At 39.1% G+C, this 72,089-nt stretch overlaps 3 protein-coding genes across 3 annotated transcripts; 1 reads left to right on the top strand and 2 right to left on the bottom strand.

The window, feature by feature from the left end:
• Positions 1-9,661: 9,661 nt before the first annotated feature.
• Positions 9,662-13,566, bottom strand: asb1 (ankyrin repeat and SOCS box containing 1). Its single transcript, XM_060876828.1, has 5 exons — positions 13,295-13,566; positions 11,470-11,611; positions 11,035-11,337; positions 10,565-10,947; positions 9,662-10,352 (listed from the first exon to the last, which is right to left on the bottom strand). Exons 1-5 carry the CDS (start codon positions 13,401-13,403, stop codon positions 10,207-10,209), a joined length of 1,083 nt encoding a protein of 360 aa, XP_060732811.1. The 5' UTR covers positions 13,404-13,566; the 3' UTR covers positions 9,662-10,206.
• A 3,362-nt stretch (positions 13,567-16,928) lies between these two features.
• traf3ip1 (TNF receptor-associated factor 3 interacting protein 1) lies at positions 16,929-50,361 on the bottom strand. The gene is made up of 15 exons (XM_060876826.1): positions 50,102-50,361; positions 48,517-48,585; positions 45,852-46,013; positions 43,576-43,677; positions 41,870-42,334; positions 41,610-41,684; positions 31,839-31,914; positions 31,349-31,369; positions 31,123-31,204; positions 30,630-30,728; positions 28,331-28,466; positions 28,199-28,235; positions 27,996-28,072; positions 18,490-18,713; positions 16,929-18,268 (listed from the first exon to the last, which is right to left on the bottom strand). The coding sequence occupies exons 1-15, from the start codon at positions 50,222-50,224 to the stop codon at positions 18,106-18,108; spliced, it is 1,911 nt and encodes a 636-aa protein (XP_060732809.1). The 5' UTR covers positions 50,225-50,361; the 3' UTR covers positions 16,929-18,105.
• A 1,275-nt stretch (positions 50,362-51,636) lies between these two features.
• Positions 51,637-57,555, top strand: agr1 (anterior gradient 1). Its single transcript, XM_060877368.1, has 8 exons — positions 51,637-51,812; positions 52,603-52,714; positions 53,870-53,933; positions 54,061-54,113; positions 54,944-55,020; positions 55,454-55,517; positions 55,697-55,780; positions 57,248-57,555. The coding sequence occupies exons 2-8, from the start codon at positions 52,612-52,614 to the stop codon at positions 57,295-57,297; spliced, it is 495 nt and encodes a 164-aa protein (XP_060733351.1). The 5' UTR covers positions 51,637-51,812; positions 52,603-52,611; the 3' UTR covers positions 57,298-57,555.
• Positions 57,556-72,089: the final 14,534 nt, after the last annotated feature.

Here is a 72,089-nt window from a genome sequence, read left to right as displayed (position 1 = left end):
TTGGATTCTATGTGTATTTCAGAATCAGCAGAATCTCCTGATAATCTGTTGATTTATCGATGAGTAAAAAGTCAGATGCTGGCCAGCACCATTAAGAATCAGGCACAATGCAGAAGTTAGCTTGGATCTGTGGAACATCGCTAGGCTCAGATCCAGCTGTTTTCCCTAGTCCAGTTCCATCTCTGTCCCCTCCCTATCACTGCACACTGTAATTTACCAAGCAGACACTGCATCCCAGCAAAACCCCAGAACAAAATGGATAAATGAAACAGTGACCCATAGAACACTGTGTGTAACTTTATTACATCCTGATGTTATCTCTTATCTCACTCAAATCAGACTCGAATAAAAGACCAGGAGAGTTAGAATCTAAGATCATACAGTATGTCAAAGTGGATTTAGTAATTGTAACTGTTTTATCATGCTTAAGGGTTGTTAAGAGGTTTGAAACAGAGCCCTACAACACAGAGTTTCTCCATCAGAGATTCTATAGAGAACCATTTGAGGAGGTAAACTAGCCCTTAATTATCTTAAAACGAAAAAAAAAAATAAAAACATTTTTACGGATTGTATTTAAAAACAGGGTCCTTTCAGCGAATAGGTAGAAGAACTATTTGTTTCTTAATTTTCTGAAGTGTTTGTATCTACCATGGGGGATCATGCATCATGTGTGAAAGTTTTCATTTCAATTTAATTTATTTGTATTGCTCTTTGAACAATTCACATTGTCTCATGGCAGATTTACAGAAGCTTAGAATTAAATTACGATTTATCTCTAACATCTATCCCTAATGAACAATCCTGAGGTGACAGAGGAAAGAGACAAACTCCCTGAGATGATATGAGGAAGAAACCTTGATAGGAACCGGACTCAGAAGGGAACCTTACACAGTAAATAATGTAAATGTAAATAACGTCCTTTCAGTTTTAGTAATTTGCTATGATTTTATTTGTTTGTAACATGTAATGAATTAGACATTAAACATTTAATTCTGATAGGAAAGCAATCTGCTATATGGTTCTACAAAGAATCTTTCAAATTTTTCCCCAAAGGGACAAAAAAAAAGAAATATTTAAAGTTGAGCCCATATTTATATCAAATTATTTTGTGGTTCTGTACATTTTTTTTGATTCTTAAACTCTTTCAAAACGTAATACTTTGTTCTTACAATTTTCCGATTGTTTATCCTGTAAATTAAAGTATAGGGATGTGGTAGTGGAGCACCATGTTGTTGGTGTGTGGGCGAGAAAATGAGAAGGAAGATGACCTCAGTAAAGTGAGAATCCTGCCTTGATGATGAGTAAATTACAGGGAGTGTTTGTGCTAATGGGTGGATGTCCTGTGCGCTGAAGGGAGGAATAAATCAGGGCTGGTTTGGAGAAAGTACACTATTAAAAATGACTTGTTCCCAAATGTGCAGGAATGAACATATAGGTATTATGAACTGCTTTATATTACAGAAGCCTTGGTACACTAAGATAAGTGTTACAGAATATTTTCTAACCACAATACATTCAAAAACTGTTATCCTTGGACTGATGTTGTCTAAATCAGTTTTGCGATCAAGTCTGGAACATTTAACATTTGAGCATTTCAACAGAAAAGAATGTATGTAAAATTCAGAAATGAAGCATATTATAGATCATATTCACATGCACAAAAGCTCCTGGTTACACAATTGCACTTGACTATATAGTGTACAGTTATAACTATATAGTTATAACTATATAGCTATATAGTGTACAGTTATAACTGTTTGCAGTCACACTATTCAGTGTGACCCAGATGAGGAAGCGTTTTCTATTGAGTCTGGTTCCTTTTAAGGTTTCTTCCTCATATTGTCTCAGGAAGTTCATTTTTAAACATTATCATTTTTATTCTAAATTTTTAGAGCGGCTTTGCCACATTGTCCATTGGATTGAAATAAAATTTAATCCAAATAAAACTGAATGGATTGATCCTTTATAAGTGATAGAGAAATATTACAACATACCAAAGCGTTGCTTACATTCAGAGGTCTTTCAGGACCTAATCAGAACGATTTAAAAAAGAAAACAAGATAAGTTATGATGAATACATGAGAAGTTTAGGCCTAGACATTCACAGTTCCAGAGCCAGTTGTAAGCTCTATGGGACACTCACTCCTACGCTGTGTTGAAAGTTTATACACTGAACTAAATCTAATGAATAAGCCATTTATCATCCACATTTAAGAGCTGCAATTTGCCCTGATATAGAGAAGGCTTGGAGCGTTGAGTTTATCTCAGTGGAGTGTCACTGTGAAGAATTGACATCTGAGATTATAAATCAACAGGCTGCTCAAAGACTTCAAGAAACCGTTGGAAACCACAAGAGCAATATACTTCAGCATGGAATTCACTGAGGACAGGATCCTCGCTTCACTGTCACGCAACGCTGAGGCAATCCAAAGGAACGCTCGAAAGGCTTCTGGGTCTCTTGAGTACGAATCACTACTGCAAGACATGCTCAATATAAACAATCCTAATTCAATTAATGCAGGATATGTACACAGCTCATATACAGAACTGCCACTACGTCTGCTCCGCTTCGGTCAGTTACTCCCACAGAAAAAGAATGAATATACTCTAGATGTCAGAGTTTTCCTGATGTTTATGTATGAAATATTGATAACTCAATGATGTGATCTGTGCAATAATGTTAGTATTCCGAGCACAGTAAAGGGAGTATCGTATGCACACCTGCCTGTCGGTGTTAATGTCTGAAGGGGGGAAAAAGTGAACCAGACAGGAAATTCATGATTTTGACAGGAAGCTGAAAGAGGGGGAGAGCGGTCAGAAGTCTTTAGAAATCAGGGCTCACTAAACAAGCGTGGCTGAGTAGGGGTGCTTTAAACGAGCATGCCTGATTTAGGCTTTCTCTCAGCTCTGCTCCGCTCAGGGAGTATCAGGTTCTGCCACATGGGCCCAGCCGTATCTGCCTCCTCTTTTCATGTGCTGACTTTTTAAATTTAGTTCTCTCTGTCACAGCCGTCTGTCCACGCAAGCTCACTGCCCCCTGGACTCGGGAGTTCTCTAAATTCTGTCTGCCTAAATTCGACTTCCTTCCTGCTAAATACGCAAATCAGCAAGGACGCTTATTGACTGTCATGCTCTCAAATTTGGTGCTTGGAGGCATAACAAAATACGTTTCATAGAATATGGCGAATAAATCAGAGCAAGTTGCATGCGTAGATTTCTTGTGTAGAGAATACAGCTTAGCTTATTCCACCCAACAGGGACTCAGGTTTAACGTCTCTCAGAACAGAAGACGAAATGTGAGATGCTTTTCAGGGCTAAACAGGGCCCCTGCCAAGAACATGGGACTTTCTAAACGTCTCTTTCCAACTTTTACAAGAGGTCTGTAAAGCTTGTCCGTACCTTCTTATCATGGGAGGAAATGGTTGATTTGATGTGGCATTGGGTTGTGGACTTGGAGCTGTTCCCACCCTCTGTCAGAGAGGTCATGCTTGGAGGAGGAGGAGGGAAGTGCGCTGTTCTCCAAACACACTGCTCTTCTCCAGGTTCATTTTCAAGGTTGGAAGAATCTTTCCGGGGTGTGTTTATGTACTCCATGCTGTGTAAAGGAAATAAATAAATAAATGATAAAAAAACAATCAGGGAAAAGAAAGATGCTATATTGAGGTAGACCATGCTGGGTTCAGTATCGGTATCACGCGGGTGAGAATGATGCATTGTGGTGACTTCATCCCGCATCATGATGAATCATTGTGCCGATAGGATTCACAGGCCATTTGAGTTGGCCATGTCTCTCGAGATTAAAACCCTTCCTTTTGCTAATTTCCGTGCCTGCAGGCTTAAATGTGGAAAAGTGGGCTGCAGGAAAATACATTTTACTGCATTCCCACACTAGTCGTGGAATGAATTTCTTCCACTTTTATGTATGATGCTGATGTTGAATGGTGGTTTGTCAGCCGAGTGACAATTCCTGTCCAAATTCCCTCAGACACACTGGCTGATTGTTGCATTCGTGGGCCAAGTGCATAACACACAGCGCTCCTCTCAGCTGTGGAACAGCTCCCCAGAGCCAGGGCTTCACTGAAGCAATTAACCATGGGTAATTTGCCTTAATGAATACTATCCATTACAGATCCCCTGTACTTACAGAACTGGAAAAATTCTGGGACTGTGGTATTTCAAAAGGAAGTGGAAAAAGACAACTTTCCAACATTTTATGGTGGTATATATCAGTTTTATAAGATATGACTGTGGCAAAATAAAACAGTGATAAACATTAATTTACTACATTTCTAGATCATAAATAATTTAACCAGTGTTACTACAACATCAGCTGCTAAATCTACTGGCTCTTTCCTAGTAACAATATTATATCCTTTAAGTATTCAGTTTCACAAGTGTTATTGTTTTAGGTACTGCTTAAAACTCTTATAAAGGCTGCTTTTAAATTACAGTGACAAGAACCGAGATTCTGAGACAGTATTTTATGATCCTGCTTTCCTGGATTTGCACAATTTACAACTGCCGGTGTCTCTGGAAAAAAACAAGTCGCATTAAGTGCCATTACGCAATTTTGGTTTTCCAATTAAACCCAAGTAACGAATTTATAGGTAAATTTCCTGCATTCTGTATTTCCTGTTTTAAGCCCTGTTAACGATTTCAGTGTCGCCTTCTCTTAATCCTAAAGACGTAACACCACCACACACGCCATCCTTGCCTGATACAGGAAATACACACACACACACACACACAGTTTAATCGATTCTGCATGTTTGTGACGTAAAAACTTTGAAAAATGACCAATAATTTCTCTCTCCGTGGCTCTAACCTTTCCCGTTATAGTGATCTGAAACAGAAACATCCTGTAAAATACTGTTTTATTTGGACTCCATATTAAAAGGGTTCGACTTCATGATAGCATTCTTCTAACAGGAGTCACAGCTTAAATACTGTGATCCGAATCACATACCATCTGCAAATAAGTAAGGAGGAGGTAAAATGTTTGGCCCTGTATCCAAAACCAAGCCATGTTTAAAGCAACAGAGGAAGTTCAAAAGACAAAAGAAAGGAAGAAAGAAAGAAAGAAAGAAAGAAAGAAAGAAAGAAAGAAATCACCCTTCAAAAAATGTCTTGTAATTAAGGCAGTGAAATTCTAGTGCAAGTGTGAATTGCTTGGAGAGTCAGATTAAAATAAGTTCCAAACAACACGCAGCTGTTGCACAATTTCTATAAAAGTGAGTGAAATACGTCGTATAATATCTCATATGGGTGCACACACATTTTATACGCTCATATAAATACTTGATGTTGTCTGTTGCATTTCCTATGTATACACCTCCATCCACTGCAGAACTTCCACCTAAAAATTTTTAATTAGTAGCAAACACATTTATTCGGTAAGTGGTCCATTTATAGCGTTCACGTTTCCTGAAATAAAAGCAGCCAACACATTCTGTAATGCAGCACAAGGCTTAAGGTTCTGCTGCCTAAATTTGGTTCTGGTTACCCAGATGACAGGTCCACTGTCTTTTATTAAAACCTAAAAAGACTTTTAGTCAGTGTAGTGTAATTCATTATTAAATGCACAGAGAACTTATTGACATGGAAAATTGATCATTTCTCTTGGCAGCATTGCAGATCTACACTTTCTGGCCAGCTAGAGAGAAGGTGCAGCACAAGCAGTACCAAATGTTTTATTGGTAATCTACTTCATATTTGTTTATCTTTATAACTAAATCGTAATTCTATCCACCAATCTTCTGATTATGTTGGTGTATTAATGTATTCTGGACTGTATGAATTTAAACGGATCGGGGTGCTATATATTGGTGCATATCCAGAATTTATCCCTTTATAAATACATACAGTGGTAAATTTTGTAAAGTTTTTTTTGCTGGAAAGAGGCTGTGATTTGCTTTTAAATGAGTTATATAGTTGAAAAGACTTAGCATAGAATTAGCAAATACAAAAAAAAATAAAAATGTGGCATCCCAGCAAGTGCCTTGAAAACATTAATCAGTTTCTGAATAATTCAGAATTAATAATACGGTTTTAATCATTTACTTTAAATGTAGAATTTGGGTAAAATTATTGTACTTTCAAAATAACTTTGTTGCAGTATAAATGGAAAAAGATACAAAAGCAAGGAAGTATTTTTTTCTTCGCTGATCTTCAGGAAGTGTGGATACTAACTTCCTGTTAAACGTGACTTATATGTCAAATATATCATAAGTATGAATGTGTTCAGGTAACTGAGCACAGTTGTGAATGTGAATGGGGAATGTTGTGGAAACTTTTTTTTAAACCTATAAAAGTTAGTCCTGGGAAATGATGTTTCAAGCATGAAAGGTTTAACAGATGAATACAAAACTATTAAGTGTAATTGGACAAGAAAACAAATTTTGGTTTTCTAAGACAATGTAGATGTGTTCATCAATAAATAATTTAAATATTTTATAAAATAATAAACTGATAATGATATAATGATTGAGCTGAAACATGTACATAGATTGTTATGAAAGATGCTTTTAAATGTCTAAAATATATTTTATTACTGTTAATATTTTCAAATACTTATTTGTAAATGTAATAGCATGCTAATCTAACAATCACAAAAATACGGTAATATAAAACTTTAAATATCAAGATTTTAACTAAGCCGGAATCACAGAAACATTTTATCACTCAGGTCATTCATTTGATTTGACTTTACACATTGTTGATGTGTAAATTAGCAAATAGATGCAAATAAGTTTGTTGTTATTTATAACCTGCAGTAATCTGAGATAAAATGAAATTTTGAACAGCCACAGACAGATAATTATGGGTATAGTTTTAATCTTCTGTTTTTGTAACCTACTCAAATTGAATCAAATTCATTGCTTACCCTAATTGACATCCGTTCGTGTATATTGTTTGTACATACACTGTATAGTTCTTGGTTTTTTTTTGGTCATATATACAATGTACACAATGCACACATTTGCACAGATATATATAATTATGTATTTTTTATACATACCGTATTGTATACAACTACATAACACGTTCACATATTCTTACAGTATACACATATGACCTGCCATAGCTTTATTTATTGTTCTACATATATTTACATATTAATCTGAACTTGTTCCTTTGCACATTTTTCTTTTATTTCCACTTCTGGAAGATGCTAAATGGCATTTTGTTGCTATACACCTGTATTATGCAATGGCAATAAAGATCGATCGATCGATCGATCGATCGATCGATCGATCGATCTATCTATCTATCTATCTATCTATCTATCTATCTATCTATCTATCTATCTATCTATCTATCTACATTTTTATATGGTTCATTGTTCCACCTTGTTACTATCCTATAGCTCTATAATGAAATGTTTGTCCAGAAATTATTATTCCATTTCCTCCTCTATTTATTCCTTTAAACATTCACTTTTACATATACAATATTACAGTAATGCTGAACATAGTTTAATTGTAATAAATGGTACTAATTTGACACTAGAATAACAGGAAGAGGGCTTTTTAACACAGTGAAAGGTGTGTATCATCAACATCAGGGTAAATTTTTCATTAGCAATGTTAATGTTATCTCAAAAGCTGTTAATGCAATGGCTCAAATGGCAGGTTTCTTCCTTTTTCTTAATACAATAGTAAATGCTGAAGAAGATGAAAATACAAAACCTTTTGCTCTTTGTCAGTCATCTAAAGATCTGAAAAAGCATTGAAAAAGTTTTAATCTACTACAGAAATACCAGAAAGTCACACTGAACACAGAATCTATTTAGCTCAGTAGGGAGAAAAGCACCAGCTAGCAAAACTGGCATGCAGCTAGCATATCCAAAATACAAATGCGTTTGCTAGTAAAACTAGAAAGTTGCTGTACGAAAGAAAAAGTCAATCAAATAAGTGATCATTTATTTATTTAAGGAAATAATTAAAAAAATTATTTAATTTTTTTTAAAAAGTGCATGTCAATGAAAGCATAGAATAAACAGTGCTAACTAGGTGCTAATTAGGAGATTATATGTGATAGATTGCGACAGCTTAGCCTGTCAGATGGGACTTTTTTGTTTATCGAAACACATTTTTAAATCAAATTAATGAATCATATTTTAGAAGAATAATCATAGTACAGACACAAATTAGGATAAATAAAAAGTTTTTACAGTGATTTATTTTTCTGTTTTGAGTTAATTTAATTTATTTGAATAATAATTTCATGTAATAATGTATGGTTTAAAAACTATCAAAAGATTTTTATTAACATCAAAGCCATTTAAGTCTATTAAGGCTATCAGTGCTTTCAACACTTTATATTGTTTTTCCTACAAAAATACCCTTTTCATGTCAGGAAAAGCTAACTGTAATTGCATACCCTCTATACTAAAGCACTTTTATGATACTGAGTGATAATATTGGGAAGTCACACCATCAGCTCTTAAAACAGATGTGAGTCCCAGGAACAAACAGACGAGTGCTTGAATGAGAAGAGTGCCATCTTTTGGGCAGCTGTGATGTGTACAGAAGACAGCATGTAAAAGCATTGTTAACACTGACCCACAAACTCTACTTCTAAACACTAGAACCAGAAAACACTTGCTGGCTTGTCACACCTGTAATGAAAAACAGATCCGAAGGCACGCATGCAGCTGGATTTTCCCATTTCCATATTAAAAACTCATGTAGCTCAGTTACTACAGTAGGCTGAGAATCATAATCAGACGATTGCCCTGCGTAGGGGAGACTTGGCACAGGCAGACGGGTCTAAAAAAGGGGAGAGAGGATTGCAGTGGGAAACGTCACTCCACGAGCACACTCTTGGGGTTTTGGGTTTTTCTATGGCAGAGCTCCAGTTCCACAACTGAGAAGCTGTCAGGAAAAAGAGGATGATTCGTCTTCCTTAGAAGAGCTGAGAACTGAGATTATGTCGCTGCGCTTTGATCGTTCTCCTGCTGAAATGCATAACAACAGAATTACAGAAAGGGAGGACAGAGGATGATGAGGACAATGACGATGATGATGATGATGATGATGATGATGATGATTTTGAGAATTTAAAATAGTGCATTTGTTAGTCATTGTACATTCCCACCTTCCCTCAACTGGCAGGAGTTACCTCCACAATATGCAACTCCCAGTGGGGACGCAGGTCCACTGGCGATGTGGCAGCAGATCCAAACATTTCCCAGGCTTGCCTTTTTTCTGCATCTTGTGGTTTTTGACAGTATGTGGTTTCACTGTCACAACATTTAAAAAAAAAAAAAAGGACAAAATAATTTCTACCCAGACACCCTGTGGGTATCCTAAGCAAAGCTGCTGGGAAATTGAGCAGGATATATACTTGGAACCCTCTGAGGAATCCTACATCACATAAAGGAGCTATTTCTGTCAGTGAGACCTCAACATGATATCTACTGAGACTCTTCGAGCTGTGAGGAATAGTCTGTGGCTGGCAAAGAGGTCCTACAGGAAGTTTGGCTCTCTGTATTGCCTTCACAGAATGGTAATTAAGCTTCAAATCACAATCCATAAATCCAAATATATTAATCATATTCATGTGACTCGAACCTCAATAGTATTGTAAATTATTCGAGAAATAATTTTCAAAGAAAAATCAGATGCACAGGCTAATGATTCACACGAGAACACAGCAGTGGGGATATTCTAGTTTATTACAGTCATCTGAATTTAATTTAAGGCTTTAAATTTAACAATATGTTTAAGCATGATATAAATACATTTCAGAAAGAATCATAAATTATGCTTTTTGACTTTTACACTACAGTGACCATAAACAAAAAAGAAATATAAAATTTGTTCTTAAATATAAATTACCACTGCTCTTACAGACAATAGTCCAAATGATATTCAAGAGATAATATGATTATGCCGTGTATTCAGTAAATATATTACTTTTAGAGAATATGCTACTGGAAGTATTATTGTGTAAACAGTGATTTTTACCAACATGCAACATATAGAACAATGTGCTATGAAACCAGAATTGTTTGCTTTCTTTAGGGAATGTCCTCCTACCATCATGAGCGCAATACAACTGTAACATCAAAGCCATAGCACAGGTTAAAAAGGATCTGGATCTCAAAATGACTGTAGATCCGTCAGCATTATCTCCAGGCCACATAAATCTTCAAGTAGAGGTACAAACAGAATGCAGCCTTCAGGTGATATCACACTTCCTTCAGGAAAGGGAACAGAAGTCTCTGTGGAGCAGAAAATTCTTGATGGAATCAGGCAAAGGAAGGCTAGAGATGTGCCTCAAGCGGTGTTTGCCCATCACCTTCCGAATGGCTATACGACACAAATGAGTCAACCTGTCTGGACATTCTGAAAGAGAGCAGAGATCTAAATCACCACAGGTCGAAATCCATTTTCAAGCCTAAATGAAAAAACAGTTGTTTATCAGTAAATATGCTGTGAATACAAAAATATCCAGTGGCATATCTGTCTGTGGAACCAAGTCAGAACTCTACAAAACAACTAAAAATCATCTCTACTATTACAAAAACATAAAACATTTATGTTATAGTAAAACTTACTCCTGGCCTCCTGATAGATGTTTAAGGCTTCAGGGTTGACACGCACTCTTCCCATAGCATCAGGATCAGGTTCCTCCCATGGCACGAGTTGTGGATCAGCACCGTGATCCAACAGCAGTCTGACAAAATTCGGCTCACATCCATGTCTAAGCACAGCGTCCAGCAGGCAGGAGGCCAGACCTCTGTTCAGTGCTTCACGGCTAACGGGGCCGGTGTAATTGTAGTCGGGGTTAGCGCCGGCCTCAAGGAGCAGCCTGAAGCAGTGTAAATGATGGTAGGCAGCGCTGATGTATAGAGGACACACCACCAATGTGGAAAGGGTGCGAGCACTAAACAGCGGCCTCGGTCCCAACTGGTGATCCACATCTACATCAGCTTTGAACCTGCAAAGTGGCACAGCATGCCCTGGTTAAACTAATAATGAGAATAATAATGTGTGTAAGGAATTAAACACAATCTTCACTTCCCACCTGATCAGTTCTTGTAAAATGTCCACCCTGCCCACCCGGGCCGCGTGGTATAAAGGTGTGCTGCGGTGGTGTCTGCTGCCGTTTGGGTCTGCCCCGGCCTCCAGCAAGATGCGAACGCAGTCCAGGTGTCCGTTAACCACGGCCACATACAGAGCTGTCTGACCCTTGACATCCACCAGGTCCACCTCGGCCCCATGGCTGATGAGAAAGTCCACGCAGTCGCCATGGCCAGCAGTAGCAGCTATACGCAGAGGCGTACAAGGCAGCCAGCCACAGCACCACACAGATTTCTCATTGATCCGTCTGCAGAGGCAAGACAATCACGTTAGGAATGATGTTAAGAAGTCATCAAGCGCACACACAGAATAGTATAACTGGAACGAGAACAACTGCACAGAATATAAAAATGTGTGTTAAAAGATGGAAAGTGCTCACTGTTTAAAGCCGTCTTCCTGCAACAGGCTCTTGATGGTGTCCAAGTCTCCCACGTAGGCGGCGTTATGCAGACGCATGTCCTCACACTGCTCTAGAGGTTTGTCGCAGAACTGCTCCTGAAGCCATTCTTTCAGATTACGGCCTATGAAGGATATACAACAGATAAATTCACCATTTAGTTGCACTTAAGCATGTGGCTATGAACAACCCAATGTCAACCCCTACCTTCCTACTGTAAATAAGAAAAGGGCCACCAAGGGTCTACCACTGACCAGATATTACTTGGCTAAACTCATCATTGTTATCATTATGCACACTGAACTAAATGAAGTAAGCATAATTTTTTTTTTTGGCTTATTATCATCATAGCAGTGACATAAAAAAAAATATAACATCTGATTACTTGGTGCAAAAGTATTGAACATAAACATTACTAGGATTTTTAAATATCATAAAGAGAGAAACAAAAACTAGGTCCAGCTACTGTAACATTGGTGGAAACAGAACACACACATATATAATACACTTATATATAATAATAATAATACACACATATATAATACACTTATATAACAATCAGTCATAACATTAAACCCATCTGCGTAATACTTTGTAGGTATACATGCACTGCCAAGCATCTCAGCAAGATCTGGTAAGGTGTGCTGTAGTATCTGGCAACAAGACGTTAACAGAAGATCCTATAATGAGGTGGAGCCTCCATGAATCAGACTTTTTTCGTCCAGCACATCCCACAGATGCTTAATCAGATTATGATCTGGGGAATTTGAAGGACAAAAAAAGTCTGATCCATGGTCTTGCTGAGATGTTTGGCAGTGCATGTATACCTACAAAGTATTAAGCAGGTGTTTTTAATGTTAAAGCTGATTATTGTATAAGTGTCAACACCTTTGCAAACACTTTGCAGCGGTATATTTAGAATTTTTCCCAGCAGAATATTCCCCAGAGCGTCAAGATGCCTCCACCAGCTTGCCTTCTTCCCAAAATGCATCCTGCTGCAATCTCCAATTAAGTGTCACACAGACACCCGGCTGTCCACATGATGTTAAAGAAAACCCTGACCAATGACCCTGGTTGTCCTTCCTTGGACCACTTTAGGTAGGTATCCTTCACTGCATTGTAGGACCAGCCTTACTAGTCTCACCATCACAACCTGGCTGAGTGGGATGGTAACACACACGCACACACATACACACACACATACACACACATATACACACACAAACACACACTCACACAGAGAGATACACACACAGAAACACACACACAGAGACACACACATATACACAGACGCAGATACACACACACAAACACACACACAGACACACACTCACACAGAGAGAGATACACACAGAGACACACACACAAAGACACACACACACTCATACACAGACACCCACACACAGACACACACACACTCACACTCTCTCTCTCTCACACACACACACACACACACACACACACACACACATCTAGAGGCAACTTAAAGTCCACAATCCACCTCCCAGCATTTTTTTTAGGAAATGGGGAGGAGCTGTGGTCTGAACCGTGGACCCTGGTACCTGGATCAGTGAGTACCTGCTGCCACCATGTATCTGGATATAAAGATATTTCTCATATCAACACCACACCAGAGATCACATCAGTGTGACTGCTGTACTGAGAATGCAAACAACACCCTGGTCCTGTAGCAAGCCTGTGGTGGTTCTCAGTTAAGGTAAGGTATGTGCATTGAGCCTGTCATGTGTAAATAATAAGGATAATGGTGCAGCAGCAGCAGTGTGTAAGTGCAGCAGTGTGTAAATACCTGCTGTGGTGCTGCTGGGCAGGTCAGAGACAGTGATCACAGGACAGCTCCTGGTGGACGGTTCATCATCATCTACATCCCCTTCTACAACATTCACACCGTCTGCCATCGCTCAAACAGCTCTAAGTGGGATTTAGTACAAAAGCAGCTGAGCTACAACACAAACCAGGATGTAATCGGTGCTTATTTCGCCAGTGTTTAGATCCTCGGTGGCATTCCGGATGTTTTGGAGTGTTTTGTCTATCCGGGAATCTGATTGGCTAAAGTCACTTCCGGGTTTTTAGACAGACTGCAGTTAAGGTGGTACAGCAACAAGTGCTGAGATGGGAGTCCAAACCTAAAGGCTTTTTCACTTCATCACTGATTTCATGTAATGCTTTAAATAAATGTAAAGTTAAAGGTGATTAGAGCTTAAAATACTGCAAGCATGTGTGATATTGTTACATTATGGGCACTACTTTACCTTTTATTTCTATTTGAATGACTATTATTCATTGTAATGGTCTTGTTTGTACATGGCAATAATAATAATAACAACAACAACAACAACAACAACAACAATAATAATAAGAATAAGAATAATAATAAAACAATATAAATAATAATAATAATAATAATAAAAACAATAGTAATAATAATAATAATAATAATAATGATGATAATAATAATAATAATAATAAAAACAACGACAACAACAATAATAATAATAAAAGCAATAATATATATATATATATAATAAAAAAATAAGAATTATTATTGTTATTAATATTATAATAAATATAAAAATAATTATAATACAATAAATAATAATAATAATAAGTAGAAGAAGAAGAATAGTAATAAACAAGTGCAGAGAGGGAAAAAAAGTGTGAGTATAGAATATACAGTATACAGTATAAAGTATACAGAGTATAGAATTTTCAAAAGGTTATCATTAGTAGTATTATTATTGTCTTCATTATATAATATAATGATTATAATTATGCAATTTTTAATGTAATATCCTTCTAATGATCCTTCTAATGACAGATCTTCCTCACTGTGTTGTGCAATCTTTCCAAAAAAAAATATATTTCACACATTTCTGAAATTTCGGAACGAATGGTACAAGATCCTACTTCATACATTCATTTATTTATTCTTAGTAACTAAAGCCTTTTCCTAGAACACTAGGCTTGAGCCAGGAATTCACCTTTGTTATGAGGGATGTCCATTACAAGTGTGCACACATTCGCACACTTATTTCACACTTCAGGATATTTTAGAGTAGCCACCTACTGCCATGCTTCGAGGAGATGGGAGGAAACTGAAAAGACACTCAATTCCACACAGACACAAAACAAGGCTCAGAATCAAACTGACAACCCTGGAGCTGTTAGGTGGAGATACTACCAACAGGATCACTTTACTACCCTCCCACTACAAATTTCATAATTTGATCATCTGACATGGTAGAGTAGAGGCTCAGTACCAGTATTTTTTCCAGGTGAGGTGCTAATAGAAGTGCCAGTAATGATGTGTGGCACCGTGGACACCTTCTTCTGTACAAGTCCTCCTCAGGTCTGAATAAATTTCCTTCCATCTAAACAAAACATGCTAGTAGGTGGATTGGCTAAAGATAAAAGATAATGAGTGTGTGGTGCCCTGTTATGAAGTGGTGTCCTATTCAGGGTGTATTTCCTGTTTGCACAGTGTTCCCAGCATAGGATCCACTGTGATCTTGATGAGGATAAAAAAAAAAAAGTTGACCAGGATAAAAAAACAAATGAGTGTGTTGTATTAAAAAAAAGTGTGCATGTGATCAGTGTTTAATGAATGAGAATAAAATAATTACAGCTATCTGAAATGCACTATTTTGAATAAATTAGAGTATGCACATGTACACCAAATAACAATAAAAAAATGTGAACTTCAAGTCCGTATAGAGATCAGGGTCTATTTTATACAGGTTAAGAAAATACGCCATGACTAAGAATATCTAAATCAGAGAATAGTCTAGACCACAGATCCACATAACTTCAGAAATCCCTTCACACATTGCAAACATTCAGTGGTGTATTCTGTCATCTCTTTCAGGAACATGTACTTGAGAGTTGTCCTGGTTCAGTGCCCGCTCCAGTGTGTGTCCAGCGGTCAGACAGCGGTCCGGCGCTCTGCTCTCTGTTAGTCTGTGGTAGGTGATGTGAGCCTGTCATTGTTGTAAGTTTATTTCACAAAGCCACAGAGGCGTACCTCACTGCTGCCTGACGACAGCTGAACCGTGGACACTGGGCCGTGGGCTCTAAAAAATAAACAAGCAGTCAGACGGGCCCATGTGTCACTCAGGGAGAGAGAGAGAGAGAGAGAGAGAGAGAGAGAGAGAGAGAGAGAGAGAGAGAACACCCAAGTTTCTAAACACACTCTTTCTGCAGTGAGAGGAAATAAGTGAGTACACGCACTAGACTCTTTACATTCCATTTATCTCTTGCTAAATGCAGGTTTTTTTTTTATTTCACACCTAATTTGTGTTGCATTTGCACTCTCTCCACAGGATTAACGTATAGACTGACATTAACGGTACTTTCTCATATATATATATATATATATATATATATATATATATATATATATATAAAACCACAGTGTTGCTGAAGTCTCAATCTGATTGGTCTGAGGATGATTCAGGTTGTAGAAAAGCAGCTCTAAGTGAAATTTAAATGACATGTTTATATTAAAATAATCATTAAATTTCCATTCCGTTTTATTTGTAAAGTATTTTTAACAGTGACAGTTGTATCAAAGCTGCTTCAAAGCAAATTATTATTAACAGTGACTATTATATAAAAAAAAATATGTTAGCATTATACAGTCTCGAGTAACAACTCTTGTGATAACAGGAAGTAACTCTTCTCATGGACCTTAAACAAGTTTAAATGAAGCAATAAACAGTTAGACATGATGGTGTTTAAATACATTTTAATTACAATCCCTGGTGTTGAAATCTACTTTGTAGTTTGTAGTTGTCCACCAGTGATGAGGAAGTTTGTGTCCACAGTGTTAGCTGGAGACGGCTGGCCTTGTCCTGGACACTCAGCAGGAGAGGAGAAAGACAAAAGGTACACACAGGCCGGTCATTCACTTCTAATCCTAACGTTCATTCACTTCTCCTAGCAGCTTCTCAGCCAGGTGCCTGGGATCTCAAGAGTCTCCAAATCCGAAAATCTGATCTGAAATGGCCAGGTCTCAATTCTCAATACCAGTCTAAGGGTCTCAACATGTTACACACACACATATACATATGTACAGAGAGAGAGAGTGAGAGTGAGAGAGAGAGAGAAAGAGAGAGAGAATGAGAAAGGGTGTGTGTGTCCTGTGCTGCTGTCTTAATGTTTGCCAGAAACAGAAGTATCAGGCTGCTAATACAGTCATTTAGATGATTAAACTGTTTTGTTCTGTGAGATTGGATCAACCTTCAAAGGACCGTGTGACTGTGCCATGCCAGACGCCACCAAGACGTCACATGAAGGCGTCAAGAACACAATCTCCACACATTCATCATGTCCACAATAACACTGTCCCAAATAATCATTAAAATTCTCCAGGATCAACCAAACAAATGTTCCACACTTTCTACAAAGGAGGACATGTGCGAGTGTTTTACTTAAATGTAGCCATTTATTTCACTCCACTACAAAAGTTATAGTCATTTGTGAACTATGATACAAACAAAATATACATATTATACAGAGACGATATGGATGTGGTAGAAACAGTTTGCACTGATCGTTTGAAAGTAAATCCTTCATAATCAATCTTTAGATGAAAAACAACTATTAGCAACAGTGCTACAATTTGTATTTATGCTATGGCTAATAATACTGATGCGATATAATTAATATTATGCAGTGATTAAAGATGGAGGTTGAAGATTATTCAGAAAGATTTCTGCTTCTGTTTGTTTTGGTTTTATTTTTTGCTGTTCTTAAATCTCATGCCATGAACCCAACATGTCTGTTTCTAATCAGCCTACAACCGGGATAAAGTTAGAGATGAAAATACAGGCATTTTAACCCATTAAAACAGAAGCAGAGATTATTTTGAAAAGGTCTTTGTGCTGTAGCTCGACAGGTTTCTGCTCACGCAGACGCATTCAGTCACAGTTTTCCTGTTCAAAGTGCAGTAGTGCTCGACTAGCGCTTTTGGCATGCATACCTTTCAACTGCTAACATTATGTGCTGGTTTCCCCGGACAGAGTGGTGGAGAAGGGAAAAAATATACAAATTAAAATAAAAACAGGAAGCTGGGAATGCTGTGGTTTGGACTAAAAACAATGGTTAGTAGGATCTGTCCAGAAAGCAGGCTGCTATTGCTTAAGACAAGCTTTGGAGAGTAGAGAGATTACAGTACACCTGAAAAGCAGTAAAGTCTTAGATATTGCCAGGAACGTTTCTCTTATTACTATAAATAAACAGGAATCTGGAGAAGATTCAAATTACAAAAAAAAGAAATAAAAACATGTCAACGGAAATGAAACTTTTTTGTAGACAAACTCATACACCACATCGATATCACTGTGACCAAACATCTATTTCTCAATCAAACCATGTGTGCAAATCTATGTGCAGGGATTAACACAGTGCAGGAGTGTTTCTATTTTGTTGTTTGTTTGTTTCTTTCAGAACAGATTCAGGTATCGACAGAAGGCACCTTTTTATGATTTGTACCACTTCGCTCCGGTTTTTACATCAAAACACACCGCCGCACCGTTAGGGAGCGGGGAATGCCGCGCTCCTGTGTGTACAGGTGTACGAGGCTTTGTGTTGCTCTTTCGTTCACGTTTGTGAGACGTTGATGCTGGACACCATCTTTCGAATCTTTTCCTCGTTCTGGAGGATGTTAGACTTGATGGCACAGATCTTGTCCTGCTGTTCCATGATGAGCTGCTCCAGTTCGGCCAGTTCAGCCTTCAGGGGCTTCACAGTACTGTCAGTGATCCTGACACAGACACACAACACAAGGAGTTTACATTTTACACACTGTGAGATGACTGTCTTCATATAGCAGCACATTATGAGTGTTTTATTCTTCTTATATGACTGTGTGAGCGAGTGTGGGAGTGAGTGAGTGTGACAGAGAGAGAGAGAGAGAGAGAGATAGAGCAAAGAAAGAGACAGCAGAAAAAAAGAGAGACAGCAGTGGAGGGACAGAGATATCACCTCTGTTCCTGCAGCAGGGCCTCTGTGTGTTCTCTGTTCTCACGTCTCCAGGTCTGCAGCTCGTTCTGCATGGAGTCCATGTCCTCCTGAATGTAGTCCATGATCTTACCTAACGGCAGAGCACTACGACACACGCTCTGAACGGACGTCCGAAGACGCTCGATCTCTCTGGCCACTAACTCGCGCTCCTTCTTACGAGCCGCCTCCAACACTGGCATCCGATCCTAAAACACGCAGCAGCAGAGTGAGAAATAACTCACACTCCGGTAATATAGATGAAATGTATTTATGTTTATCTAGTTTAAACAGTAAGAACAGGAGCTGTGACTATACCAGAGTAATACTGAGATTGAGGAGGTGTTTCAGGTGTCAGGGCTTTGTAACTTTAGTCACAATGAAACAATGAAAACAAATGAAACAAAATGATGGGACATATATTACTTGAAATGATGTCATATATTCTGATGCCTACATGACTCCAAGCCATGCAATGTCTGGGGCACCTAATGAGCTTGGATTTGACTGTATTATTTGTATAATCCCATTTAAAAGTATTTTGTTTTGACTGTTAATTAAAATGATAAATCTCCTACAAATGAACATCAGTATTTTAGCTAATCAGAATTCAGAAATCAAGGTCCGACAGCTTATAAAAGGTCCCCAGAAGTCTGCATGTAGTGACAGACAAGCTGCAGGAAGAACATCGCACGTTCTCAGAGCTCACAGGAGGAAGCACTTCGAGTCAATTACACAAACGAGGTTAGAAGAATTCGATACCCACCAGAAACTTCCAAAAAGAAGTTGGAAGGCTGCATTTAGCAGTTTAGGATTTCAAGGCTACAATTGTTTGGGATTTCAAGGCAGGAATTATACAAACTTAGTGATGTATATAAAGATCAAACATAAACGGCCATGGGGATCTATAATATGAGCGGTTAGTGAGGACCTTCTCTGTACGCTGTGTGGTTTAGGGGTCCTGCTCAGCCCGGTCACCACTCCACACACACACACACCATACATGTTTATTCAGCTGGAGGTGCAGGCTGTGTGTGGCACTCAGCCAAACAAGCCTCATTCTCACTGCCCCCCAACACACACACACACACACACACACACACACACACCACTCCACAAAGGTCTGTAAGACATGACTTAGACCTAGTTTATTTTAGTAACAGAGTATGGCAGTGAAGTTATTTTACAACAGTATTCAGTAACAACTACTTCACTTGTACCTCTTTTAACTTTTAGCTCAAAAGCTAATTTCTGTCATTCTGGTCACACTGACAACACTGTTTCTCTTGATGCCGCTATTTAAGCGCAGGCTACACGAATGACAACACAGCTTAACTAGCACATGGTTGTCAGTAGGAAACAAGTGTCAAATCCACATCCTACAACATGACAATGCTGGGCAACATTCTCAGTCATAATTGTTCTGTAATCACGCATCACACAAACAGAGGTGTGTGTGAATTTTGGTCAAAAATGATTAGAATATGATTAGAATATTATTTTCCTTTAAGACGTTCATAAAATGTCTAATGAGAATGGATTCAGATTTTTCTTATCTTCCTCTTAATTTCTCCATTGAGTCTACATGTCAAGAGTGAAATGTCTGCCAGCCATCAGCAAGGTGGGTGGCTGTGCTCACCCCTAAACAGCCTCGCTAGACAAACACTAGCCAGTGCGTTCAGCCCACTGTCGGTGGAGCACGGAGTCCAAGCATGATTTGGTCTGTTTGTCGTACTCTTGCACCTCAACCCTCTTGCACGAAATCACAGTTAGGGGAAAAAAAAAAAAAAAAAAAAAAAAAGCAACACTTTCTGTCTCATTGGACATAAATCAATCGTTTATAGACGCCCTGTCAGGGTCTACAACCCCTGCGTGTTCTCTATCTCCCCCTTCTTAGCTCAGACCCAAGAAAAATATTTGTTTTGAGTGAGGCGGATGAGATGAGCGCAGGTTTTCCCATTAGCTCAGACAGTGACGGAAGCAAACAGACAGTAGCAGTGCAGTGAGACTGCTGCAGGCGTCACAGTGGGGGACGGATGCCCTCGGACTTCCCACCTAACCTCACAGCAGGCCGAAGAACCCGGGCTGCAAGCAGACTCTTGTTACTCTACTATGCAAATTTCCGTCTTCAGAGTCCAGATGAGGAACAAAACCAGGAGATGAGAACAGAGGTCTTCAAAAAGATTTGAGAGAGAAGAAAAATGGCTCCACTTTAATGGATAATAAATGAGAATGGATAAAGGAAAGCACTGAATTCAAATGCATGACATCATCAAACTTTCATGTAGTGATGCCTGACTGGACAAGTGAGGGTCAACAGATTGGAAACCACCACTTCTATACTGCATGGGCCTTACTGACATTAGTGAGCCTTCCATTCTGTAATGTACAATTCAACTTTATTTGTAAAGCACTGTTAACAACAGGCATTCTCACAAAGCAGCTTTACAGGAATATACAATTTTAAATTTTATTTCATCCCTAATGAGCAAGCCAGAGTCAATGGAGGCAAGGAAAAACTCCATGAGACGATGTAAGGAAGAAACCCTGAGAGGAACCAGACTCTAACATGTTTTAACATGAAGTTACCAAATGTTCATGGCAATTATAGTACAAAGCCATCTTCGTGGATTCCAAATTTAAGCCACAGAAATCCCATGGACCTCCACACCATGTATATCCAGACATATTCTGTAGGAACACGTGTACAATCTCACATCAGCCAATCATGTGGCAGCGGTAAAGTGCATAAATCATGCAGACTCCAGTCAAAAGCTTCAGTTAATGTTCACATTAACCATCAAAATTGCAACCATAAATAAATACATTTTACAAGTGATCTGCGACTTTGACTGTCATATGGTTGTTGGTATCAGACGGAATGGTTTGAGTATTTTTTGTGATGACATCACGAGTGGTTCACTCACAAACATCTCTTGTTTACACGGGATGGTGCAAAAAACTAAAAACATCCGGTAAGCAGAGTTCTGTGGACCTGGTTGATGAGAGAGGTTGGAGAAGAAAGAGTAGGCTAGGTCAAGCTGACAGGAAGTCTGTGGTAACTCAAATAAGAACTCTTTACAACTGAGCATCTCAGAATACATAAGACTTGACATGAGGTAGAAGACAACATCAGCTGCCCCTCTTGTCAGGCAAGGACTGAAACTACAGTTAGAAGAAGAATCCTTTATTATCGTCATATATACATAAAAGCACAGAGAAGTTCTTTCTTCGCATATCCCAACTTTGTTAACTGGGGTCAGAGCACAGGGTCAGCCATGATACAGAGTCCCTGGAGTGTAGAGGGTTAAAGGCCTTGCTTGAGGACCAAATGGTCACAGCTTGGCAGTGTTGGGGATTGAACCCCAATCAACAATCCAGAGCCTTAACCACTTGAGCCAGCACTGTCCCTAAGCACAAGCTTAATGAAAACGGGACAGCTGAAGATCAGAAAATCGCTGATGAGGTCTAAGTGAACTGAAGGAGCTGCTTTAAATGTAGCATACACTCACCAACTGCAGCTGAAGATTGGATAAATGTGACTTGTATAGTGCTTTTAACAATGGACATCGTCTCAAAGCAGCTTTACACAAATACAAAATGTTTGCGTAAAATTTAAGTTTAAAATTAAATTTCTATTTATCCCTAAAGAACAAGCCTGAGGCAAAGGTGGCAAGTAAAACGATTTGTAGAAGAAACCTTGAGAGGAACCAGACTCAGAAGGGAACCCATCCTCATTTGGGTGACACAGAAGTCTGTGATTATAATTAATGTCCTTTCTACAGCTTTGTATAGCCAAGAGGGGTTGTTTAACCAGGCGTTTTTGAGCATACATAAATCCTCAGTTTATTAAAGCTTTATCACCATTTTCTTCCTGAGTGCAAAACCCGTCGCCACAACAGCAGTTTAAAGCCGCCGCTTTTATATATGATACAATACAAAGATACTCCGTGATTCAATATGTTTAAACAGAAGAGCTACACCTCGCACTGACAAGGGAAAGAGGAAAAAAGGTACATTTACGGAATTTGGCAGACCTCCGAATCCAAAGTGACTTCCAGAAGTCCAGGGTCGGGGTTCGATTCCCGCCTCCACCTTGTGTGTGTGGAGTTTGCATGTTCTCCCCGTGCCTCAGGGGTTTCCTCCGTGTACTCTGGTTTCCTCCCCGGTCCAAAGACATGCATGGTAGGTTGATTGGCATCTCTGGAAAATTGTCTGTAGTGTGTGATTGTGTGAGTGAATGAGTGTGTGTGTGCCCTGTGAGGGGTTGGTACTCCGTCCAGGGTGTATCCTGCCTAATGCCCGATGACGCCTGAGATAAGCACAGGCTCCCCGTGACCCGAGGTAGCTCGGATAAGCGGTAGAAAATGAATGAATGAATGGTTCCCTAGGACACAGACTAATAATCCCATTCGTTTAAAAACTCTGTCAAGAGGTAATAAGGAATGTATTATTTATTTATTTGTTTGTTTGTTTGTTTGTTTGTTTTAATTTGTTTGCTCTTAATTGCTAGTTTAAGTACCTCAGGAAGTGGTAGATCTTCGAGGTAGAATTTAACGTTTAAAGAAATTTGTTCGATCACTCGTACGTATAATGTCTACAGTATAATAGAGATAGAAAGGAGATCATGTCAGACTTAGCGCATTCATTCAACATACACTTTTGTGTTTAATAAAACTGATTCGATTTGGAGAATTTTTACATCCTTAGTATTCACAAACCTATGAAATGATATTTTAGCCAATTTTTCATACATTTAGTCAAAGTCAAACATATCTACACTCCTCCATTAACAAGCTCATAAGTATCGTCTTGCACACACAGAGCCACCAGAACTCTGTCACGCTCCTGTTGCTTACATTTCTCTTGTTGGTGTGAGGCTTCATGGTGAGCTCCTAAGAAGAAAGATTAACAGAGCTCTCCTCAGGAGTTTCCTCTATAAGAGAAGCACGTATCCTGACCAGCTACATAATAAAAATAGCATCGTGGTAATGGGGTGAGAAGAGGACAGAACCCTGAGCACAGGATGCAGCAGGGTCAACTTGTCCCCACGGAGGTCACCACTGACATCACTGCCCTGACCTCAAGGAGCTCGAGGAGAATCTCACACACAGCTAGCTACTGTTCACACATCCCTGGAGTACCAGCCTGTCATGCAAGACAATTCTCACCACTGAGGGACAAGCAGACAGGAGGACAAGATTTCCAGCTAATGAGCGTTATCCCACAGCACTGCTGAATTCTGATTGGTCAAAAGGTGTTGATTATTTTTCTAAGACAGCGGCTCTGACAATAGTGCAGGATGTACGGCTTGTACTAATGCTTTCAGTAGTTACACAAGGCTCCATGTGAACAGATGTCTAACTGGTAATATGATGTTTATTCAGTATTTTAGGAATGAGTCTCCAGTATCAGTGGTTTGTAGGTGTCAGAGGTAAAGCTGTAAAGTTTTCTGTCATGAGAGAGTTTTCAGGACTTTCTGCATTAGAAGGTAAATAATAATAATAATAATAATAATAATAATAATAATAAGCCACCTTTATTACTTTTCTTTACATATCCCAGCTTGTTAGGAAGTTGGGGTAAAACCATTGGGTCAGCAATGATCCAGCGCTCCTGGGTCAGAAGAGGCCTAACTGTGGCAGTGCTGGGGCTTGAACCCCTGACCTTCTGAACATAAACCCAAAGCCTTGACCATTCAGCAAACACTGCCCTTTATGGTCACTTGGTAACATGACAAGCTGCATTTTTTCCCTAGAAACGTCAAGAAACTAAAAAGACTAAAGTTTATAGGTGTTATAACATGACATAACATGTGATTACAGGAACAAACTTGAACAGAAACAAAACACACGATGACATCTTTACAAATGCTGTTAAAAAACACATGCTGATATTCTTTAATAAATAAAAGAGTCATCATTTGACGCAGTCGAATAACGCAAATAAAGCAAAATGTCTTTATTAGAAAATTATAGAATTTTAGGATGACGTCACACGGTTGCTGATTTTTCTCCTACAGCAGCACACGCAGCGTTTTATTCCTCACTTATTGAATATTTCAAGTTACCGATTTCTTTCTGAGGACCGTAAAAAAAAGGCAGGTGTTTATGGAGATAAAGGCCTGAAAAAATTATTTATTTTCCTGCCATGTCCTGCAGAGAATACACTGGCGTTTTCTCCTGTGTGGTTCTCACTCAACAGCCATCCATTTATGTGCCATTGGGTTTATTTATACATCGCCAAACTTCATCAGGGCTAATTTGTTGGCAAAAAAAAAAAAAAAAAAGAAGCAAAAGGGGAAAGAAAAAAACGCTTAGAAAAACGCAGCTGCCGCGAGGGCCCGATTCTATCTAAATAAAAGGATGCCCTGCGTGAAGTATTTTATAATAATATACATGCGCTCAGGGGGGTCACTGATGAGGTTAGCTGTAAAATACACAGCACATTATTTAGGCGAACTGCATGTGATGAGAGACAGTGGAGCTTAACTTATATTAACCAGCTATTCGTTATGCATAGACTGTTATCCGACTACAGTAAAATTATATTCTAGCCTACAGACGTAAAATATACATTAAACGCTAAAATATACAAACAATTAATGAAGCAATAAAAGAAGTATTTTATAAGTGGATGAAATATGTAGAAAGGAATGAGCAAACTTCGGCGTATCGTCAGTCACAAATAATAATCAAAAAGAGTCTGTCGTTCTTCTCTGTCTGGACACACGCTTTACAGAGAACAGAGCGAGCTTTAGAAATAATATAAGCTACTGTGACAAATGCCAGAAACCAACACTTGTTTAATAAAGATTGATTTATGTGGATATTTGATCACAGAAAAGAATTTGTATGAGACATCCTTGAATTTGCTGAAACCGAGAGGCCATGTCTGAAGAAGGAATTGTAAGTGTTGTATGTAAGTCTATACTTGTCTGGAGGATAAGGAAGCTCGGTATTTACATTTTTAACCCTCTACGTTCCACCAAGATTACAGGGGAGCTGTGGCTTTATTAGGCTGAACCCTCACCCCCTTTCAAGTCAGGAAGGAAGTCATTCTAGCTTGTTTTTCATGCGGCTGGCTCGGTAAGGGAGGTGCGGTGTGCTAGTTAACCTGGAGACCTGTTTAGGAGAGTGTTGCGTCCTGAAAGCAAACAGCGAGCCCATGGCCGACGTTAATGGCAGCGCAGTCAGAGAACTGATGAAGCAGCATTAAGTGAATTAGGAGAGCGCTTTGTGTGCTGCTTGGATTCCACTCCAGAACCCAGCCCGGGAAAACTAATTTGATTATTTAGGAATGAAAGGAAATCCAGACTTTATTTAAAACTAAGAACTTAAAGAGAAGAAAAAGAGGCACGTGGCACTGGATGGCGGTATACAGCGAGGCGTCTCAGAGTGCCAGCAGGAATGTGTGTTTACATGGCAGAAGAGCAGAGCAGCCAGGCAGAAAGCACTGGACGCTGAAACACACACAATCCTGGCCTGGTTTATGAACCACGCAGACACACAGCATGCGTGTCAGCGGCACACATGGCAAAGGTCAAGCTAAGGCTGGGGCTTTCAGCATGAGCTGCACTACTAAACAAGGCATCCATCAGACCAACAGTCAGACTCAGACAGATGTGAGGCCGGTTCACACTCCAGCAAGGTGGACCACCCAACACTGTGAACACGGCACAGATAAAAAAGCACCTCCCAACTGAATGGGTGTCTAAATATTGACTGTGGGAGCTGGCTCAGAGAAAGCTAGTGCAGCGGAGCTTGAGGACTGGAGAGGGCTCCACCGTGCACCGTGTCTGAATGGAAATCATACACCACCATCATGCTCCTGAAAAATATATATTCACTATATAAAATGGAACGTCCAGTTTATTGTTACTACATGCTAATGGAGAAAAAGAAAATATCAAACAAATGTATTGTGTTTGCTTGTTGGAGCAGGAGGACATTTTACTTATCTTCAACAATGAGATATTTTTTCTATTATCTATCTCTGGTCCGCAATAAACCGAGAACACAACGTTGTCAAAATTGCTATTTAGAAAATAAAGAAGAAATCATAACAGGATGTTCTAATGGGAAAATAATCAAAACCAGATTGGTGTGATGTGAAAGCCTGCTAAGTCGATTGTTTTCCAGTAACATTACGTCCCAAAGTGTGTTATTCCACTAATTCCACAGCAATCTGCCAACGATGACTTTTTAAATTTTTTTTAAATAACATCATACTTTGTCCGTCTGTCCATTTTATTAGGACATTCATGCAGTTCTCTAATCAGCAAATAATATGGCAGCCCAATGCATTAATAATGCAGATACAGGTCAAGAGCTTCAGTTAATTCAACCACAGAAGTGTCATAAACTCTAGAGACTCCTGGGATTTCCACACACTACAGTTTCAGATAAACACTCAAACCATCCCATCTGGTAGCTGCATCCATGCCACGATTAAAATGACAAAAAAAAAAATAACTTTTTTTACTTTGATGTGAACGTTAACTAAAGTTCTCAACCTGCATGATTTTATGCATTGCACCACCACCACATGAGCAGCTGATTATACAACAGCATGAATGTCCAGATATCCAGGAGCTTCTAATAAAGAGGACGGAGAGTAGATCCATTTAAATCACTTAATTATCTTTCTCCAGAAATTAATAAGACAAAAAAAAGCAGTGTGTCATGTTGCTATTCATACATTACAAAGTCCTGAAGACTTTTCTGCATCGGAGAACTACAGCTTGGAGCTTTACTTCTGACCGCGACAGCAGAGACTCCGTAATAAAATAACTGAACGTCTCCTGAAATATGTACATGACGAACAAACACCTCAGCTCCAATGTATTTATCTAATAAACTTGATGAATTCAGAGTACTTCTCCATCATATGCTATTACACAACTAATGTATCCTATATTAGTATTAATTCTCATGTATTTTTCCCCATTACAAGGACCTGGACAACACAGAGGCCTTGTATTAATGCTGTATATTAAATAATTACATATCAATAAACCCAATCTGACACGAAACTCATTTAACTGTGATTACCAGATTCCGAAGTCATGATTCGGACATTTATATTCAGTGTGTTTAAATAAATAACCCGGCTCTGATGTCACACTGGAACACACAAAAGGGTGAAATATGTGAAGAATGTGATCTGTGGAGCCGTGAGGTTTTACGCTAGTCGCAACTGTTACGGTAAAAAAACACCAGTGGGTCTGAAACCACAAATGGCCCTAATTCCAGTCCATTTACAAATTTGCTTTCTTTGGTAAATTAGTGACTTGCTGGATACGGTTTTTAGCTTAAAAGCCCATCCCTAAGGTGGTGTATTTACTGAAATAAACAGAGCTTCACTGGGTTGCTTTTTGAACTCACATTAGTGGAATGCCATTGTGAAAAATGAGGCTTTGCTGTACTGGGAGTCTGACACAACACTGCCCTCTAGTGGAGACAAGGGGTCAGTATTAACAAATGTCCTACCTGGTCTTTTGACTTTGGAGCTGAGGGTGATGATTCATAATCCTTCTTAGTTTCCAGGATTTTCTTCACAAGCCCACCTTTGATGAGAGAGAAATCAGTGAAAGAGAAATCAGTAACATAACAGAAGGATGAACAACAGATGACATAGTTATACAGGAAATGAACAAACAGCCCATGGCTTCCACACAGGTCTTACCACTCACCGTGTTTCTCATCACCTTGTAACTCAATTGATGGCCCCTGTAGAACAGAATAATCAATATAAACATCGATTTATTTATTTAGCATTTCTTTATTTCCCCATAAACCTTAAATCCGCATCTCAAAACACTCACCATCGCAATCTCATTCATGTCAGAGGGAAGAGGACCTGCCTCCTCCACAACAAACTGTCCGTCTTCATCGTCCTCATCCTCCGAGAGCTTTTTGCTTTCAACAATCACTGCAGAGGGAGGCTTAGCACTGCCCAGTCTGCGGAGGCAGAAAAATAATTACACATGCAGAGGGGGAAAAAACTCATTTTACTGCTACTGATATAGGAACTAAAATATAACTGAGCAAGTTTAATAGCCACCAGTTGGGATTATTATTAATTATTATTAGTATTGGGACAGTGACACTTTTATTTGTATTTTTTTGTAATATGTAGACCACCACAATGGATCTAAAATGCAATAATAATGACTTGATTAAAGTGAACATTTTTGGCTTGCATTCATTTCTTTTTAAACAACCCACTTTTACACAGTCCCCAAATTTTCACTGCCGCAAAAGTAATTGAACGAATTAACAATTATAAATATTAGAAATATTTTTAATTAAAAGCCTTGCAAAGCCTTACAATTATAAATATTAGAAATATTTTTAATTAAAAGCCTTGCAAAGCCTTTGTCCTCAACCTCCTGAAGTATGAAGCCCATGGATATTAACAAATGCTGATTTTCCTGCAGTGAGCTGCTCCCCCAGGCCTTTATTGCCACTGCCATCAGTTACTGCTGGTTTGTGGCTCTTTTTGCCTTTAGTTTGGTGAAGTCATCAGTAAGTGAAAGCGAGCTCAGTTAAGCTATTTATAACATTGCATTAATTTGTCTTAAGAAGTTTATATGGTATATGGTTATGAGTCATTATCCATTACATTAGAGCACTTGGCAGATGCCCTTATCCAGAGCGACTTTTATATTTATCATTTATCTCATTCATACAGCTGATCAATTGAGCGTTAAGGAGCTTGCCCAGGAGTGGCACCTTGGTGGCCCTGGGATTCAAACTCACAACCTTCCAATGAATAGTCCAACACCTTAACCTCTGATGTACCACTTCCCATCTGTACTGTGAAGTGCTATTCTATCATTAGTGCAGCAATTTCCTGAATCTGAGCAGAAAGTACAGCTCTATACACTTCAGAATTCATCCTGTGACTTGATGATGTGGTGCTAAGCCCTTCCTCTCCTTCTCCATAATGTTCTCTTCTCATCATTCTGCTACAAATTCATCTTGGGTTCATCTGTCCAAAGAAATCTTGTTCCAGAACTGGACAGGACAAGTCTAATCTGGTCTTTCTGCTCTTCAGGGTAACTAGTAGTGTGCATCTGGATGTAAATTCTCTGTTTTCATGAAGACACCTTATTTAGTAGACTGTGAACTTTGATAGTTGTACGCCAACCTCTGTGAGTGTTTTCCTGACTCAGCTAGGTTATATATAGGTTTTGTTTACCAAGGAAAGAAGTCTGCGATCATCCCCTTTAGTTTGTCTTCTTTTGTCTTCTATGCTCTTTCAGGCCTTTTGGTGTTGCTGAGTGCACTATGCCTTACATCTTTTCAAGGATGTACAAGAGTATTATATGACCACTTTTAAAATTTCTTCTATCTCGATAAACACTTGGAATCATCTCCAGACTTTTGAACTCTGAAATTCACGAAACTGTTATCGCTCAACTGTCCGATTACTTTTGAGTATGTGAAAATGGAGAACATTCATTCATTCATCTTCTACCGCTTATCCGAACTACCTCGGGTCACGGGGAGCCTGTGCCTATCTCAGGCGTCATCGGGCATCAAGGCAGGATACACCCTGGATGGAGTGCCAACCCATCACAGGGCACACACACACTCTCATTCACTCACGCAATCACACACTAGGGACAATTTTCCAGAGATGCCAATCAACCTACCATGCATGTCTTTGGACCGGGGGAGGAAACCGGAGTACCCGGAGGAAACCCCCGAGGCACGGGGAGAACATGCAAACTCCACACACACAAGGTGGAGGCGGGAATCGAACCCCGACCCTGGAGGTGTGAGGCGAACGTGCTAACCACTAAGCCACCGTGCCCCCAAAATGGAGAACATAAACATAAAAAAAAAAAATCAGTAAAAAGCTAAACATAAAAATAAAAAAAAAGCTATAATTCATTAACAGTTAATGCAATATTTTTGAACTAACCCATTGAATGAAAGCTGAATCACATCTTGATTCAATCCCACCTTCTACACCATACCATGCCACACCATCAGGATTAGCTGATTGTTTTCACATAGCACAGTGTCATGTTTATTCCACCCAAATGCAAAGATTTTCAGAGTTTGCTTTAGAGACTTTCAATCATTAGCACATCTGTTCATCTAAATACTCACCTCTCTGCTGGGCTTGCGTCAGTGTAGCTCTCATGCCTCCTCACTCGGGGCGGTGCCGGTCTCGAACTACTGGGCCGTGCTATTCTCCTGTTGCTGCTGCTGCAAAAAGCACACAGCTATTATTCCACCTCTGCATACGGCTAAATCGACAATACGGCACATTCTATTGGTTTTCCAAAGTAAACTGAAAACAAAGAAGGTGTAGTGTTTACACTGCAATCTGCTCAACTGTGTAGAGAAATGACAAGATTTGCATCAATGATTCACAACAGCAGGCAACCTAATAAGACTACCAGTAACTTAGTAATGCTAAATGCAATACTAGACACAAAACAGCTCATTAACTAGCTTGGGCTCTTTTATTATCTCTGAGAAGGAACTGTACCTGAGTGCTAAACTCACATCCAAAAGTGTCATGAGGAAGACCAAAAAACAAACAAACCAAGCACTCCTTTAAATAACTGTTATTAACTACAGGATGCAACTAGCTGACCTGTGGGACGCATTTTGTGCCAAAGCATCTGAAGCATCTCCATTTTCAAGATGAAGTGGTTTATCCACTGTAGTGTTGTCGCCTGTTGAAACAAAGGAAACTGTTAAATAATTAAAAAAATAATAATAATAAAAAAAAGGCCTCAAACTGAATTCCCTATACAGCTGGAGATCTCTTGGAGATCAGCAAAGCATGCAGGTGCATAAAGCCGTCAGAAGATACTCGCCTCCATCACTATCTGAATCGTCTGAAAGACAGTAAGAAACGAAAAAAAAAGATAAGAATTAGAACTGCAACAGAACTAAACCACAAATACACAATTACTAACCCAACGAGTGTCTTTTGATGCGTTCAACATGTTCATTAAATGTAAGTGATTACTAGAGATTTTAGTGTAAATATTACTGCTTAAATATTTAAAATGTACAGTATTTATGCTTTTGAAGCATGAAGTTAAAATGAAATCTCTTTTGGTAAAGATCGGATTCGCGGTTACACATCGCCACTCCAAATTTCTTTCTTCCTTTCTTTCTTTCTTTCTTTCTTTCTTTCTTTCTTTCTTTCATTAATCACCTTCTGGTTAATCAGGTTGGAGAATTTAACAACACTGTGGTATGTAAACTGTGGTTTATTTTGACTGGAATAAAATCTAAATCTGATTTTCACAGCTCTGATGGTTATCTGTGATGTTAACTGGTGTTAGGTTAGAGTGTTACCTTGCGCTCCAGATTTAGGCCGGCGTCTCTGTCCCTTTGCAGAAGAGGGCCTGGGTATTCTGGCAGGACTTTCAGTCTAAACACAAAGACACGAAGAATCAGTCACAGAATCTCTTAACCAAGAGCCCGGCTTTCGTGTTCTATGATTTACATCAAATTTTGCAAAATATGAAACGACAAGCCGTTCTCAGAGCTGTTTATGACCTTAGAATTAATGCAACCAGGAACTCCTCAGTGGAATATGGGTTGGTTTCAGACTGCTGAAAGCTCCACAATTTGTTCTGAAAGGTTGTAATTATCAAGGAAAAACTTGCTAGTATGACTGTAGGGTCATTCAAGCATGATCTCTCTGACCTGTAAAGATGTTAATGTGGACCATTTGTACTCTGTTCAGATCAGATTAGGAGAGAGGAGGGAGAGCGGATTAGGTTAGGTAGTATAATTCAGTTCTTTTAATTTAATTTCAGTTATTTTAAAATACTAGTGAAGTAGAAGAGGATGCAGAGTGACACCCAGAGAGAAAGACTTTAAACAAAAGAGGACCAACAATACAGGCTTGGAGAATGCCAAGCTGGACTGAGGCAATGTACGGTCTATAATTACCTGTGCAAAAATAATGCTGTTGGGGTTTATTTAAATAGCATGTGGATGTGATGCTATATTGAAAATACCGTAATGTGGTATTTGGAAGCAAGAGAGGAGAATGTTATGACGTAGAGCTTTATTAATAGATAATATTCAGTGGTGTTCAATTCATTTCAGGTTTACTTGTATAGCGCTTGTAGTGGAAATTTTCACTTTAGAGATGTTCATAAGAATCTGTCCTTCTATGCTTCTGTATTTCCCATGGCTGGTAGTTATTGTGACTAGAGATTGCAGTTGTTTCTTCCTAAAACTGCTTCCATCAGAACTTTCCCATGAGACCTTAGTTGTTCCCATGGGATCTTGGTCAGAAGATGTGCAGGCGATGCTTCTAAGCCAATGGTTGATGATGGTTTGCTTTTACATGTCCTGTTTCATTTTTTTTCCCTGTCTATAAAATCCTGATGTTATCAATGATGGGGACCCTTCCTCTCTGTTTTTTACACGTGGAGTGTTGGGTCCTTCTGCAAAGCTGAACACAATAAACCGTGAAACCTTTTTTACTCTTGCCCGTGCCTACCGGTGTGATATTTTATGCTTAAATTCTCTCAAACCTCAAAACTTCCACCACACGCTTTTAACAATGGACACTGTCGCAAAGCAGCTTTACAGGAATCGAAAAATGTAATATATATAATAGATTATAAGTGATAATGTTTTAATTTTAAATCCCTATTTATCCATTAAAAGTAAGCCAGAGGTGACGGTGGCAAGGAAAATCTCCCTGAGACGATATGAGGAAGAAACCTTGAGAGGAACCAGACTCAAAAGCAAAGCTATCCTTGTGTGCGTGATATCAGACAGTGCAAAATGAAAATGACAAGTGAGTAAGATCATTAATGGCTCTAGGGCCGTTTTTACACAGGGTTTTATTTTCCAAGAATTTGGGACAATTGCACTAGAAATTCTGTTTACTTGCTTAAGCGAGAAAGTTTTTTCTCCTTTGTTTTCAGCTTGAACCCATTAAACCTGTACAATTATCATCATGTGTGACAGCTATCTACACCATAGTTACTAAAGTGAAGTTGCCATGGAAACTGATGCAGAACTACTACTACAAAAAAATGACTAAATCTATCCCAAAGATTAAAATCTTATCTACAAACAATTTTTGTAAATAAATATGCAGCTTCCAAACTACTGAGCAAAAGGAAAGAAACACTAAAGCAATAAAAAATGTAAAAAAAATAGAATTAATTTAACCAGAAAAAAAATTTGTTAAAGAATTGGAGAAAAACAAACTGATGTCCAACTTTGCAAAAATTTGGTTCTAAAAAAAAAAAAATCTCCAAGAAGCGTAGTTTCAGAAAACTGTTGAAAACTATGTGAAAACAAGAGATTGAGCACAAAATATGCTTTTAACACAATTCCCACACGCTACTTCTAGCAATAAAATACATTAAGTACTCATTAAAACTAGGATTAGACTTAACATGACCAGACCACCATCGATTGCACTGCACAGCACAGCTCAGGTCACTACTCCTATTTAAAGAAACCTCTGCTGATGGGATGATAGATCTGGATAAGTGGTTCATCTTATATCCTCCCTCTAAGAACTAAGTACTTAAATATAGAACATTGTGTTAATGGCAAAACCCTGGAGGTAAATGCAACCAATATGAACTATTTACATAGCAAACATTTAATATTTTATTAAAATATTACCTCAAGGAAGAATAAAATACATCTTATTAACAAACCCAAACCCATATTTGTTCAAATCCTAATGTATGCTAAATAATTGCTTGATCTTGACGGACAGCTGTACAACTGGATTGTTTCAAATCATGTTTCACCAATTAGTGGAGTAAGGATGATTATAGCACAAGAGGATGGGATTTGGTGAAGGTGAAATGAACAGAGACGTAGAGCTCTCTAACAACAAAAAAAAGCTCTTCCCCGAGCTCATCGAAAAAATTTCATTTCGGTAACATTGTGTTGTATGTTTGCATAATATGTAAATAGGTTAAACAATGAAGCTTTAAAACCACTGATGCATGTATGTGTATGAGTGTATACACCCTTTATTGTATTTAGATGCTAATCCACGTGTATGACTAAGTGATTATTGCTGTGTGGGCGTGAAGGTGTGTGCTCTGTACTGAGAGTGGGTTTGGGAGGTGCAGATGTACGGGTTAAGCTACATTCACAGATATTGTGACTACACGAGGGTGTGTCCCCATTGACGTGAGCATTTTTTAGCTGAGAAATGTTTAAGGTTATGCATTAATGGAGTGACTCAGTAGAGCTAGTACAGCGTACTAGAGCGCACTACAGTCACCCTGACACTGATAAACGGTAGAGCACACTACAGTCACCCTAACGCTGATAAATGGTAGAGCACACTACAGTCACCCTGACGCTGATAAACAGTAGAGCGCACTACAGTCACCCTGACACTGATAAACAGTAGAGCGCACTACAGTCACCCTGACACTGATAAACAGTAGAGCACACTACAGTCACCCTAACGCTGATAAACAGTAGAGCGCACTACAGTCACCCTAACGCTGATAAACGGTAGAGCACACTACAGTCACCCTAACGCTGATAAACAGTGGAGCACACTACAGTCACCCTGACACTGATAAACAGTAGAGCACACTACAGTCACCCTGAGGCTGATAAACGGTAGAGCGCACTACAGTCTCCCTGACGCTGATAAACGGTAGAGCGCACTACAGTCACCCTAACGCTGATAAACAGTAGAGCGCACTACAGTCACCCTGACGCTGATAAACGGTAGAGCGCACTGCAGTCACCCTGACAATGATAAACAGTAGAGCGCACTACAGTCACCCTGAGGCTGATAAACAGTAGAGCGCACTACAGTCACCCTGATGCTGATAAACAGTAGAGCTCACTACAGTCACCCTGACGCTGATAAACAGTAGAGCTCACTACAGTCACCCTGAGGCTGATAAACGGTAGAGCACACTACAGTCACCCTAACGCTGATAAACAGTAGAGCGCACTACAGTCACCCTGACGCTGATAAACGGTAGAGCGCACTACAGTCACCCTGACGCTGATAAACAGTAGAGCGCACTACAGTCACCCTGACACTGATAAACAGTAGAGCGCACTACAGTCACCCTGAGGCTGATAAACGGTAGAGCACACTACAGTCACCCTAACGCTGATAAACAGTAGAGCGCACTACAGTCACCCTGACGCTGATAAACGGTAGAGCGCACTACAGTCACCCTAACGCTGATAAACAGTAGAGCGCACTACAGTCACCCTGACGCTGATAAACAGTAGAGCACACTACAGTCACCCTGACGCTGATAAACAGTAGAGCACACTACAGTCACCCTGACGCTGATAAACGGTAGAGCGCACTACAGTCACCCTGACGCTGATAAACAGTAGAGCGCACTACAGTCACCCTGACGCTGATAAACAGTAGAGCGCACTACAGTCACCCTGACGCTGATAAACAGTAGAGCGCACTACAGTCACCCTGACGCTGATAAACAGTAGAGCGCACTACAGTCACCCTGACGCTGATAAACGGTAGAGCGCACTGCAGTCACCCTGACGCTGATAAACGGTAGAGCACACTACAGTCACCCTGACGCTGATAAACAGTAGAGCGCACTGCAGTCACCCTGACGCTGATAAACAGTAGAGCACACTACAGTCACCCTGACGCTGATAAACAGTAGAGCTCACTACAGTCACCCTGACGCTGATAAACGGTAGAGCACACTACAGTCACCCTGACGCTGATAAACAGTAGAGCGCACTACAGTCACCCTGACGCTGATAAACAGTAGAGCGCACTACAGTCACCCTGACGCTGATAAACAGTAGAGCGCACTACAGTCACCCTGACGCTGATAAACAGTAGAGCGCACTGCAGTCACCCTGACGCTGATAAACGGTAGAGCACACTACAGTCACCCTGACGCTGATAAACAGTAGAGCGCACTGCAGTCACCCTGACGCTGATAAACGGTAGAGCACACTACAGTCACCCTGACGCTGATAAACAGTAGAGCACACTACAGTCACCCTGACGCTGATAAACAGTAGAGTGCACTACAGTCACCCTGAGGCTGATAAACAGTAGAGCACACTACAGTCTCCCTGACGCTGATAAACGGTAGAGCGCACTACAGTCACCCTAACGCTGATAAACAGTAGAGCGCACTACAGTCACCCTGACGCTGATAAACGGTAGAGCGCACTACAGTCACCCTGACACTGATAAACAGTAGAGCGCACTACAGTCACCCTGACGCTGATAAACAGTAGAGCGCACTGCAGTCACCCTGACGCTGATAAACAGTAGAGCGCACTACAGTCACCCTGACGCTGATAAACAGTAGAGCGCACTACAGTCACCCTGACGCTGATAAACAGTAGAGCGCACTACAGTCACCCTGACGCTGATAAACGGTAGAGCGCACTACAGTCACCCTGACGCTGATAAACAGTAGAGCGCACTACAGTCACCCTGACGCTGATAAACAGTAGAGCGCACTACAGTCACCCTGACGCTGATAAACAGTAGAGCGCACTACAGTCACCCTGACGCTGATAAACAGTAGAGCGCACTACAGTCACCCTGACGCTGATAAACAGTAGAGCGCACTACAGTCACCCTGACGCTGATAAACAGTAGAGCGCACTACAGTCACCCTGACGCTGATAAACAGTAGAGCGCACTACAGTCACCCTGACGCTGATAAACAGTAGAGCACACTACAGTCACCCTGACGCTGATAAACGGTAGAGCGCACTACAGTCACCCTGACGCTGATAAACAGTAGAGCGCACTACAGTCACCCTGACGCTGATAAACAGTAGAGCGCACTACAGTCACCCTGAGGCTGATAAACAGTAGAGCGCACTACAGTCACCCTGACGCTGATAAACAGTAGAGCACACTACAGTCACCCTGACACTGATAAACGGTAGAGCGCACTACAGTCACCCTGACGCTGATAAACAGTAGAGCGCACTACAGTCACCCTGACGCTGATAAACAGTAGAGCGCACTACAGTCACCCTGACGCTGATAAACAGTAGAGCGCACTACAGTCACCCTGACGCTGATAAACAGTAGAGCGCACTACAGTCACCCTGACGCTGATAAACAGTAGAGCGCACTACAGTCACCCTGACGCTGATAAACGGTAGAGCACACTACAGTCACCCTAACGCTGATAAACAGTAGAGCGCACTACAGTCACCCTGACGCTGATAAACAGTAGAGCGCACTACAGTCACCCTGACGCTGATAAACAGTAGAGCGCACTACAGTCACCCTGACGCTGATAAACAGTAGAGCGCACTACAGTCACCCTGACGCTGATAAACAGTAGAGCGCACTACAGTCACCCTGACGCTGATAAACAGTAGAGCGCACTACAGTCACCCTGACGCTGATAAACAGTAGAGCACACTACAGTCTCCCTGACGCTGATAAACGGTAGAGCGCACTACAGTCACCCTAACGCTGATAAACAGTAGAGCGCACTACAGTCACCCTGACGCTGATAAACAGTAGAGCGCACTGCAGTCACCCTGACGCTGATAAACAGTAGAGCGCACTACAGTCACCCTGAGGCTGATAAACAGTAGAGCGCACTACAGTCACCCTGACGCTGATAAACAGTAGAGCACACTACAGTCACCCTGACGCTGATAAACGGTAGAGCGCACTACAGTCACCCTGACGCTGATAAACAGTAGAGCGCACTACAGTCACCCTGACGCTGATAAACAGTAGAGCGCACTACAGTCACCCTGACGCTGATAAACAGTAGAGCGCACTACAGTCACCCTGACGCTGATAAACAGTAGAGCGCACTACAGTCACCCTGAGGCTGATAAACAGTAGAGCGCACTACAGTCACCCTGACACTGATAAACAGTAGAGCGCACTACAGTCACCCTGACGCTGATAAACAGTAGAGCGCACTGCAGTCACCCTGACGCCGATAAACAGTAGAGTGCACTACAGTCACCCTGACACTGATAAACAGTAGAGCGCACTACAGTCACCCTGACGCTGATAAACAGTAGAGCGCACTACAGTCACCCTGACACTGATAAACAGTAGAGCGCACTACAGTCACCCTGACGCTGATAAACGGTAGAGCGCACTACAGTCACCCTGACGCTGATAAACAGTAAAGCGCACTACAGTCACCCTGACGCTGATAAACAGTAGAGCGCACTACAGTCACCCTGACACTGATAAACAGTAGAGCACACTACAGTCACCCTGACGCTGATAAACAGTAGAGTGCACTACAGTCACCCTGACACTGATAAACAGTAGAGCGCACTGCAGTCACCCTGACACTGATAAATGGTAGAGCGCACTACAGTCACCCTGACGCTGATAAACAGTAGAGCGCACTACAGTCACCCTGAGGCTGATAAACAGTAGAGCGCACTACAGTCACCCTGACGCTGATAAACAGTAGAGCGCACTACAGTCACCCTGACGCTGATAAACAGTAGAGCGCACTGCAGTCACCCTGACGCCGATAAACAGTAGAGTGCACTACAGTCACCCTGACACTGATAAACAGTAGAGCGCACTACAGTCACCCTGACGCTGATAAACAGTAGAGCGCACTACAGTCACCCTGACACTGATAAACAGTAGAGCGCACTACAGTCACCCTGACGCTGATAAACGGTAGAGCGCACTACAGTCACCCTGACGCTGATAAACAGTAGAGTGCACTACAGTCACCCTGACACTGATAAACAGTAGAGCGCACTACAGTCACCCTGACACTGATAAACGGTAGAGCGCACTACAGTCACCCTGACACTGATAAACAGTAGAGCGCACTACAGTCACCCTGACGCTGATAAACAGTAGAGCGCACTGCAGTCACCCTGACGCCGATAAACAGTAGAGCGCACTACAGTCACCCTGACACTGATAAACAGTAGAGCGCACTGCAGTCACCCTGACGCTGATAAACGGTAGAGCGCACTACAGTCACCCTGACACTGATAAACAGTAGAGCGCACTACAGTCACCCTGACACTGATAAACAGTAGAGCGCACTACAGTCACCCTGACGCTGATAAACAGTAGAGCGCACTGCAGTCACCCTGACGCTGATAAAAGGTAGAGCGCACTACAGTCTCCCTGACGCTGATAAACGGTAGAGCGCACTACTGTCACCCTGACACTGATAAACAGTAGAGCTCACTACAGTCACCCTGAGGCTGATAAACAGTAGAGCGCACTACAGTCACCCTGACACTGATAAACAGTAGAGCGCACTACAGTCACCCTGACACTGATAAACGGTAGAGCACACTGCAGTCACCCTGAGGCTGATAAACAGTAGAGCGCACTACAGTCACCCTGACGCTGATAAACGGTAGAGCGCACTACCTTATCACCATGGCAACCAGTACTAGGAATACCTGCTGGTGATTTCATACTACAGCGAAGTTGCAGAGATAAAACCGCTTGTACGTTTGAATGTAGCTTTAGGTGAGAATTTAGGCTGTACAATCATGACAGTGTAAATTTTATGTATGTAGTAGTTTTATTATTAGTCAATATATTAAGAGATTAATGGACATGAAGCGTGGAGAAAAAACAAACAAAATTTAGACTAAAACTAGAGACTGAAGTCAGGAAGCCATAAATACTGTACTGAGCTGGCTCTCTTTGGTGGTCTGGAAAAAAAAAAGAATAAAGAAAAGAAAGAAAAAACAAACAAACAAACAATATACCCCTGCAGTCAAGGAAAGCAATCTGCTAGCCAACAGAAATCACACCATTGGAGTGCTATGAAACATAAAAACAGGCCACTACTCTACACAATGCATGTTACTACAGATAACTGGTGAAATACCTCATCGTCTTTAGCCTCAGGTACCTTGGGAGGAAAAAGCAGGACACACACAAATATGCTTAACTGTTAATTAACTTTACTCATTAACACACTACTCTATAAGCAGCCTACATCGAGACCACTACGCATGAAGCATACCGAGTTTGTCCTCAGTTACCACTTATTTTTTTTTTTAAACTTTTACACTGGTAGACATACCTCACATACCTCATAGATGCCCCTGATTGGCTAGTGCAACAGTAATTGACAATCATAATATCCCCCCCACCCAGAAAGCACAGCTACTTTTGCTCCCCTGTGTGAACTTTATCTTGTGCCTTTGCCTTCCTGCTTCTCACATCCGCAAGCCGAACCTATAAAGCGGACCTCAACACTGCTGTCTTTTACTACTTACACTATTTCAGAAATACGGCATAGTAAAGAAACACACAAAGGCGAGTCACAACTTCAACACCGTAAAGGAAAAGTACCTCGTCAAGGTCATCTCTTTCAGTCTTGAGGGATAAAGAGATAAAAACGAGATTAAAGAAATGTTAGACATTATAGTGAGTCACTGCAGCTCCATGACATGAAATGTTGAACCAGGAAGAAATTCTCTCGAGTGCTAACAGAAAAATGTTATCAAGAAGTAAACTAATAAAAACGTGTTGTAAAGCAGGAGCTCAATAAATTAAACGATTAAACATAAAAAATAAAAAAAATAAATAATAAAATAATAAAAATTGTGAAAAATAAAGTCACAGTATATTTTTCGGAGAAAAATATTTTCTTTTTTATATTTTATATTTTTTTGTTCTGGATATTATGATGTATTTTTATTTTGTTTTCTTTTTTCTTTCTTTCTTGTGCTGTTTTTAAATCTTGTTAAGATTTACAGATCTTGTTTTCTTAAGATCTTGTTAAAATCCTTTTGAGTATTAATTCAATTTTAAAAAGTTTGTTTGTTTGCGATATTAAGAATCCCTACTGTACATTAAAGCATTTCATTTATTTATTTTTTTGGATGTCTGGCAGATTGTTAAGCAACCTTGATTAAGCAAGTCATGATTTAAGGATATGATATATTGTAGAAATGTGTTGTGATATTTTAGTCATATCGTTCTCCGCTAGATATAGAACATAGAAGAGCTGAATTTATCAGAATGGACAGAAAAACTGTACATGTCAACACTGGGGTTTCAGTCTTACACTCCGAAGTGCAACTGAAAAAAGAGAGAGAGAGAGAGAGTAGGGGAGAGAGAGAGAGTGAGAGAGAGAGAGACAGAGAAATATTCACCTCCTCTGACTCGGCTTTGTGATTCAGCTCCTCTGGGGGAGGTTTTTGCTTGTTCACTTCCTCTGCAGTTCGGGTCTGTGAAACAAACCATGACGGGACTCAGAAATGTTTAATACTCAGTAATTCTCAGTTATACCCATTTTTCGTATAAATTTTCTAATTATTCAATTTTTAACCAAATGTTAATATGGTGTGTTGAAAAACATTTGCATGTCAGTGTACATTAGCACGATGTTATGCATAGAGTTACAGAGACTTACTTTTTTTTCTGCTTTCTCTTTTTTCTTTTCTTCGGTCTCCTTCTTAAGCGCTCGCTCTCTCTCTCGGTCTCTTCGCTTGTCCCGCTCACGCTCTCTGTCTTTGTCCCGCGCTCGTTCTCTGTCTTTGTGGGAGTCTCGATCTCTGTTTTTGTCCCGTTCTCTGTCCTTGGTCCTATCTCTATCTCCATCCTGGGTCTTCTCCTGGTCTCTGCCTCTATATCGGTCCTTCTTGTTGTCTCTGTCATGGTCTTTATCCCCCTCTCCCACTCTGACCTTTTCTTTATCCCGATCGCGACTTTTGTCTTTATCCCGATCTCTGTCCTTTGTCCTGTCTCTCTCCCGGGCTTTCTCGGTCCTCTCGCCATCTCTGTGTTTCTCTTTCTCGCTCCTCCTCTTGCTCTCCTGATCCTTGGGTTGGTCCAAGTCTTTCTGCTCAGTGCTCACACTGCTCTCTTTGATCTTCTCCTACATAATAACAAAACCATCAGTAAACTTTGCTCTACATCAGTGTACATCACCCACACACACAGACCCACACACAGACTCACACACACAGACCCACACACACACAGACCCACACACACACGCAGTCCCACACACACACAGACCCACACACACACACAGACCCACACACACACACCCACACACAGACCCACACACGCAGACCCACCCACCCACAAACACGCACGCAGACCCACCCACACACGCAGACCCACCCACACACGCAGACCCACCCACACACGCAGACCCACCCACACACGCAGACCCACCCACACACGCAGACCCACCCACACACGCAGACCCACCCACACACGCAGACCCACCCACACACGCAGACCCACCCACACACGCAGACCCACACACACACGCAGACCCACACACACACGCAGACCCACACACACACGCAGACCCACACACACACACACGCAAACCCACACACACAAACCCACATTTTCACAGCAACAGACGCACTCACACACAGACAGACAGACTCACACACACACAGACAGACAGACAGACTCACACATACACACTCGCATACATATACAGTCAGTCATGTGAGATCATATTCAACTACAATTACATTTTTAAATGCTGCTACAATGTTTTTGAACACCAAACAGATTGTATACTGGTCAGCACTTTCTTTAAGTATTTATCTTGTAAGCATATTGTATTGTTTGTTTGCACTTTCTTCTGTCTTGCACTCTTTACAAAAGGCTGCACAGGTTCATTTTTTTGTTTACTTTTAGCTTTTAGCTCTGTATTGTTTAATGTTCTGATGTAGTTCTTTGACTTTATGTAGCACCAGGGTCCTGGGGAACGTTGTTTCATTTCACTGTATACTGCATCAGCTATATAGTCGCCTCTTATAATAAAAGCCTCTTGAATAGCTGAATATTGAAGATACAGAGCTTGGTTAAATCTATAACCTCTCTAATGTCTAATACTAATCACTATTTTGAGCAGAAAATCATCATTAGGGTCATTAAAATGATCACTAATGCTAGCTGGCTAGTTTGTTGCTAACGCTACATGTTCACAGGAGTACCAACAGTACCGATATCCAAGCAGGCCTTTAACTGTAAAAGTGCTTTGTATAAGCTTTATGACTTCTGACAAAACTAACAGATGACGTGCTCATTGTAGCTTCCTCAACAACACATCTCTGTGTCTTACAATGTCTGCAAAGATCAGTGTCTTACTTCTCTGTTCTCTTTGCCCTGGGACCTGGAGGTGCTGGCTTTCCCCTTTAGGTCCACTTTATCTCCAGCCAGGACATGTCTAACAGCCTCTTCGCTGGAGAGCTACATCACAGACAGCAAAAGAGCACAGATTACCATTTCATATCATACTGGGGTTTAAAACAAAAGCACAAAATAATGTCATGATTAAGTCCACTTCCACTGTGAACTTCCTGGACTTTCAAAGGCTTCGTTTAGGGTCCTTTTTATTAATTGTCATACAAAATAAAAACATATTGTAGACTTACAGCATTAGGCAGACACCCTTATCCAGAGCAACTTACATTTTATACATCTGAGCAATTGAGGTTTAAGTGCCAGGTTGGTGGACCTGGGATTTGAACTCACAACCTTCTGATTAGAAACCTTATCCACTAGGCTACCATATCCATATGTGTATATTGTACATTCTTTGTGTAAATATGCAATTTAATACACAGTTTCCTGTTTAATATATAAAGAGATTTATTCTCTTGAATTAACACACACACAAAAAAAAAACTTCTGAGCTGAAGACTTTCTCGCATCACAGAGAGGAACAAAAGTTTCCTGACAGTCAGAATGAAGCATTCACCTTGTCAAAACATGTTTACTGGTCAGAGTACGTAACATGTGTTACACCCCATGATATATTTACTGTCAGGTTTTTTTCCATTGTGTTCTTTGTGTTATGTTTTATGTGCAGGTCCGACTCCCATAGAGTGTTCCAGCCTGCTCAAACCTGATCCAAGGGTGCAAGGGTGTGTGTGTGTGTGGTAGAAGTGGTGTGTGTTGGAGTGCTGTAACATAATATTGTGTAGAGTTCTCTCTTCCAGTTTAATGTTGAGATCCTTAGGATTTGTCATCTGTTCAATCACTGTGTGTATGTGTGTATGTGTGTGTGTGTCTGTGTATATAGTTTCATTATTTTGTTGGGGTTTTTTTTAGGTAAGGAAGCTTACTTAACAATTAGAACTTTTTCTATATTACTTTGGCTCACTTTCTCACAATATACCAATCCTTTTTGTGTTAATCACCATGTGCCTGTCTTTCTTTACCCTTACGTATTGGTATCAATTCATTTGAATCCCTAACAATCCCTCAGTGCGCCTAAACCTAGACTCGGTCGTGACACATAAAAAATAATTACCATGTAGAAACTGGAATAAATTATTTTACATTTAGAAGAAAAAAAAAACACAATATAGTTCATATTCATGGACTAAAGGTTATACATCTATTAGTGATGGGAACATGAAAATGCTAACAGGCAGATAAAGAAAAAAAAATGGTGATCAGAAAGACTATAGTCTATGTAAGTGAATGAGATCTGTGATTAAATGACAGACAGACAGATAGACAGATGGCGTGCTAGTCAGTCCAACAGATAGATAGCCACATATATACATAGACAGACAGACAGTCAGTCAGTAAGCCAGAAAGACAGACAGTCAGTCAGTAAACCAGAAAGACAGACAGACAGTCAGTAAGCCAGAAAGTCAGACAGACAGTCAGTAAGCCAGAAAGACAGACAGACAGTCAGTAAGCCAGAAAGACAGACAGACAGTCAGTAAGCCAGAAAGACAGACAGACAGACAGTAAGCCAGAAAGACAGACAGACAGTCAGTAAGCCAGAAAGACAGACAGACAGTCAGTAAGCCAGAAAGACAGACAGACAGTCAGTAAGCCAGAAAGACAGACAGACAGTCAGTAAGCCAGAAAGACAGACAGACAGTCAGTAAGCCAGAAAGACAGACAGACAGTCAGTAAGCCAGAAAGACAGACAGACAGTCAGTAAGCCAGAAAGACAGACAGACAGTCAGTAAGCCAGAAAGACAGACAGACAGTCAGTAAGCCAGAAAGACAGACAGACAGTCAGTAAGCCAGAAAGACAGAAAGACAGACAGTAAGCCAGAAAGACAGACAGACAGTCACTGAACTGCTACAGCAAACAAATTCATACAGTCTGTACAACTGTGTGCTTCAAACTTGGTGGAAACAGTTCAGGAAAGGACCACCTATGGATGTGATGGACAGATGTCCACAAAGATTTAGCCAGATAGTGTATACTGCCATTCAACCCTCTGTAAATACTAAAGTACTCAAGGTGAGAGATCTGGCCTTGATCTAAACTCTCACTCTTTTCATAAAATAACCCATTACAGTTCCAGAAAAATCTGAGACACCTCTTAAGTAAACGTCAATCCCTTAGAAGTAAACATCAATCCCTTTAATTGATTACTACATTATATCCTTACCTTGTTGAGGCAGCATTTGCCAATGGTCTGGAGCAGCTCGTTGGTTTTCTCCGGTTCATGGCCGGCCACTATCCGCGCAGGCTTTGCAGCCACGGGTTCCCCGCTCACTAGCATCACAACGTCTATGGCTTTCTGGAGGAACGCTATCTTTGACTCTTTATCCTACAGAGCAAAAAGCAAAACAGAACACACAACACTGAGATAATCTAGCTCTAAAAATCTGTCACAGAGGCATAATTGTATTACTAAAATAAATAGATTTGTAATGCACGCATTAATCTTCGAATCGTCTATCCGCATTAAGACGTATAATTATGTACGGTCTGAACTCGGTTCTCTAGAGTGTACTGTAAATGGGCCGTATATTATGATATGGTGCAATTGTCCATGTTCCCATTAAGAGTCGATTATAATTCAGCCGTCTGGTAATCAGCTTAGCCACGCATCACAGACAGCAGACACTATTATTCATGAGCCATTATTACCTACTACAGGGAATAGATTTCAGAGTCCGATAACATTGGATTGGATCTTTAATCATAGTAGAGTATCTGAAGGGAAGCAGTCAAATAAAATCTGCCGAGCATCACCAAATCCCCCAGACCGCTCTCTCAGGCTGAAGCCCTTCAGTAACGTGTGTGTACCGGAGAGAGAGCATTCATTATGCATGCTGTAGCATCAAAGGATTTGGTTCCTATTGCACGTCATGGTGTTTTTAAAAGAGATCGGGTGTGAACGAGTTTATCCCATGTTGCCGGTTCTTTATCTCTCTTCGGCACTTTCTTTTAACAGGGAAACAGTCCGGTACTGTGTTCAGCTGATTAGTGGCATGGAGTTCGCTGCCTGGAATTTGACACCTCTTCCTGTTTGATTCACCAAATCAAGACGTGTTTTGATTGGAATTCAGACTTTAGTTACGTTTGTCCAGTTTTGATGAGCCTGTTCCCACTGTGGCCTCTTTCCTCTTTCATCAACCACAGTAATGTTGGAGCTGCATTCTGGAGATCCTCATCATTTATCTCGTTTATCATTCTGGATACAAACGAATTTATGCCAAAATTCTGGTCTCCTTCTGCTGCCTCTAAGTATATGTAAATTCACACATAAGAAGACCTGATCATAAAATATGCATGAAATTCTGCACTTTTATATACAGCAAATACGATCATTTAAATTGCTTATACACTTACTCTCAAAATACTCTTACAGCATTTAGCAGCAGACATAATTATCCAGAGTGATTTACAAAAAAACCTTGTGGTCTAAATCAAAAACAGGTATCATGCTAGTTCACCGGGTCAATTTGTGACGAGCATTTATTTTATGTAACTGGCATTAATTAAAGAATAAAATTAAAGAAGGAGAGCCAACAATAACCCATAACATAAGAAAACTAGACTATCAAATGCATGCAAACATGTGTGATGCTAACCAGCTAAATAAACTAATCAAAAAAGCAAGTTCTGTCATTGGAGTGGATCTGGTCCCTCTGGAGGTGGTTGCTGAGAAGATAGTGATGTCCAAATTGCTGGTCATCATGGAGAACACGTCTCTTCCTCTAAACCACATGCTTGTTGGATTGAGGAGTAAATTTAGCTGGAGACTGATTCTACCCTGGTGCAACAGTGAATGCTACAGGAGGTCTTTTGTGCCTGTTGCAGTAAGACTGTATAATGCATCCCTCATAAGCAGAGGAACCATTGACCTTTTTTAGTTTTTAGTGAACTAAATAGCCATACTCGTTCCATTACAACATGAAGGACAATTCAGACATAATCTGCATCTGTTTATATATTAGTACATTTTGTGTATTTTTTAAAAGAAAATATTTTGTGTACAGCGTAAACGTTTGTATTTACTTGTATTCACTTTATTTCCATGTACGGCTATGTTCGGCTGCTCATGCAAACCAATTTCCCTCGTGGGGATTAATAATTAATAAATGTATGTGTGTTTATGTGTCTGTCTGTCTGTCTATCTATCTATCTATCTGTCTGTCTGCCACTAACATAAATTGGACCACTCTATCTGCTTATTGCTGTAAACCATACACAAATGCCTCAGCTGCTGGTAGATTTACTACATTCTTATTATTATTAATATAATATCACAAATTATTAAATATTTTTTCTTGGCAAATTTTTCTTTTGCAAATTTTTCTTTTGAAATGAGTCAAAAGAACTTCCATCATTATTTTCCAGGCTTTACCCTGATTGTTCATTTCATGCTCCCAGCTCATCTGTGCACTTGACCTTTTATGGAGTTTTGTGGGCGTGGCCACAACGATACACTTTACAAATCATTATAACATGTGAGTACAAATCATCGTTTTTGAAGCCTTTTCTAAATCCAGCAGAAAATGTGCACGCTGCTTTACAATTGACCGATAACGGTACAATAGCGCTTATAAAATCATTACAATACAAATTCAATACAAATTCATTCCAGGGTGTCGGTTAATATTAGAGCATTCAACACGCCTGAGAGCATCTGTCACATAATAACACAAGTTGGGTATCTTGTCTTGTCATTTATAATGAAAGGAAAAAACTGCTCTTTAGGCGTACTTGTCAGTGATATCTCATAGTAGTGTTCTCTAATTTTAAACTGCAGAACTCATACACAATGTATGTAAAAGTTGGCAGATCTGAATATAGGGACTCACCTTGACATTGTCTGCCTTCATCTCTGCTTCTCCATAAAGGCCTTTCATGAAGCCAGTGGTGCGAATTACCTGACAGACGAGAAAACGAAGGATAGATTTAGTCGACAGCTTCTAAATACACAAATACTCAGTCAGTGAGAGGCTGGAGGTGGTGGTGTTTTTCTCCACAGGCATTGCAGTGTTCTTTCAAATCTAAAACCAGAATAATGATACCAGTGACATCAAGAAGAGGTTTCAGTATATTGTCAGGTTTTTTGTGACTTGTGCATTAACTTTAAAAGAGGAAATTCTATTCAAGCCTCGACTCAGCTTTCTGTGCTTTCAACCTGACACAACTGAGCGTTCCAGTTTTTTCCATTGTACTTGATATAGTAAAAAAAAAAGATCCATGACTAGTGGGACATAGCACAGTGAAGCATTGCCATCTCACAGGTCCAGTGTCCCTGATTCAATCCTGAGCTCCGGTTACAGTCTGTGTGATGTTTCTCATGCCCTTCCTGTGTCCGTGTGGATTTCATGCATGTTCTCTGGTTTCCTCCAACCAGAGATGGGGGACTCGAGTCAGACTTAAGTCGCAAATTTGAGACTTGAGACTTGCTTGACAGATATTAAAAAAAAGACTCGACTTGACTTTGACATTCATGACTTGAGACTTACTTGTGACTTGCACATGTGTGACTTACTCCCACCCCTGCCTCCAACCCCTCAAACCATAATGCTTGGTGGACTGGATACTTTAAATTACCCTTACAAGTGAAAGTGTGCATGAATGTATGTGCATGTGTTCATATTGCCTGTGGATAGACTATGGATCCGGTATAAAATACAGTTTGGAAATTTTCCTACTCAGAGAAACCTCATACGACTCAAAAAGAATGACCAGATTTCATAAATTCGGAGTATTTTCTTCCCTACCTGTATTTCGACACATGCAGCTTGCTGCGTTGGGATTGGCTAGTAGAGATTACGCGAACTAAAACACCGTACGTCAATTGGTTAATAAAATATGTCAATCATAGAGCAGCGAATGAGCTTCGACTTCTAAACAAGCAACGCAAAAAGGCGGGATTTCACTGAATACGGGTGGAAGAAAACTATTTGTTTGCATAACCGTATCCAGAGAGGTGCCTAGCAACAAAAAAGACGCTAGCTGATAAAACCATCTAGCAATTCAAGGTCCATGAATCTCAGTAAAGCCGATTTATAATTACGACTACATGGCTAATAAAATGTGAAACTTTTCATTCTGTTTCCATGATGATAATATAGACAATATTCATGCTAGCTTTCTATTTATTTATCTCAAACTTCTACACTAGTTAGCATGTTAGCTGCTCTGCGTGTGTTACATAAACACAGCTTAGCACGCACTGATTAATCCAAAGGGAAGCTCTGTTTAATAGCGACATGTTAGTTAAACACGATCTAATGTTTATATATAAGGCTAAATCGTGCTGACTTCACACAAGCTAGCTAACACCGCTATAGTCAGTGTTAGAGGTGATTCTTAATTGTGTTCAGATTGAGCACAATAAGAAGACGGAGTGTAAATGGTGAAAGTTGTGGAGAAAGGAAACTCTCTCACCTCGCTCACTATGTCGTGCAGGTAACGAAAAGGCGGCTTGCTGAGCAGTTTTTCAGTCAGAGGAGGTTTCTTTATCACCTTCCCTAAAGTTTCCTGCGTCTTTTTAGCCACTGATCCGTTCATCGTTTGCTGCTGAAGCTTAACGTCCCTGTATGGATAATGTTTATGAAGAAAATAAAAGATTCCGAATCACACCAAACCGTCTCGTCTCGTTGCCCTGTCAATATCCGTATAATCCCACAATGCTCCACTGCGCTGCAGTGCGCACGCGCAGAACTGCATGGTCGTCAAGACCAGGGCATCTCCATGGCAACAACTAACAACTCCGAGCTGGAGCTCAATTTGCATATTATCCTTTTTACCACAATATTTGCACAATTTTAAATAAAATATACTGATATCAATTTCATAATATGTCCATGTGTGTTCGAAAAATGCTATTATTATTATTATTATTCTTCATTCATTCATCTTTCACCGCTTATCCGAACTACCTCGGGTCACGGGGAGCCTGTGCCTATCTCAGGCGTCATTGGGCTTCAAGGCAGGATACACCCTGGACGGAGTGCCAACCCATCGCAGGGCACACACACACTCATTCACTCATGCAATCACACTCTAGGGACAACTTTCCAGAGATGCCAATCAACCTACCATGCATGTCTTTGGACCGGGGGAGGAAACCGGAGTACCCGGAGGAAACCCCCGAGGCACGGGGAGAACATGCAAACTACACACACACAAGGTGGAGGAGGGAATCGAACCCCGACCCTGGAGGTGTGAGGTAAAGGTAAAATAAAAGAGGTAAAAATGGGGTAAAGGTTAACTGTTCATGAGGTAGATTGCCTGGGGGAAGAAACTGTTCTTGTGCCTGGTTGTACTGGTATTTGGGGCTCTGTAGCACCAGCCAGATGGTAAAAGTTCAAAAAGTTAATGACTTGGATGTGAGGAATACATAGTCATTTTCTGAGCCATTTTCCTCACTCTGGCTATACACAATTCTTGAAGAGTGGTCAGGGGAACAGCAATAACCCTTTCAGCAGTCTGAACCGTTCTCTGTAGTCTTCTGATGTATGATTATGTAGCTGCTTTGTCACTGTTCAACAGCTCCTGTATTATACCTTTTTATTATTATTTATTTTATTATTTTATTTATTATTTTATTTATTTATTTATTTTACTTTTTCCAATGTATTTAACTTTATGTCCAGCAATAAAACAAACAGCAACAAAAATGCACCCTTGATTTTACAATAATATATAAAATATACAAATGTGCACTATAATAAAATAGGTTGACATTACTGTAATCAACTATGTTTACATTAGCAGATTTTAAATAGAAGGAAAACAGCTTTTAAAGCACAATTGCACATTTCAAGAACACAAAAACAGTCACACATTTGTGTTTTAAGTAGTTAAACATGGTTGTAGGAAGCTGTGGGCGGAGAGTGGTGTCAGGTTACTCCACCTCTCTCAACCACGCCCACTTTACCAAAACAGTCACCAAAAATGTCCATGGCATCTAAACATTTGTGGCAAACTATGAGTGCAATGCCTTGTAATTTCTTCAGTTGGCAGAAGAAGAATAGCTGTGTATCAGACCTGTTTGGTGGGTTTATAGCTACAGTATAAGAACCACCTCTAAGCTTGTAGTTTTTGTCAGACTGGGGTGAAGGACATCTAACCTGAATCACACGTTTCACTTTCAGTAAGTTGTGCTGTTTTCAGTAGTCTTTGCTTTAGTGCTTTGGTAAATACATATTAATTTCAGAAAATATTAAATTTGTTTTCTTTTTTTTAATTGAGTCAAGAATCTTGCAAAGAAACTAATGCACATAAAGATTAACTCTGATTTAAAATCTCAGTCTAATCCAGAAAAGAGGAAACTTTTCTGGAATTGGATTTTTATAAATATATCTTACTGTCCAAAATTCTTGTGTAAAAAAAAGTCTAATGGCTTCAAAAATAATACAATGAAATATTGTTACAGTAAAAAATCTGCTGCAAAGAGAAGTAAACAGTAATAATTAAACTAAACTCGGAATGTTATAGTAGTATCATTGATAAGGAAATTGGCTAGTATGTTATTTTTAAGCATCTTGGATTATATACCACAGTTATTCTGGTAATTTTTATTTATTTATTTATTTATGCCAACAATTACTCTAATCTTTGTCGAGTCATGGCATGAAACTGCCAATGATGCACATTGCTCATAGTATTTTGTCCAACACAAAACCTTATATAAAATAAAAAAGCAAGAATAAGGGGAAATGATTTCTTTAATCCATGTTCGTGACTTTAAACCAGTTCTTCACGTCTAACTGCTGCTTCACCCATACCTTACTGTATTTCTGTGGAGCGCTTGACAGAGCCTGTCTAACAGCTACAGTGCTTGTGTGTGAGAACAATATGGGCCACAGACAGTATACTACACGATACTAATCATACCGGTATGTGAATAGTGCACATTGTTAGTCTGTCACTTTGCTCTTCAGACAGTAATCATGGCCAGCTGGTCCCTGTATGTTTTTCTGCTGCTGTTGTCCTGCGATGTGGCCTTTCTGAAGAAAAAGAAAACAGAAAAAAAAGAAAATATTCTCGCAAGAGGTAAGATCAGGCATAACCTCATGAATATAATGCAAAATTTAGTATGTATTGTAAATTAAAAAAAATATTTTCGTACAAAAGGCTAGACATACAATGATCCTGACTGCATGGTGACGTCAGTTACCTTTCAATATTTAACCATTAGTAGTTTGTTGTAGCTGTAAACAAAAAAGCTTTGTGGCGGTAATGTTTTGCTTTACTTCACGTTACCACTTTTAATAAACACCACTAGCTTTGATCCTGAAACAATGAATAAATGCACACTGCAGAAAATCAATAAAGAAAACTTTACAAAGACGTAATTGGGGTTACTTTTTTATAAAGCATGGCCATGGATGAATATATCATGGATTCATTATATTAATATTGAAGTGTATTAAAGTATCTGATGGCCACAAAGATGCCACATTGTACGACATTTCAACATGGTTCAACTTAAAGCTAACACTTAATCAAGACAACGGTTTACTTTATGTTTTCATTTTAGACAACTTGAGTTAATAAACTTGAGTTTAGTAACCCAAATCTGTCATTTCAATTGGGGTTGTTTTTATCATGTTTTATATAAGTGCAAATGTTTGTACAGTCATTTGTAGCAATAATATGACATTTAACAATGTTCCTTCATCACCACAGCAAGAAAAATGACTCTGTAGTGTATAACATAATACCGAAATAATAAAATCATATCAGTAAGCATTTTATTCACTAAATGTGATGTTGTTGTAGGTCATATTTTTGCCATAGTATCTACATATATGAGCCTCTTAGACCTTGTAGCCAACCCCTGGAAATTGTTCCTGATATTTTCATTTGAATGGTTTCTAGATATTGTCCTACTTATGTCAGGTGTCACATAGTGTGTTCTGGAGAATACATGATTATTTTTTTCTGTTTTGTTTACTGCAACATTATACTTTCTACATAATCTCCATTCCATCCAGCACAAGAGTTCCACTGCTCATCGAGTGCCCAGATTACTTTAGAAAACAAACATAATTCACTTAACTCACCCCTGTGTTTGTAGATAGCTTATAAAAGAAGGACATTTTTTTTACTACTACATGTTTTCACCTGATCTCATGTAGATAAACAGTAGGTCAGATATGGTTTATTCCTTGCATGTGATGATGTAATTTAGTTTATTTGTTTAAGGCTGGGGAGATGACATCACCTGGGTGGAGACATATGAGGAGGGTCTAAAAATTATGCAGGAGAGGTAAAGTAATACATACACTTTTACATAGCTAAATATAAAACTAATCTCTGATTTACTCACATTTGTAGATGACAAAGTGCTGCTAATGTTTGTCTGTGTGTCTGTGCTTACCATTATATCTCTACAGTGACAAACCTCTGATGGTTATTCATCACTTGCTCGAGTGCCCATATAGTCAAGGTGTGTATCTTTTGATATATTTGTTCATTATCTTAATGTTCATATGCAATTGTGATAATACATGAATAGTTTCTATTATCAAATGCAGATAGTTATGTATTATGTATGAGTGAGAATACAGTATTAATCAGTGGAATACACTACATGTATTTATGTGTGACAATTTAAAGGAAAACCAGACTTATAGAATCTTAGTAAAGAACCGGGACACTAATTTCTGGTAAAAGTGGAATTTCTCTGTAAAGACTGTTGTAGAAGTTCCGAGGTTAGAGAGATTTAAAGAATAAAGTATAACACTGGTAGACACGAGCAAGAGTAAAAAGGTTACACAATTTATTGTGCTCAGCTGCACAGCAGGACCCAACACTCCACATGTAGCATGAGGGATGAAGGGCCAAGATCATTGATTACATCAAGGTTTCATAGACAGAAAGTCATTCTTCCAAAAAAATACTCTCTCATTTGATGTTGAAGACAGTGGAAAGCACCATTTAACACACCACTTCACGACCTCTCATAAGTGTTTAACTGGGTTGAGATTTGGTGACTGTGAAGGCTCTCGCGTATAATTTACATCATTTTCAATTTCATCGAGCCATCGTGCCCTGTATACAGGGTTCATTCTGGAAGAGGCTGCTCCCATTAGGACAGAACTATTTCTATGTCTTCATAGCATAACAAAGGCACAGACTTTCCTCTATATTTTACCCATCTGTTTATGAGAACATCAGACCTTTAAAGTCATACTAGTGTACAGTATAATGTATATTATAATGTGTGAAGAGTACATGTTGTTTACATGCTTTTATCTCTTTTATTCTTACACCAAGCTCTCAAAAAGGCTTTTGCTGAGAACAATTCCATCCAAAAAATGGCTAAAGAAGATTTCATCATGCTGAATTTAGTGGTAATGTTTTACTTGTCTGTTGTCATGCTTAGCTCTTATACATTTACTGATTTCTAAGGAAACTTAATCAGAACTGGAGCTTTCTTTATTGCACCATTCTGAGTAAACTCTACAGACTGTTGTGTGTGAAAATCTTTGGAGAGCAGAAGTTCCAGAAATACTCAAACCACACCATCCAAAACCAACACACATGCCACAGTCCAAATCACTGAGATCACATTTCCACATTCTGATGGTTGATGTGAGCATTACATAAAGCTGCTCACTAAAATCTGCATGACTTTATGCACCACACTGCTTTGACCTGATTGGCTGAATGAACAGGTTTAAACATGTTTCTAAAAGTGTTCAGTGAGTGTACATTCATAGAAACTCTTTCTACATCAATGTCAGAACATTTCACTAACTAACCCAGCCTGAATATTACTTTCAGGAGGAAACAACTGATCCTAATATGGCTCCTGATGGCTATTATGTCCCCAGAATTCTTTTTGTTGGTGAGCTTCTTTTGAAATATTTCTAATATTTATTTATATGTATAATTATTTCTGAATATTTCACTTAATGATTTGTATCAATATAATAATCAGTATCAATATAAAAAGCAAGCAAAATGTTGATACTTTATTTTTATGTCAGTATTTCAGAAAAATTGTTTATTAACTAATTCCCCCAGATCCTTCTATGACCGTGCGTGCTGACATCGCTGGAAAGTACAACAACCGCAAGTTTGCCTATGAATCTGAGGACTTGGATTTCTGTGAGTTTTCAATTAAGCTGCCACATTCCTGGCTAGATCCTATATGATCATCTTTCTCTACTATTAGCATGATCTTCTTAAACATACCAGTTTCTGATAAGTCGTTTAGGCCACAAAATGGACTTTCTGCCTGAATTACTCAGTGCCTGTATTCATCATTGAAGTATTTCTCTTTTTTACCTAGGCTACTAGATTTAAATGTTATAATTCTATTGTGGCAGTTGTATAAATTGTTTTACTTTCAGAAAAGCTTTAGTTGTGCTGTCTGTTTTATCTTTGTACCAGTGTTTGCCCAGGAGAAGGCTCACTCCCTTCCTATTTCCCAACTTAACACAGTCCTGATACTCTAAATCCAGAAAGCCAAGTCTCCTGACTAATCTTATAACAAATTTCTAGTGACAAAATAATTTCTTTATACTGATTGAAAATGTGGGGCACGGTGGCTTAGTGGTTAGCACGTTTGCCTCACACCTCCAGGGTTGTGGGTTTGATTCCCGCCTCCGCCTTGTGTGTGTGGAGTTTGCATGTTCTCCCCGTGCCTCGGGGGTTTCCTCCGGGTACTCCGGTTTCCTCCCCCGGTCCAAAGATATGCATGGTAGGTTGATTGGCATCTCTGGAAAATTGTCCGTAGTGTGTGATTGTGTGAGTGAATGAGAGTGTGTGTGTGCCCTGTGATGGGTTTTTTCCCCGTGACCCGAGGTAGTTCGGATAAGCGGTAGAAAATGAGTGAGAAAGTGAGTGAGTGATTGAAAATGTCTGATAAATCAGGCGGAATGGAACGTAGGTATATTCCTGGAAAGGGTTAATTAAAACAATCACACTAATTTACAGAGGCATGACTACATACTCACTTTATAAAACATCACCAGCGGCATTTATCATGACCGATAGCTTGCTCTGTTACACATCCTGCACCGTCACTAGCTAATGATATTTTTTAATCATTAATCACTTCAATGTTGCTCAAACAAACTATACATTGAATGTTAAAGGTAAGAATCCTTCATGTAAATAATGATTTCAGAGCTATGACGACGATAACAAGCTACATGCATTTGTAGATGAAGTCATTTGAGAGTTTCTTTCATTTTTAACATGCTCCCTGATTTTTATGGTGCATTTTGGGATATTTTAAGGAACGAATGTTCCAGTGCACAGGAAGAATTTTGCAATACAGACAGTTCTTAAAAAGTCTGACTCCTTGATCAGTGACCTGACTTGCTGAAATAGGAAGCTGATTGAGATGCAAACTTGGATGTATGGCATGATGTGATTGGACCAAGTCGGAGGAGCTAATCCAAGTATCAGATAAATGCTATAGATGCAATTTATTCTTCCAAGCATAAACACTCCCACATCATGCAGGAATGTAATGATGTCATATTGTAAATGACTGATTTTCATCTGATCTGTCATGACATAATGACTTCTGATTAATCTTTCCTCTTCTTTTATGTTTGTGTCTAGTGAAAGAGAACATGGAAAAAGCCAAGAAGCCGTACCACACAGAGCTGTAGTGAGCTCAGGCAGACGAAGAGACAGATGAAGAGATCTGAGACTGAAACTACTTGTCATCAAAGCAAACTTTTCATGTGTCACATGGAGAACAACCTGGACACTGAGCTATACACTAAAACACCATCGAACATGTTCATGTGTATCAGCTCTCAGTTGTATGCTAGCCTGGATCTGTTTCATACGAGTTACTGAAATGTTATTATACTGACTAATAAAAATTCTAAAAATAAAAAAATGGATTTCTAACCATATAATAACTAATAATGTCACTTTCTATCTCCATCCATATATTCCAGCATATATTTGTCATCATCTCACATTAGTCAGTTTTTAGAGTAGGAGATGTATTGAATGTATGAGGAATATGAATGGATTTTTTTAGTGTCTGGTTTAAAATGAACTATCATGTATTACTAAGTGTGTAATACTTCACCCTCACCTGTAGAGGACACTACAACGTTATATTTATATTTATGGCACTTGTCAGATGCCAAGAGCAACATGCAAAAGTGAATGAATACACTGGTACAGGTTCACTAGGTCATAGACTAAGAAAACCATCAGAATACAAAATGCACTATAAAGTTAAACACCTTAAAAAGTTTTAACATGTAAATCAATGGCAACCTGGATGGAAAAAGCCCTATTGGAGAAATGTGACTAATATGTTGTGGATGAGAGCTGTAATGATGATCAGGGCTCTGAGAAAAGTCAGAGAAAATCGATTGAGTCATGGGCAAGCTAAAAATAGAAAATGCTTAAAAAAACATTGAAATGAACACTTTTCTGTTGTACTTTGATATTTGTATAACTATGGTTTAACAGAAGACATGTTATTGATGCATTTTTCCCCCTAAAAGCTAAAACAAAATCACTTTACAAGCATAAAAAAATCCCTAAACATTTAAGAATGCAATGATATCCTCTATCAATCATGACATGATGTCTTCAGATAAGTCTTCTGATTATTCTGCCAAAGTGATTTAAAGAAATTGCAGTAAAAAAAAAAGTAATCTAATGAGCAATAGTAACAGTTCTATATAGTTACAGTATACATCTATATATAATTAAAACTAGTTATATTAAGGGCCAGAAAATGTAAATGCTTAATTATAATCCAATCCAGCAGAGACATAATTTTGTCAGTTGACTGGAGACATTACAGGATGGTTGTTTTTTTTTTTGCTCTTTTCTTAACACCTCTGATGTGTTCTGAGGTGAATTTCAGCTAGAGAGGTAAAAAAAAATAATAAAGTAATGAATACTGAATATTTTAGTTTGATTCATATTTGGGAATATAACTGAGTGGTACAGTGATATGTTTTCTGGGATAATTAGGACTCTACCAATCATGACCTACTGTAATTAAGACCTACTTGAGCAGAATTGCAGTATTCATTTTTGCCACCAAGCGTAAACATTCATGAGGGTGTGTGAGTCTAAAGACTAAAGAAAGTGAAAAAGCAAAGTTCTAGCAAATCCTTCCAACAAAGTGGATTGAAAATGAGAAATATTTATCACTGTAAATAAGTAAGTAAATTAAGGTAATTGTCCAATCAAATGAACAAGATGTTTTTACATGATGGAGAAGCTTTAACTTCCAGACACACGGCCTACACACATTCTACTTTTCAGGGTCTGTGGCATGATTTGTCTGTCACATCAGTAGCTAAAGCAGAAATTAATAATTTAAATCTTTAATCTGTTAGACCTTTTGTGCTTTTGGCATGAAATGTTTTAACATGGAAAAACACTAGCACTACTATGCTACTACTATTATATACTTCTTGATCTTATAAAATAACTTCACATTTATTGAACCTTACACACACACACACACACACACACACACACACACACACAAGCGCGCACACACACACAGAGAGAGAAAGAAAGAAAGAGAGAGAGCGAGAGAGAGAGAGAGAGAGAGAGAGAGATCATTACAGTTGATCTAATCATAAAAAGTTTCAGCATTTCAAAATTATGAAAGGTTTAATTTTCACAATGCTGTCACTGAAAAAAAAAAAGAATTTAAAGATAAAGCTTTCTCTTGTTTTCTCTTCTGTAGCTCTGTGGTAAGTCATGGTGGAAATCTGTGGTATGCTTTCAGCTGTGATGATACTGTATCTGAGCTGGTGTACGATGAGTTTGTTAGGAACTTCCTGCCAATTTAAATACAGTGGTTTTGACTGTGAATTACTGCAAGTTGCTACAATGGGATTTTCTAGTGCAACACAGCAGCACAGGAACATCATCTTTTATTTTTTCTCTTTCTTGGCTCAGTAATGCTGCTTTTTTAAAACCGTTGATAAACCATTTTAGTCCATACAGTCCCGGCCATCATGTGTTACCTACAATATAAAAATCTTTTCTTTCTTTCTTTCTTTTTTTTTTAAGAAAACCTTAGTAATGAAGTCTCTCCTGCTGTAGAAATGTTTTGGGTGCTGATGGATTTAGCTTGGAACAACACAAAACAAAATGAGAAATTCTGGCTTTTACATTTTTAATAGCCAGATGCTGGTTCTTGTTTCTTTGGAAATCCTTTAGGCCACCAAAGTTATATCTTAAAGACACTATCATATTTAAAATTCTATATATATTCAATTGTGTACAATTTGCCTGAAGGTGGGTATTGTAATTCAACTCTCTGTATAATATCTATAATATTTTTTTAATGGTTGTTCTGACTTTTTTGTTTAGTTAATTCAATTCAATTTAATTTATTTAACAATTCACATTTTCTCAAAACAGATTTACAGAAGCTTACAAACATAAAGATAAAAATTTTAAAGTTCATAAAGTATCATAATATTCTCTTTCTATGTTACATATAAGGTTGTCTATGGGTAGAATACATTAATTGCTTAGTTGTATTAAATCTAAATGCTTTTCTTAACAACAACAAAAAAAGATTTAAAATTACTAAATAATGTTGGCATATAGATGAACTACAAAATTCTCCATAGAAACAGACTTACAGAGAAAACATAAAGAAAGTACACATGGCCATTTGCTTTACTGATTTTCCACAGGGAAGAGATAGCATGGTATGATGGATATTTGGACTCTGGAGCAAACTCAGCTGCATGTAGTGAAAAACACAAATCATGTTGATCAGGAAATGGCCCTAGCTGAATGTGCTTGGCAATGTTCATTTCAAATTCAATTTGAACTAGACGGCAAAGCAGAAAATTATATTGTCAAAGGAAATGTGTGAATAAAAGATGTCCATTGGTGCTTTCAGTGGAATGTGTGATGGAGTGAGACACGTCTCTATTTCTTGAGCAATGGCTGCCGGTGCTCCTTTTAACAACTAAAAGACTTCTTTTGAGGAAAATGGCCTCCAGCAAGCATCTTCACATCAAAAACAGAACCATGGCAAAAGCCATATTTTCATATTCACCTGAAGATCAATATGTTACAGGTGTACACACACACACATACACAGAAACATACTCACATGCGGTGAACTCAATCACAAACTCAAAGCCAGGTACATTTTCGTATCCTGGTAACATGAGCATTTTTCCCCTGAAGGGCAAATCACATTGTATTCCAGTGTATTTGAGATTAATCATTTGTTCTGGTTTCATAAAGCAATTTTTGAAGTTCACACTGCACTTCTATTCAGTTCCTTTCATGTTTCCCGTTCTTTTTTCTATGAAGATTCCAGATTTGAAGGACAGTATAGATGATAGATGTCTCATAGTTTATAAAAATCTGGACCATCACACAAAGCTGACAGGACTGCATTTTAATAAAGATTCAAATCATGACACAGTGAACGTTCACTTAATGCCATGAAGTTTTTTTTTTTTTTTTTCACAGGGATTTTCAGAATCCCTGTGCAACCCTTCCATTAGCTGCAACTTAAAGGAACTCCTGTTTAGAAAGTTAGTCTGAATGTCAAAATGCCAAGCTAATGTATCTAAGTGTGGCACAAGTGTCATTTCCCCCCTGCAGATAACATAGAAAAATAACCTGAGGCACTGTTGTGCCAGCCTCTCATTTAAGAGTCACACTTTCTCTTCTAGCTCTGAGCGATCTTTGACAAGGACACAGGCCCATTAGCGTCTATTCCAAGTCCTCGCTCAGACAATTTAGATATTCAAATATCTGTCCGCTTAGCGCAAACTGTTTGCAAAGAGGAGCTGAATTGGTAATGTGTTATTAATCTTTTCCTCTCTGCAGCCTTTTCTCTTTTCACCACATCATCACCAGTGCACCAGTGTGACTTCCTCACGCTGCGGTTCATGTCCTGGAAGTAGAAGGGCAGACAGGCCATTGAAACAGGAAGGTCAGAATGCAAATTACACTCCTTCTCCTCCTCCTCCTCCTCCTCCACACACACCACAACCACTCTCTCTTTCTCTTGTGAATAGCAACACGGTCCCTGTTTTTAATTATTCTGTCATCTTTAAAGAATTCCTCGTCAAAAATGTTTGGCACCCAGAAAAGGCTGAGCGCTAAGATAAATGTTATTCATTTTTCTGACAGGGTTTTTTTTTTTTCCGCAGCTCTCACCTCTCCATCCTCTGTCCTGCCATACTGCCTTATCTATCAGGCAATTATAGCAAATCAGGCTGCCAGTGGTTGGGGGCAGAAGCCTGCCATGCAAAACAGCACCAATTAACATATACAGGACATTAGAAAAGTGGTGCAATTAGTGCTGTACTGAAGCAAGTGGACTCACATTCAGATAAAGTTTCACATTTTAATGCTGTCAGACGGTGGAAGAAAGGTGGCGTTAGTTGGTTTGGACTACCACAAGTATATAAAACCTGGGGTTTTCTTTGAGCCTTCCTCACTTGGATTATACAATTCTTGAGTGGAATTGTTTCAGACTTTTAAAAAAATTCTACTATATATATATATATATATATATATATATATATATATATATATATATATATATATATATATATATATAGTCAGGGACAGAAGACAACGGACACAGAGATTACGCAAAAATAACAGAGTTTATTGATAAACTGAGGTGAATGAAGTGAGCGAGGGTGCACCAGTGCAGGTGAAGCTCCAACACACACACGGGAACACTGGAAGCCGACCCACGAAGATTAGATCCTTGGATGGACGATGAACTTGGGGAACTACTGATAAAGAGAGATAAAGAGTCAGGTTAGTAGACACAGCGTTTGATAAGGATCTGGTTTTCTGTGTGAGGGGAGAACCTGGCGATTCCGTCACACACACACACACATACACACACATATATATATATATATATATATATATATAAACATGCTTTAATTTTTTTATATATAAATAATATATTTATACCTCAGGATAAATGTAAACAAGTTCCTGAAGTCTAAGAGCAATTAAAATAATTATTTCAAGCATAATTAAAAAAAAATATATATAAAAATCTTAGCAAGTGAAACTATTCTTAATAAATGCAAATATATACAGTATTTCCATACATAGGCTTATTTCTACACTTTTATATAAGTGTCAAGGACAGAGTTTTTAGGTCCTGCTATTGACTCTGAGCTCAGGTTGTTGTCTTTGTGGAGTTTCTGTACATGTTCTCCATGTCTATGTGGGTTACCTCCTGTTGTCTAAAAACATGCAAGTAAATTGGCTAAACTGTCCTTGTGTTTGAATGTGTTTAGATGATGCTCAGCGATGGACTGCTGTCCTATCTGGGGTGTATTCTCTCATCTTGTGCCCAGAGTTACTGTAATTGGGTCTGGATTCAACATGACTGTCAAAGAATCTTACATTACATCATCAATGTCAATAATTTGGCCTCATATGTTTTTATTGGATAAGACTATTATTTAATCTTTAGATGTCTCTCTAAGCTATGTTTATTAACCAATAGAAACATGGTTCATTCCATTTTTAATTTTTAATGTTGGTGCCACACATGACCCTCTGCTGAATGACTAGTCTTCTGACTAATGTAGAGACTGAATAAGGAAACATCTATTAGTTTAATTTGCTGAAAAGGTCTTATTGAAAATTTGTGGATCTATCTTCAGCCTTGAAAATGGAACTGTGCAAATCCAAAACCTTTGCAGAGTGCTGGTTTTTATTCCACCTAAAATGAAACAAAAAAAACAAAACAATTTTTATTCTGTAAAACTGAGAACAGATTTCCAATTTTACGCTACTTTCTTTATAATAATGTTATTATTTAATCATGTACTACTTTTTAAATGATTAACTATATAAGACATGCTGTTTCATTTGCTGGGCCACATCACAGGCTTGTAAGGGCTGTGAATGATTTATTGTTGAAAGAAAGGAAATCTTATTTTAATATTTTTTATTTCATAGTTACTTCTTATATTATATCTTATATTCAGTAACCACTTAATGAAATAAAGATATAATATAAGAAGTAACTATGAAATAAAAAATATTAAAATAAGATTAACTTTCTTTCAACAATAAATCATTCACAGCCCTTACAAGCCTGTGAATGATTTATTGTTAAAAGAAAGGAAATCTTATTTTAATATTTTTTATTTCATAGTTACTTCTTATATTTTATCTTATATTCAGTAACACCTTAATGAAATAAAGATGATTATTCTTGCATAAAGAATAATCATAGATAGATCTTATTTTAATATTGTTTATTTCATAGTTACTTCTTATAGCTTATATTCAGTAACACCTTAATGAAATAAAGATGATTATTCTTGCATAAAGCATATTTATTTTACCAAATGCAGAAGTTGACTCTCTGAGATAAATGAAGTGTGCTTGGATTTCTGGGTCGCTTGGTTTTGTGATTCTCGCTTTGTAGGGGCTGCCAGCAGGTGTGGCATTAAAACCAGTCGCAGAGCCAAGGTCACCGGGATTCCGCATTAATAAATAGTGTGGAGAGGGACAGGGCCGCGCAGTGGGTCCGCCGTGCCATTCGCCACATACATCAACTCCACTGAGCAGAAAATTGAAATGGAAATCAGAGCCTTGAATGAGCGCGGATCCCATTGTCCCCAGGACATGGACTTTCATGATTTATGATTTCTTTTAGGGCTGCTGAAGCCCCACTCGCCACTTCATTTTATCCCTGCGCTGGACAGGTGAGTTCAAGTGAAATTTTGAATGGGAGTGTGATTTGGGTTCCCTAGATAGAATACGATGACTTTTTAGATGGACTGGATAGCTATCGCTAGACAACGAGGGTTAGTAAAGAAGAAGATATTGAAGAAAAACAATATCAGAATGAATGATGAGAAAAGAGATGAGCACTGCAGCAAAAAATAATCATGATGAAGAAAAGCAGTGAAAAGTAAAAGATGCACACTCGTACAGTATCTTATCACCTAATACGCTGTGTCCAAGTTACAGGCGTGAACGTTTCTTCTAGAAAAAATAAAAACAATAAAAAAAAAACTTTAAATTAAATTTCAGAGTACCTTTGAGAATCTCTGGACAGGATAATGTAATATATTAGACTCTATATGCATTTGTAATGCTTTAACAAGGCAACAATAAACAATACTGCAACATCAGCATGCAGAGCAATGTAATATCCTCAGAGTTGTAGAAATATTCTAATCATGCTTCAGTACAGCCAAATTCTTTTTGTATTACTGTGCACCTCTGGACGGAGGAAAGATGTTTCATTTTCGTGCTGGTTGCAGGTTTGGGTGACAGTATTGATTGTCCAACTGCATTCATTCAACGTTTCTATGTTCTGCATGTTCATCAGCAGGATTTAAGCAGATGATGGTTCATTTATCAGTCAGTTAAAAGAAGAAGCCTTTATTTTGTCACATGCACAGCACAGCACAGTGAATTCCTTCTTCGTATATATCCCAACTTTTAAGGTTGAGGTCAAAGTGCACGGTCACTTGTGCAACACAGAGATTAAAAAAAAAAGTAATTTCATACAATACACATTAAAGATAGAGCAGTTGGATAAAACTAATTGAGAACCCAAATGAACTCCATATGAACATGTGTAAACACTACACAGACTGAGGATAGAACCGAGGACTCTGGAGATACTCTTTAAGGCAGCAACTGTACCTTCTCTACCACCATGCTGAAAGTGTACAGTTGATGTCATAAATTTACAATAGTAATATACACTGATCATTCTGTTTAAAGAGACAGTATTGCATTGCCTTCTTGAACCTTTTGTAATAGTTTTGTTTAAGTCCCTCATCTGTCCTCAGTGTGAAAAGATGGATCTTAATATCATATAATCTCTGTTCAAAGGGGTCAAATATGCAGAAGATGCTGGAGAAGCAAAGAAAATGCAGGACCTGAAGGATTTTTCTGAAGAACTGTGTGGAGTTTAAGTCAAGTCAAGTCAAGTCACTTTTATTGTCACATCACCACAAATTCTTAGGAGCAAACTCCAGAAATCGCAGAACATTTATACAGATAAGGATATAGATAATGAGTTGACGTGAAAATGTGCAATTTGCTCATACATATAGTCAGTACAATATGTGTGTTCAATATGTACAATTAACAAACATAATGAAATCAACAAGTGAACATGTGCAATATTCTCATACATATAGTCAGTACACACAGTGTACTATTGGGCATCCTTACAGTAGCACTACACATTATGTGCAATATGTACTTATATATATATGTATATGTGTAAATATATGTAAATATATTATATATAAAATACTATAAGGTGCAACAGATTGTACAGGTACAGAAGTGACATGGATGTGCATTGGATGGTATCTAGTGGTAACAGATGGATTATGGTATTAAATGCAGTGTGTATGCACAGTATAGTCCAGTGTGTATAATGCAGTGTGTATGTATAATCCAGTGTGGATAGTCCGAAGATAAAGTGCAGTGGCATACCATATTGTGAAAGTATGCTGTAGGGTGTATTAGTTGTGACTGTTAATTAGTCTGATAGCCTGAGGGAAAAAGCTACCCTCAGTCGGCTAGTGAGGAATCGGATGATACGGAGGCGTCTTCCTGAGACGCCTAACGGCTCAGGACAAACCACAGACTCATGAATAACTGTCTCTAAACATAAACAGTCATTGATCATCCAAGTAACAACATTAAGAATTAAGAATCGAGGGGAAATTATGAGCTGGTACATTTGTTTAAATTCATTCACTATATTGTTGACTATATGTAAACATCTGTCATGTTAAATAGCTTATTTAAACAAGTACTTGGTGGTGCACTGTGCCGGGGATAGTTCTGCATGGATAGCATGTGGCCCATGGGATTGCTGTGGATAGAACCACCTGGAGACTATCAGACTATCAGACACTAACACTTGGTATCATCTTTGAGCTCACCGTGAACCGTGTCAGTAAGCTTTATGCTCAGGTCTTCATCGGTGAACGTTTGAAGAGTTCGGCAGGATGGAATAAGTGTTAAGTCTGTAAGGATCTCAGATATCACCCTGAACTAGTAGTTCCTCAGGAGCTCCTGGTTGCACAATTCCACTCAACAATTAACCGGTGTAGAAAGGACATTATTTACAGTTACTGTACAGTACATTATTTATTGTTCTGGTGTCAACCAAATGAGGATAGGTTGCATTCTGTGCTGAGAAATTCACTGTTCTGTAATGTACGAGTGACAAATAATGGCTTCTTCTTCTTCAATCCAAATAAGCCGTGTCCATTCTCATCTGGAAAGAAGCGGTGTGTGTGCAGGGTTTCATTCCAACAACATGGAATCGACATGATCTATTAAATATTAACTGATAGACCTAACCAGGTAGAACGAGGAGTCGCTCCTGCCTGACTGGATTGAAAACCTGCACTCACACCTCCCCTTTGCAGGTAAGATTATAACATTATTTTATACACTTGACAAATCAAAATAATTGCAGATAATGATATGTGCTGGATCAAGTGTGATGTTATAAGCTGACGGTTAAAAACATATTTTAATCAACTACAGTAGCACTTGCTTGTACAGCAGCATATTGGTGATATACTAAGCTCCTGTTAGATGGTTTTGAATGCTTGCCTCTTGATTTTATGTTACAGAATAATACATTAAAATGTTGTTTGCTTCATCAGCTTGAATTTTTGGCTGATTAAAGGCAAGTGCTTGTGTTTAAAGGCAGCAGTTTAGATGCTTCTACTCAAGAAATAACAGAATACAGAATAATACATTAAAAAGTTGTTTGCTTCATCAGCTTGAATTTTTGGGGGATTAAAGGCAAGTGCTTGTGTTTAAAGGCAGCAGTTTAGATGCTTCTACTCAAGAAAAATGTGGCAACCTTGGAGGAATAACCTAATTTGCATGCTGCACCCAGAATATTCCTAAGCAGCTACTCAAACCATCTCTGAATACATATAACTTTTGGACCTAGTCATAATTTATTTTACCTGCCCTTGATGTGTTAATATTCATTTAATTATTTTTCTTTTACACTCAACTATACATTTGAAGGCACAAACAGCAAAACCATCATGTGGAAACTGTATCTGTTAACAGTTAGTCTATTGTTGTCTATAATTTTGATGACAGAATGTATCTTTTGGGTTTTTTTCGGTTCTGTTCTCTTCTTTAAAGAATACACAGCCTTGAGGCAGCATGAATTCAGTGTAAGCAAGGAATGAAACATCAAACCGAGTTTTCTCTCTGACCCACTAGGCTTCTTCAGACTCGTCTGCTGACACAAACAGGATCCAGTAGCTCGTAGCCATAACATACGTTTGGTGTTTAGTCCTTAGTGAGCTTGGAGGTGGCCGGAGTCCTGTCTCCCCTTCCGGGCTGTGTTCGGGAGAAAGCGAGTCCCTCAAAGGCAGTGATATTTAGCGTTCCTGATTCAGCATGGCCCAGAAGCCGACCATGATGGATGATGGAAGGGACTGAAAATCCCCAGCTCTGAGACTCAAAAGCTCCACTCAGCCATTCTGTCCTGAGGGAAGGTGAGGGCAAAGTCCTTCACTATATCGAGGAGAAAAGTCAGAGCAAGAATTACATTCATATATAATTGGTATATTTTTTTAGATTCTGAAATTTTCTTGATCCAGTTAATACAAGTATGTCCTAGTTCTCTATTTAGCTTTGCAGACCCAAATAGGATGTTTATACAATCTATTCTCACACTGAACTCATTTCAAAACTAAAATAGACTTCCATGTATACCATTAAGTGCAAAAGTTTGCATCCCCATGGTTTCTGAGAGGAAAACTAGGGGTCAGTTTCCAAATCAGTACATCATAGTCAATCAATCAGTATTATTACTGATTTGGCTGTTAGCCAGAACAACAAGCTATATGTAAGTATGAACTCTAGACACAACAACCAGAGCTCAGGATCAAAACCAGAACCAACCTTCTATGCCACCATGTCAGTTACAGTAGTGTATATAGTTGGTTACAATTCAAGTGAGATGCATATGAATGTTCATGCCTGGTGTACTGTGATGGACTGATGTGCAATTGGTTATTAATGGTCATTAGTGTAATTGTTTATGATGTACGGATTTAAAAACTTACCCTTAGTTTTCCTCTCAGAAACCAATGGGATACAAATTTTGGTGTAAACATCATATTTGGGTCTGGGAAACTGAATAGAGTACTAGGATGTACTTGTATTAACTGGATCAAGAGAACTACTTAGCAGTGAGGGAGGAAGAACGGTGTGTGTGGCTGGAGCTAACAGAAGCATCCTTCTCCTGTACCATCTGCTCAGAAGCGAGGTGCATGAATCCTCTGCTCCAGCTCCATTAGTCAGCTCGGTGAGGGGAAGCACTGTGCCACTGCTCTGGAGACTACAGCAAGGAGCAGACTAATGACCAGCTAACTTCATTAGCAACATCAGCAACAAAATAGGCACTTTCTTTTGAACTAGCAAACCCTTTGAGGTCTTCCACAGCTCCACACTTCACTTGCTCTTGGAAAAGAGGCTTGGTAGATTCTTGATTCCCCATTAATATACTGAATGATCTAGAAGATATTGATTCCTGACATTAATCATGCATGGTTTCTGTGAGCAGCTGCCTGGTTATGAGAGCACTGTGTAAGCAAATGTTATTACACAAGTTTACTATTGGGAGATGGGGATGTTTACTGTGGTCATAGAAGAAAAGATGTAAGAACATGGAACATGGGCCAGCTGCAAAGGGTTGAGGAAAGATATCCTCATTATTGCCATGAGCATTGTCTAGGATTAAAAAGGCAGAACATTTGAACATTTGGCTTAGTGGTTAGCACATTTGCCTCACACCTCCAGGGTTGTGGGTTTGATTCCCGCCTCCGCCTGAGATAGGCACAGGCTCCCCGTGACCCGAGATTAGTTCGGATAAGCAGTAGAAAGTGAGTGAGTGAGTGAGTGAGTGAACATTTGATTGATGATCTTCAACTTGGCCTGAAGGCACTGGTGGATGTGTAAGTGACAAGAATGCCAGTAGTGAGCGGTGTAAGCCAGGCAGTGTAAGTCAGTGTGCCTTCCCCTTTAACTACCACCACTACCACCTCCAACACTCACTCACTCATTTCTACCGCTTATCCGAACTGCCTCGGGTCACGGGGAGCCTGTGCCTATCTCAGGCGTCATTGGGCATCAAGCACGATACACCTTGGACGGAGTGCCAACCTATCGCAGGGCACACACACACTCATTCACACACGCAATCACACACTACGGACAATTTTCCAGAGATGCCAATCAACCTACCATGCATGTCTTTGGACCGGGGGAGGAAACTGGAGTACCCGGAGGAAACCCCGAGGCACAGGGAGAACATGCAAACTCAATTCATTCCAAAGTTTTCTGTCATGTAATCAATGAGCTAGACCAGCTCTCTCTCCTAAATAAATGGTCAAGTCAAGTCAAGAAGCTTTTAGTGTCATTTTAACCATATACTGTACAGCTGTTGCAGTACACAGTGAAAGGGACAACGTTTCTCCAGGACTCTGGTGCTACATATGGTTATCATATGGCTCGTATTATGAATGTGCCATATGATAAATTATGTAAGAAAAAAATCTGATGAGTGGTGTGATGAGGTCTGATGCAAATCATTCAGTTACCGTTACCAAGCTGATTTTTTTTCAATAACCGCACATGCTGTAATTGTGTTATTTTACTTATTCAATAGCAATTTGTTTTTTCTTTCTATTTAATAAAGAGTGACACACTGCATTATTGCATTTAATATTGTCAAACTTTCTCTTATACGTGTCTCTTTTTTCTTTCTTAATGAAAAATACGCAGCCTGCCAGGTTACAGAGAACCCTCTGTTTGTGTGTCCTCACAACGTTCCTGTGGCACAAAACTAAAAGATAGAGCTTTACCATTCAGGGTTACAAAGCACTGGCACTTGGGGACTCTTTCCATAAACGTTAGATAAGTGTCTTTAGTCTTAACCACCATATCACCAATTATTGATTATGTTAAATAACAACACATTTTTAAATCTTGTGTATTTGACATTTATAGCGATTGGCAGACGTCCTTTTCCAGGGTGACTTACATTTCCTTGAGCAGTTGAGGGTTGAGCTCCTTGTCAAATGAATATCAGTGGCAGGTTGGTGGACCTGGGATTTGACCTTACAACCTTCCCATCAGTAGTCCAAGACCTCAACCAGTGAGCTCTCACTGCCCAAGCTGTTACTATACGGTACTGTTACTGTATAAATGTATTAGAATGAATGCATTAATAAAATCCTGTGAATTTCCAGGCAACTGCGATACAGTAGAAAATTATTTCCCATGCTGAACAGAAAATTCTTGGTAAGAATTTATCAGCTGTAGAACATCTGTAAGATGGCCAATTAAAAGAGACCGAATCATGCTTTTAGCTGTAACAAATAAAGATCAGATGTTCTGGCTTTATATCCACACACACACAAAAAAAAAGAAGCTTCTCTTCGGCCTGTATTAGGAGCCACTGTACAGTGAGAATACATTCATCTCCAACTTTCCCTTTATCTCACAGAATTATAATTGTTACATGATGGTGAATGACACCACTTTATCTGTAATCAGTATGAAAACTGAACTTCACCAGCACCACTCTTCATATGAACAGGCTAAAATGTCAAAAGGGACCACACAACTCTTGATATGGTGAAGCCTTGATTTTCACCCTGCACTTGTGTAAGTTGTGTTAAAACATTAACACACGGTCCCTGAGTCACTAAAGTGACATAGCAGGAGTTCACTGCCTGCAGTCAGCAGCTGTGAGCTAGATTTATCTGCAATTTCATTAGCATAACATTTTAACAAGACAATTTGTGGTTTTACCAAAATGACGTAAATGGTGATTCATCGACAATATTAATTAACACATATTTAAAAAAGCAACATACTAGGCAAGCTCACGGTCCACAGAGTTACTGTGGGTTAAAAGTCTCTGAGTTTTCTTCAAAAATCTGAACGTTTCTATGTGTGTAATACTGTATATGTTGTCTATAAAATTAGTTTTTTATGGAAGTAGATAATCATGGTCTCATCCTGTCTAGATTGTTTGGGAGACTAAAAACATTTTAGTTTTATTTACTGTAACCGATTAGTAGACGTCCAAATGACCAAATGACCTAATCTTAAAAAAAAAAAAAAAAAAAAAAAGAAAGAAAGAAAAAAGAAACATTGACATTCTGTTGCATGGGATCCATTCATTCATTCATTCATTCATTCATTCATCTTCTACCGCTTATCCGAACTACCTCGGGTCACGGGGAGCCTGTGCCTATCTCAGGCGTCACCGGGCATCAAGGCAGAATACACCCTGGACGGAGTGCCAACCCATCACAGGGCACACACACACTCTCATTCACTCACGCAATCACACACTACGGACAATTTGCCAGAGATGCCAATCAACCTACCATGCATGTCTTTG

Source organism: Tachysurus vachellii, chromosome 8, assembly GCF_030014155.1.
Source record: "Tachysurus vachellii isolate PV-2020 chromosome 8, HZAU_Pvac_v1, whole genome shotgun sequence".
In the NCBI taxonomy this organism is placed as follows: Eukaryota; Metazoa; Chordata; class Actinopteri; order Siluriformes; family Bagridae; genus Tachysurus; species Tachysurus vachellii.
Note: the sequence above shows the minus strand (reverse complement) of the source record. Positions and strands in the feature narration are given on the sequence as shown.

Bases quoted from the DNA above. Each gene is read 5' to 3' on its own strand.
- asb1 (XM_060876828.1), bottom strand. From the start codon at position 13,403: ATGGCAGACGGTGTGAATGTTGTAGAAGGGGATGTAGATGATGATGAA. The intron at 11,338-11,469 runs GTGAGCACTTTC...TTGCCTCTGCAG, and splicing joins CAGGAAGACGGCTTTAAACA to ACGGATCAATGAGAAATCTG. The intron at 10,948-11,034 runs GTGGGAAGTGAA...GCCACTTTGCAG, and splicing joins ATTTTACAAGAACTGATCAG to GTTCAAAGCTGATGTAGATG.
- traf3ip1 (XM_060876826.1), bottom strand. From the start codon at position 50,224: ATGAACGGATCAGTGGCTAAAAAGACGCAGGAAACTTTAGGGAAGGTG. The intron at 41,685-41,869 runs GTAAGTCTCTGT...TTTGTTTCACAG, and splicing joins AAGAGAAAGCAGAAAAAAAA to ACCCGAACTGCAGAGGAAGT. The intron at 31,370-31,838 runs GTAACACTCTAA...ACTGTCTTTCAG, and splicing joins GCCTAAATCTGGAGCGCAAG to ACGATTCAGATAGTGATGGA.
- agr1 (XM_060877368.1), top strand. From the start codon at position 52,612: ATGGCCAGCTGGTCCCTGTATGTTTTTCTGCTGCTGTTGTCCTGCGAT. The intron at 52,715-53,869 runs GTAAGATCAGGC...TATTTGTTTAAG, and splicing joins AGAAAATATTCTCGCAAGAG to GCTGGGGAGATGACATCACC. The intron at 55,518-55,696 runs GTGAGCTTCTTT...TAATTCCCCCAG, and splicing joins CCCCAGAATTCTTTTTGTTG to ATCCTTCTATGACCGTGCGT.